The sequence below is a fragment of the Stenella coeruleoalba genome, assembly GCF_951394435.1.
Source record: "Stenella coeruleoalba genome assembly, chromosome: 1".
Classification (NCBI taxonomy): domain Eukaryota; kingdom Metazoa; phylum Chordata; class Mammalia; order Artiodactyla; family Delphinidae; genus Stenella; species Stenella coeruleoalba.
In genome coordinates this window covers 7,230,311-7,300,532 of record NC_137169.1, presented here as the reverse complement: position 1 = coordinate 7,300,532, position 70,222 = coordinate 7,230,311, and the positions used below count along the sequence as shown (strand labels likewise).

General features: G+C 54.9%; 1 protein-coding gene across 1 annotated transcript; it reads right to left on the bottom strand.

Moving 5' to 3' along the window:
- Positions 1–42,723: 42,723 nt before the first annotated feature.
- On the bottom strand, positions 42,724–67,512 carry TMEM201 (transmembrane protein 201). The gene is made up of 11 exons (XM_079920792.1): positions 67,271–67,512; positions 60,314–60,434; positions 59,458–59,652; positions 58,072–58,248; positions 56,571–56,923; positions 55,883–56,086; positions 50,306–50,538; positions 48,192–48,263; positions 47,215–47,514; positions 46,266–46,403; positions 42,724–45,089 (listed from the first exon to the last, which is right to left on the bottom strand). The coding sequence occupies exons 1-11, from the start codon at positions 67,381–67,383 to the stop codon at positions 44,992–44,994; spliced, it is 2,004 nt and encodes a 667-aa protein (XP_079776918.1). The 5' UTR covers positions 67,384–67,512; the 3' UTR covers positions 42,724–44,991.
- Between the last annotated feature and the right edge of the window lie 2,710 nt (positions 67,513–70,222).

Genomic DNA, 70,222 nt, shown 5'->3' with positions numbered 1-70,222 from the left:
TGTCATTTACGAAACACTGGCAGTGGCACCAAGACGAGAATGTTGACGAGAATGTTTTCCTCCCTCTCAAACCAGTCAGGCTCCAGCCATCCTAGGCTGGTGGTTAATGACCACACGCGTCTCACTCCCAGACAGCCCGGCACTGACACTCCCTGACCCGCCCAGAGCACGGCCCTCCGGACCTGCCCCTCCCACAGCTTGGCTGGGAAACGTGTTGGTCCCCTGGAGAGTGACTGAAAGAGCTCTTCTGAGGTCCCACGGTAAGGAAACATTTGATGGGGCCCCAAGCCCCACGGTCAGACCCACAGAAGCAGCTGGAGGGAGGAAACTGCTCTGTAAACAAAAATGGTTTTGAAAAATAAGCCAGCCAAAGGGGAATTGCTTCATAAGTTGCACATTCACTTCTCCCTTTAACTGTGCAATTGAAGAAAAACAAGGTGAAGCAGGAACCAACCCCTCACATCCCCCCATTCACCCCCGCCCCCCACCACGATTTCCCTCGACCAGGCACGAAGTCTAACCGGGTCTGAAGCTGGTCTCTATTTGTGGATTGTCTGTGCCGGGTAAGGTCCCCCTGGGGCTGGTACCCGCCCTGCCTGCCTGCCTTGTTGTTAGCACAGCCCCTTGGCCCGCCCCCCTCACCCCCCACCGGGGATCGCGGTAAACACTTGCTAAACCTAATAAAGCAAGAGAAAGGATGGAGCCCGCAGCATCGTGCAAAGGTATGCTTTACGTACCCTCCCTGGGCACGGACTAAGGCTGCAGAAATGCAGCTTATCCTGCTGGAAAGGGGCATCGGCATGGCCGGGAGGGCCTCTGGGGCAGTTGCCCTAATTCCAGAAACAGCTATATTCGCAGAGCGGCCAGCGTCGCTTCCAAACATGGGTGGAGAAGGTGAGGGGAGTGGAGCTCAGAAGGAGGTAAGCTTGGCTGTCTTTAGAGCTGGCAACTAACAACTAGGTTTTGAGAGCACACCCCACCTCCCACCCAATCCCCACACTCCAGGGTGTCTTCCATTACTTTGGTGAAAGCACCGAAAGAGAACCAACCTCAGCATGTGCCAGGCAGTGCCCTCATGAACCAGGGTGGACGGAATCTCAGTCAGGAAATCAAGCCACAGCAGGGCATGGAAAGGCTAAAGGGTTGGCAATTTCTGCTCTAGAGAGAGCAGAGAAAGCTCTGTTCCTGTCTCCTTGTGTTTGGTGACGGCCTGCTAAATCAGAAGAATCTTCGTCCCCACTTGTCACATCAATCAAACCGGGTGGGTAACGGTAGAAGGGTTTTACAGGAGAGTATCCAGGTGGCTCCGAAAGGACACCCCGAGTCCCCCGTCCCCACAACAAGAGAACTACTAGCAAACTTCTCCTTCATCTGCAAGCAGCTACACCATCAGATGATTAAACGCTTGGCATCTGAAGGAACCGGGATTCTGGATCAGCTAATTGTAAACGTGTGGGTCGGGAAGTTATTTAACTTTTCTGAGCCTTCGTTTCCTCCGGTGAAAATGGAGACATCATTCAGCTCCTATGGTTAACCGAAAACCACCTGTAAAAACAGTCAATTCTTTGGAGGGGAAGAGTCCCCTGTGGTACCATTCACTTGACAAGAACACCAAGGCACTGTCAGTCACTCCAGGGGTGTGCACCCCTTCGGGAAGTGCTCAGTGGGATCAGTCCTCGGTTTCAAAGTCCCTTTGGAGCAGTGAACCTTTCCCTCCGAGATTCCTGGGGAAGGAACCCGCTCCCGGCCCCAAGGCACAACAGCCCCGCACACACGCGTGACCGTGCAGGACATTTCTGAGGGTGGCGGCCACTGGGGCTCTGCAGGAGCCCGGGGGAAGAAGCCCCACTTGATGGTACGGTGGGGTTCGAGACCCCGCAGGTCCCTCCTTCCAGGGGACACCTGAACGAAGTGAAAGCTGCTCAATCATCCGAGGGCGCCAGAGCGCTCCATCCGCAAACTGGGGGGATCCCAAGGGTGCTGTGCGAGAACCTGGTACGTGGGCCGCCCCAGGACGCCCCCCACTCCACTCCGACCCCGGAAATCCCATCCCCACCCGCTTCCCCTCCGGGAGCGCGCTTTTCGGGGCCTCCTATCAGTCCTCTCCTGGCCCCCTGGACCTCCATCTCCCCACCAGAGCAGGGCGCAGACGGCAAAGCAGTGTCCCCCATCCTGGTCCCCAAGAAAGTTCTCCCTGTTCCCCTCTCTTCGATCTCAAAGAAAGGGGTGCAGAAGACGAAGCCTAAATAAAAACAGGAAACTCGATTTAAAAAAAAAAAAGAAGAAGCAGCCTCATTCAGGCTGAATTACGGGTAAGAGTATTTAAAAGAAGAAAGAAAAAAAGAGTCCGGAAATGCAAAGCTGAAGGCGGTTTTGCCGCCGTAACCCGGGCCCAGCCGCAGATCCGGGGGCTGATCTCCGCCGCGCGGCTGCAGTAAACACGCGGTGAGCGGCGCCCGCGGCCGGAGCCCGGCCGGGGTGGGCCGGAGAGGGACCGGCCGCGCATCCACGCGCCCGGCAACGTCCTCGCCGGCCGCTCTCCAGCCCAGGGCCCCGCTCATCAGAGCTGGGGAGGGCGCGCCGGGCCAGGGCGCCGGGGACGTGTGCGCACCCCTCTCCCCACCGCTCGACGGGAGCAGGGGGGCGGCACCGCCGTTAAGGACAGTAGCCTGCACCCCGCGGCGCGGCCGGGGCGCCCTGGGGTGCCGCTCGCCAGCGCCCGGGACAGGGCGCACGCGGCTGAGCGCTGTCCGTCTCCCCGCGCCTCGGCGGGTGCACGCGAGGCCGCAAAGCCGCTGGGAGCGCAGCCCGTACGCCGCCGCCGGGCCCGGGAGCTCCCCCGTCCCGCTCCGCGGGGCAAGCAGTCCAGGCGCAGGGGAGCTGTGCGCACCCCTCTCGGCGGACGCTCAGGGGGCGGCCCCGACCCCGCGCACAGCCTTGGCCCAGGTCCCGGGCTCGCTGGACGCGGGCGGGCGCACAGAGCCGGGGCGCACGGGCTGTACGCGCCGGGAGAAGTCCGCAAGGCGGCCCCGCGGCTCCCCGAGGTCCCCCGAAGTCCCCGGCCCCGGTCCTCTCCCCCACCTCCCAGACGCAGCCTGAGGCGAGCGCTTACCGGTCCCGGCGCGGCTGGCAGGGGCTGGGGCGGCTCGGGCCGGCGGCCGCTGGGAGCGACGGCGTTGGGCGCGAGTGAGCCTCGAGGGAGGGAGGCGGGGCGCGGTAGGGGCGCCCCGCCTGCTGACAGCCCGCATACTCCACTTCCCACTTTGTTTCCTTTTTACTTGCAACAGGAAAAACAACAGGTCCTCCTGCAGCTTCTTCTGCCGCTGTGCCCTCCGCTCCCGCCCCCCAAGTCCCCACCCCGTCTGCGGTTGGAGGGGCATCATTCCAGGGCCTCTGGAAGCTGCACCTTGACCTTCTTCAAAACAAGTTTATATGTATTTATATATAAAAGAAAACAACCAAATAAAGGTCCTAAGAGCCCATAAGAGACCCACGCCTTCCACATTCACACACTGAAGAATTTCAACAGTGGCCGGAGAAAAGCGGGAGGCAGCCAGGAGCGCCCCCAAAGCCAAGTGCAGGGAACTGGGCAAAAGGGAGGGTAAGTGGGGCGGAGCTTGGAGCTCAAAGTCCCACTCCGCTCAGCCCTGGAGGGAAACGGTGGCCTCCAGGCTTTGATGGGTAGAGAGCATGGGGGTTGGGGGCCAGCGCCCCAACCCCACCACCCCCGCCGCGCCCCGCCCCAGATTACAGTAGTGGCTTCAGATCCTTCTAGGATGTGATGGGGGATGAGCCAGTCAATAGCTTAATCAAATGACTTAAAGGACCCTCCCCAACCCAGCCTGCGAGGTAAAGCACCTGTTTGGTTCCCTTGGACAGATGAAGACACTGAGGCTTGGGGAGGGGCTCTTTCTATCCAAGAGATTCCCTGGCCTCTCAGGACCGTCTCGGGCTCAGTGCTGGCTACAGCAACAGAAGGAGCAGGCGGTTCTGTGTCTAGACAGGAAGGAGGAGAGAATTTGGGCAAGATGAGTGGGTTACTAAGTGGTCCCAGTTTTCTAAGATCTAGGATGCAGGCTCTGATCTCTCAACTGGATGATACCTGTGGAGGAACCAGGAGGGACCGTGGGTCTCTTTGGCAGAGACTGTTGGGTCTGTCTCCAGGAGTGTACATCCTTCCCAACAGAACATCTGAGGCTCACAGCCTCACTCCTACCCCAGGCCAGGACCACTCCAGGGCGATACTGTCAAAAGCTGGAAGAGAAATGGACATTTCAGAGAGAAAATCTGATGGCAGGTTTGGATGTTTCCAAACATCTGTCCTAGCCCTGCTTTTGCCTGGTTGTAATTTAAACACTGCTTGCTGGTTTTCAGAGCTGGTTGTAAGAAACAGTCAGATTAGGAACGCTTTTGCATCATCCAAAGGAGCTCTTCGTTGAATACGTATTTGCTGACCGCCAGTCAGATCATGCTTTGTAATATGCAAGACGGGAGACCTGCCAAGTGCTCAGATGTGCTTCACACGCTGTTATCTCTGATCTCCACAATAGCCTCCCAAGGCTATTGTCTATTGCCCAAGGCTATTGGCTATTGGCTATCACCCCCACTTGAGAGATACGAAAACTGAGGCTCAGGAAGGTTGAATCCTTTCGAGGGGCCACACAGTCAGTGTCTAACTGCTTCCAGATCCTCGATTCTTTGCCCATGCCACACTGCTTATGCCCCAGTCCAAGAAGTTTCGCTTTCCTGAAACCCCAATGCACTTCCTTTTAGAGACCAAACCGTAAGCCTTATTCCCCTCTTTTGCCTGGGGTACCAGGAAAGTCAAGCTGACTGTGGCATCAAGTACGGTCAATATGGCCCCTCAAGTTCCCAGTAGACTTCTGCCTTTCTCTCCACAATTTCTGATCTCTCTTTCTCACTTTATTTTTAACTGTTGTCATGTGTGTTTTGGAGGAAGCTACTTCAAGTTCCTTTTGAATTGTAAGTGAAACGGGCCCGCCAAGGTGGAGAATTTATAGCAGTCCTAGAAGAAAAGTGGCACTTGGGCTGTAGGGAAGTCAACACGTGTTACTCCCATGACCTCCTGACTGGGAAAGACTTTGGCCCCATTTTATGGAAGGGAAAAGAGATCTTGGGTATTAAGGGGGCAGCTGGTCGGTGGAGAACGGCCCGGATGGACAGGAGGCACCCCGCGGGCCTCTCAGAGGAGCACACAGAGCCCTCCAGACCAGTTTCCTTCTGGGCCTGCCACCTTGTCCTGCAGAAGTTCCCCCTCCAAAAGCCAAGCCAGCCTCCACAGCTTCTCACGGATGCAGTAAGCGTCTCTGCTCTGTTCGACCTTGAGTGCTTTCACCACCGCCACCCACACATGCCCGCAGCAGGGTTAACTCAGTGCAGCCGGAGCCAAGATGAGCACCTGGCTGCAGGGGGACAAGTGAGGAGCTCACTTCCTCAGCCCCTCCACAACGGGCTCCAGACACCTGCCTCCATGCCCCATCCTGGCACGAAGCCCACTTTGCCGAGGGGCCTTTCCTTCCAGGCAGGGCAAAAATTATCCAGCTCAAACCCTTGCCCATTTGCCTTGGCCAAGGAAAGTGTGGTGAAGATTCACAATTAAGAGCACCTTCCCTGCAGCCAAAGTGCCTGGCACGGCCACTGTGGAGCTGTGTGACCTCAGGTGAGTGGCTTAAGCTCTCTGTGCCTCCATTTCCTCATCTGAAAAACAAGGATGCTGATAATGGCTTTCAACGTTTAGAATTGTTGTTAGGATTAAATGTATTAATACATGTAAAGTGCTCCTAAGGATACCTGACACAGAGTGAACCCCCAGAAAATGGTAGTTATTGGGTTATTCCAGATCAGCATCTTTGTGCTTTGTGGGATGGGGTGTTTCTGCTCTAGGACAATATTTTTCAATAGCAGTGACAGCAGGTTGTGACGTATTAACACATTAGTGTACTGGAAATCCACTCAGCAGGTCAAGTTTATAAAAATGCAACAGAATAAACAATACCAGATTGTATTCCACGTAGTACGGGTGGTGTATCCCTCCCTGAGGCTTTTTGTCCCATTTATAGGTATGTGTGGGTGACTATTAAGTCAAGATGTAAAATGCATCCTCACTGCAGGTCCCTGTCAGCACAACGAGAAAGCTGCTGCCTTCTGGGGACAACAACATAATGGTGGTGGCAATGGAAGGGCAGTGCAGATGGGTGGAGAACTCGGCCAAGGTCAGGCTTGATTCCTGGAAAGTCTGACTTTTGAGGACACAGGTTCCAGCGAGCGCAGAGAGATGGCCGGGGGGGATACCTGAGGAAGAGAAGCTGGGGCTCCCGGCTGTGCCTGCCATGTGGGGAATGACCCAGGGGTGGATGGTTTGTGCCCTCGCACTTCATTCACCTCAGGTCAGAGCTGGACCGAAGGGCCCAGGAAGACCCAGACAAGTCAGAGGTGGCCCAGATGAACCTGGCTCCTGTGGGACCAGGGCTGAACAGATGGGGACTGAGTTTCTGGGCCCACCTGGATGAGAGCTCCAAACAGAAATCGAGTTATCCTTTTTGTAAAACACGCACACTCGGGGGCTTCCCTGGTGGCGCAGTGGTTGAGAGTCCGGCTGCCAATTCAGGGGACACGGGTTCGAGCCCTGGTCCAGGAAGATCCCACATGCCGCAGAGCAAATAAGCCCGTGCGCCACAACTACTGAAGCCCATGCGCCTAGAGCCCGAGCTCCGCAACAAGAGAAGCCACCGCAATGAGAAGCCCGCGCGCCGCAACGAAAAGTAGCCCCCACTCGCCGCAACTAGAGAAAGCCTGAGCGCAGCGACGAATACCCAACACAGCCAAAAATAAATAAAAAATTAAATCTTAAAAAAAAAACCCAGGGCTTCCCTGGTGGCGCAGTGGTTGGGAGTCCGCCTGCCGATGCAGGGGACGCGGGTTCGTGCCCCGGTCCGGGAGGATCCCGCATGCCGTGGAGCGGCTGGGCCCGTGAGCCATGGCCGCTGGACCTATGCGTCCGGAGCCTGTGCTCCGCAGCGGGAGAGGCCACAGCAGTGAGAGGCCCGCGTACCGCAAAAAAAAAAAAAAAAAAAAGAAAAAAACCCCAAAACACTCACACTCAAAACCCAGGCTGCCTGGGTTCAAATCCCAGCCGTGCAAGCCTGGGGAGGTCACTTCAGCACCTCCTGACCCTGCGCTGGGGAGGGTTCCCTGAGCGGATGATCCTGCCTCGAGCACAGTCAATGCTCCAGAAACGGCAGCTGGCTTTAAACAAATCCTCTAAAGCTCTTCCTCGTCTAGGGTGTGGGGGAAATGTGGAAAGGGGAGGGGGGGAGGAGCGGGGTTTGGGGTCATGAGGCTGGATCCAGCCCCCGCCCCTCCATACACCGGGGTTGACCCAGGTTTTGCAACACTGATTCATTTGGCAAGTTCCGGGCTTTGGGATATAGCACTGTATGAGCCAAAGACCTGCCCTCCTGGGGCTTACACTCCAGTGAGAAGAGAAACTATGAAGAATGAAAATAGGATACAGTGTCATGAAGTACTAAGTGCTGCAAAGAAATATTCAGCAGGTTAGGAGGGGAGAGGGGTGGGGGAGGGGACACTGGAGGTCAGGACCTTCCAGCAGAGCAAGGATCTGAAGGAGGGGAGGGAAGGACTTGCTGGATGGAAGGGCATCCCCGGCGGAGGGAACAGGCCAGTGCAAAGGTGCTGAGCACGTTGGAGGACCAGGAAGGAGGCCAGGGAGGCTGGAGGTGAGGTGGGTGCAAACAGCAAAGGGAAGGATCTGGGGAGGGGCAGTGGGATATTTGGGATTTGGCTGAAAGAGTGATGAGAAGCAGAGGGAGGGTTCTAAGCTGAGCTGGGCTGTGATTTACATGTTAAAAAGTCTACAATATACACGTATATACTTCCTTGCTCTGCCAACCCTAAAGTTCTAGAAACAGTAACCCCCAAGAAGCAACGAGCACACAGCCAGCACCCAGATCTGGGTCTCTAATCCCACTCTGCTCAATAAAAAGACCAGGACTCCTTGGAGAAATGGCTGATTCTTTGATGAGGACAGGAAATAGACAAGATGAGCCTGGAGCATCTTACAGTGCCAGAAAGAGAAGAACACAGCAAAAACGAAACGAAACGCCACAGTGATGGGGTTAGGGACACGGCAGTGAACTGAACAGGCTTCTAATGGCCAGTGAGGGGACAGTTTGAGAAACAAAATAAGGCATTATTGGATTAGAACCCAAGGTATAAAATCTGTACCCAGCTCTTTCCCTATGGACATATTATGGGATGTTAATAATCAGCCATGAGACTACAGCCCTCAGGAGAGTGTAACTTTCCTGCAGAGCTACAGCCGTTTGCCTGGAGCGTTGCCACCTTAAAAGATTAATTCACATCTCCCATATTATTAACACTACAGCTGTAAACTTCTAAGAAACAAATGAATACTTCTACAACATAAATCTGGGAAGAGAAATTAGGAAATTAAATTTAAAACTGGTAGTATTTAGGGCTTCCCTGGTGGCGCAGTGGTTGAGAGTCCGCCTGCCGATGCAGGGGACGCGGGTTTGTGCCCCGGTCCGGGAAGATCCCACATGCCGCGGAGCGGCTGGGCCCGTGGGCCATGGCCGCTGAGCCTGCGCGTCCCGAGCCTGTGCTCCGCAACGGGAGAGGCCACAACAGTGAGAGGCCCGCGTACCGCAAAAACAAAACAACTAATAGTATTTAAATCATAATAAGCAGGAAAGATTGAGAATTTAAATTCTTTGAAGGCAGAGATCATTTTTTATTTATCTTTACTATCAGAACAGTTGTCATTATATTTAATTCAATAAATTATTTTTAAAGTGAATGACAAAAAAAAAAAGCCCAAGGTATAAAATAAATATCTGTGAGTCCAGACTGATATAAGTAAATGATTGAATAAATAAATAAACAAGGGAGACTAATCTCCTGCACAGAAGAACACCAGATAATTTGGGAAGAGGCTTCACCTGCCCTCACGTAGGAGGAGCTGAACTCAGCACCCCTTCAGTGTAGGCTTGTGACTTCTTCCAAAGAGGACACAAGGGAAGGAGGGACAAAGGTGGACTTCCCAGTGGAGACGCCTGGCAGCCACCACCACAGCCAGGTGATCAAGGTTCCCATCATCAGTGGTAAGTATGTTGACAGCAGACACCCTTGATGTGATGTGACGAGAATGACACTTTGCTCTGTGGTCTTCCCCACAAGAGCCCATAAACACTAGTCTAGTCATGAGAAAAAAACAAAAAAACAAAACCCAAACCACCACGCAAACCCAAATGAGGGAACGGTCTACAAAAATACCTGACCAGCCCTCCTCATAACTGTCAAGATTATCAAAGACGAGGAAAATCTGAGAAACTGTTGCAGCCAAGAGCAGCCTAAGGTGACATGACAACGAAATGTCATGTGGTGTTCTGGCTGGGATCTCGGAACAGAAAAGGGACATTAGGTAAAAACTAAGGTAATCTGGATGAAGTATGAACTTTAGTTAATAGTCATGTACTTGTGACAAAAGTACCATCGCAATGTAAGATGTTAGCAATGGAGAAACTAGGTGTGGAATATATGAGAACTCCCTATGCTATCTTTGCAACTTCTCTGTAAATCTGAAACTACTCTAAAATCTAAAATTTATTTATGGGACTTCCCTGGAGGTCCAGTGGTTAAGACTCCACGCTTCCAATGCATGGAGCGTGGGTTTGATCCCTGGTCGGGGAACTGAGATCCCACATGCCATGTGCCGCGGCCAAAAAATAAATAAATTTGCAAATTTTTATTTAAAGAAAAAATATTAGAATGATGCTGGGGGGATGCAGGGAAGGACCAGGCTGAATGCCTTGGGGCCAGGAAGGATGTGCAGAAAGCAAGGGCATCGTGTTAAAAGCCTGGAGTACAATGATTTAGGCGGTTAGCCGGAGTCACAGGATGGGAGGGGGTGCAGCACAGAAGGTTCAGAGGCAAGGCCTTTATTCTCTGGCCCTGGAGACTCAGCCCGTGGGGTCTGATGGGGCTGGGGGTTGGGTATTCTGGAAACTTCTCTTCTGGGAGCCCTGAGACCTAGACCTGCTCCCACATCATCCAGTCTGTCTCCTCCTCTGTAAAATGATAATAAAAAGTTGTGATGCCAACTTCAGAGAGCTTGCGAGACTAAAAAGACATGTTTCAGTGAAAGTGGTCTGGAGACAGACAACGCTTTGCAAATAGGGTACAGAAGAGGCAGTGCTGGATGGAGCTGGGCCTTGCTCTCCCCCGACGACATCCCGGTACACACTTTACCCCCTGCTCTGAAAGCTTCTATCTACCTAGAACATGCCGCTCTAGATAGCTATCTTTAAAGGCGCCCATTCTGAGGAGCACTGTCATGTGGAACGCTAAAAACCTCAATGAGAAAGCATCCAACTGGGTTCTTTTCCCACAGACAGAAAAAGCATCAGTAAGAGAAGGACAGAGGAAGATTCAAGACAGACAAGAGGAGGACACAGACAGGAATGGGAGAGGGCCACGTGAAGACGGAGGCAGAGATTGGAAGGATGTGGCCACCAGCTGAAGGCCTCCTGCAGCCACCAGATGCTGGAAGAGGCCAGGAAGGAATCTCTCCTAGAGTCTACGGAGGGGGCGGCCCTGCTGACACCTTGAGTTTGAACTTCTGGAAGGAAGAAACTGAGGCAGTGCCTTGGGTAACTGGCCAAGGTCACCCAGTTGGCAGGTGGGATTAGCGGACCCGGTGTGCCTAGGTCAATAGCTTCACCACTAGGTGGCAGCCTTCCTATGACCCTGAAGTCAGATGACCCGGAGGGTGTGGAGTCTATCAGACAAGCAGCAGCAGTAAGTTGGCCCATGAACCCAAAGTGAGAGGAAGAAAATGTGTCACCTCAGCATTGTGGAGGGTCTTCCCCTTGGACAGAACTGTCCAGAGGAAGGCATGGTCCATCCACTGAATGGAATAGTATGCAGCCATTGAAAATGTGATTCTGAAGACCTGGGGCATCATGGGAAGTGATCCCATCACGAAGTGAAAAGGGCTCAATGCAGAATTGCCTCTGTGCTGGGTTCCCACAGCATAAGTGTCCCATACATGCACGTGTGTAGCAGGAGGTGACTTAGAACAGTGAAAGCTGTGTGGGAGGAGGGTGACAGATGTTTTTCTTTCTGTTTCATTTTCTAGTCACACTTTGCCAAATGTGTAATAAAAATGCAAAAATGTAAAACTTGATTTCCTCTCCCCAAGTCAGAGCTAATGCCTCTAACCGCTCTTTACATCAGGACATTAGATGAGCCATTGTTCCATCCTGCCTGGGCTCCAATCATATTGTACTGCAGCCAGATAGATGGTCACGTGTCTGCAAATGAGGCACAGGGGTGACCCTGTACAGGGATGAGCCCCCAGGAGAAGGACTCATTTGGGAATACAGGTGGCATCCGGGAACTCTGTCAGTGGATAGCAGGTCTTCAGCCAATGGGAGCTCCAATCCGGGGAGGCACCAGATGGCAAGGGCACCACGCTCTTGGGATGTGTGTCCAGCTCCTTTCTCTAGAAGCACTTCCCCCCAGTGCATCCCCGTGGCTATGTTGCAGTCTTGGTCAGGTGTGCTTGCCTTTGAGCCTGCCCAGGTTGATGGAACCAGGGGTGGTCGCCTGGTGCCAGGTTTGCCAAGCAGTGATCTTCCCCAGAATATGGGTTAAGAACTAGAACAGTGTTTCTTCAGGTACGTGGAGCCTGGGCGCTGTAACATGTGAGCTGGGGAGCTGTGCGGCCTCTTATGCCCATCGAAAGGACGCAAGAGGGGAATTCCTTAGTGATCCCGTGGTTAAGACTCCGTACTTCCAACGCACGGGACGAAGGTTCGATCCCTGGTCGGGGAGCTAAGATCCCACGTGCTGCGCGGCACGGCCAAAAAAAAAAAAAAAAAAAGAGGACTAAAGAAATCAGAGAGTCTGCTGTGCAGAGCAACGGAGGTTGAGAGAAGATTGATTGTGAGGCAGGTGCATGCAGGGCAAGAGAGGATCACAGACAAGAGACAGGATTCGGGACAACTTTACAGCTCTCGGTCCGTGCATCTTTTTCAGGTCCCATTACGTTCTTACCCTTGGGTTCTTCTGAAAGCCCCCTGCACCCTTAAGCCTTCCTCCCATATGCTGCTCAAAATCTGGACGCGTTTCCTAGAGCTGCTGTAACAAATTACCACAATCTGGGCGGTCTAAAACAACAGAAATGTATTCTTTCACAGTTCCGGAGGATAGAAGTTCGAAATCGAGGTGTTGGCAGGGTGGATTCCCTCCAGAAGTTCTGAGGGAGAATCTATTCCAGGCCTCTCTCTTATCCTCTGGGGGCTGCCTGCAACCCTTAGCATCCAACAGCTGGTACACGCATCACCCTAATCTCTACCCCTGTCTTCAAAGGGTATTCTCCCTACGCATCTGTGTCTTTGTCCGAATTTCCCTCTTCTTATAAAGACACCCTCGTCCAGCATGACCTCATCTTAACTCATTAGATCTGCAAAAACCTATTTCCAATTAAGGTCACATTCTGAGGTTCCAGGTGGGCATGAATTTTAGGAGGACAATAGTCCACCCAGGACAAAGTCTTTTGACTTAGGTTCTGTCATTTGAAACAAACAAATCCCAATTAATATAGAAATTGGTATCAGAAGGGGGGTGTTGAAAGAAACAGCTTTTCAAAGAAAGTATTGAAACTAGGTATCTTTTTAAAAAATTTTATTGAAGTGTAGTTGATTTAAAATGTTATGTTAATTTCTTCTGTACAGCAGAGACTCTAATATATATATATTATATATATATATAATATATATATTCTTTTTCATATTCTTTTCCGTTATGGTTTGTCACAGGATTTTTTTTAATAGATCTTTATTGGAGTATAATTGCTTCACAATACTGTGTTAGTTTCTGTTGCACAGCAAAGCGAATTAGCCATATGGATACAGGTCCCCATATCCCCTCCCTCTTGAGCCTCCCTCCCACCTTCCCTATCCCACCCCTCTAGGTCCCTATCCCACCCCTCTAGGTCCCTATCCCACCCCTCTAGGTCGTCGCAAAGCACCGAGCTGATCTCCCTGTGTTATGCTGCCGCTTCCTATTAGCTCTCTATTTTACATTTGGTAGTGTATATATGTCAATGCTACTCTCACTTAGCCCCAGCTTCCCCTCCCCGCCCCATGTCCTCAAGGCCATTCTCTGTGTCTGCGACTTTATTCCTGCCCTGCCACTAGGTTCATCAGTACCATTTTTTTTAGATTCCATATATATGTGTTAGCATACAGTATTTGTTTTTCTCCTTCTGACTTACTTCACTCTGTATGACAGACTCTAGGTCCATCCACCTCACTACAAATAACTCAGTTTCATTTCTTTTTATGGCCGAGTAATATTCCATTGTATACATGTGTCACATCTTCTTTATCCATTCATCTGTCGATGGACACTTAGGTTGCTTCCATGTCCTGGCTATTGTAAATAGAGCTGCAATGAACATTGTGGTACATGACTCTTTTTGAATTATGGTTTTCTCAGGGTATATGCCCAGTAGTGGGATTGATGGGTCATATGGTAGTTCTAGTTTTAGTTTTTTAAGGAACCTCCATACTGCTCTCCATAGTGGCTGTATCAATTTACATTCCCACCAACAGTGCAAGAGGGCTCCCTTTTCACCACACCCTTTCCAGCATTTATTGTTTCTAGATTTTTTGATAATGGCCATTCTGACCAGCGTGAGGTGATATACCTCATTGTAGTTTTGATTTGCATTTCTCTAATAATTAGTAATGTTGAGCATCTTTTCATGTGCTTCTTGGCCATCTGTATGTCTTCCTTGGTGAAATGTCTATTTAGGTCTTCTGCCCATTTCTTAACTGGATTGCTTGTTTTTTTTGATATTGAGCTCCATGAGCTGTTTGTATATTTTGGAGATTAATCCTTTGTCTGTTGTTTCATCTGCAAATATTTTCTCCCATTCTGAGATTTGTCTCTTTGTCTTGCTTATGGTTTCCTTTGCTGTGCAAAAGATTTTAAGTTTAATTAAGTCCCATTTGTTTATTTTTGTTTTTATTTCCGTTACTCTAGGAGGTGGGTCAAAAAAGATCTTGCTGTGGTTTATGTCAAAGAGTGTTTTTCCTATGTTTTCTTCTAAGAGCTTTAGAGTGTCTGCTCTTACATTTAAGTCTTTAATCCATTTGGAGTTTATTTTTGTGTATGTTGTTAGGGAGTGTTCTAATTTCATTCTTTTACATGTAGCTGTCCAGTTTTCCCAGCACCACTTATTGAAGAGATTGTCTTTTCTGCACTGTATGTTCTTGCCTCCTTTGTTGTAAATTAGGTGCCCATATGTGTGTGGGTTTATCTCTGGGCATTCTATCTTGTACCATTGATCTATATTTCTGTTTTTGTCTTGATTACTGTAGCTTAGTGGTATGGTTTGAAGTCGGGGATCCTGATTTCTCCAACTCCGTTTTTCTTTCTCAAGATTGCCTTGGCTATTCGGGGTCTTTTGCATTTCCATACGAATTGTAAAATTTTTTGTTCTAATTCTGTGAAGAATGCCATTGGTAGTTTGATAGGGATTGCGTTGAATCTGTAGATTGCTTGGGGTAGTATGGTCATTTTCACAATATTGATTCTTCCAATCCAAGAACATGGTATATTTCTCCATCTATTTATGTCATCTTTGATTTCTTTCATCAGTGTTTTATGGTTTTCTGAGTACAAGTCTTTCGCCTCCTTAGGCAGGTTTATTCCTACGTATTTTATTCTTTTTGTTGCAATGGTAAATGGGAGTGTTTCCTTAATTTCTCTTTCTTATTTCTCATTGTTGGTGTATAGGAATGCCAGCGATTTCTGTGCATTAATCTTGTATCCTGCAACTTTACCAAATTCACTGATTAGCTCTAGTAGTTTTCTGGTGGCATCTTTAGGATTCTCTATGTATAGTATCATGTCATCAGCAAACAGTGACAGTTTTACTCTTCTTTTCCAATTTGTATTCCTTTTATTTCTTTTTCTACTCTGATTGCCGTGGCTAGGACTTCCAAAACTATGTTAAATAAGAGTGGTGAGAGTGGAATCCTTGTCTTGTTCCTGATCTTAGTGGAAATGCTTTCAGTTTTTCACCATTGAGTATGATGTTTGCTGTGGATTTGTCATATATGACCTTTATTATGTTGAGGTAGGTTCCCTCTATGCCCATTTTCTGGAGAGTTTTTATCATAAATCGCTGTTGAATTTTGTCAAAAGCTTTTTCTGCATCTATTGAGATGATCATATGGTCTTTATTCTTCAATTTGTTGATATGGTGTATCACATTGATTGATTTGTGTATATTGAAGAATCCTTGCATCCCTGGGATAAACCCCACTTGATCATGGTGTATGATCCTTTTAATGTGCTGTTGGATTCTGTTTGCTAGTATTTTGTTCAGGATTTTTGCATCTGTGTTCATCAGTGATATCAGTATATAATTTTCTTTTTTTGTGATATCTTTTTCTGGTTTTGGTATCAGGGTGATGGTGGCTTCGTAGAATGAATTTGGGAGTGTTCCTCCCTCTGCAATTTTTTGAAAGAGTTTGAGGAGGATTGGTGTTAACTCTTCTCTAAATGTTTGATAGAATTTTTGATAGAACCTGTGAAGCCATCTGGTCCTGAACTTCTGTTTGTTGGAAGATTTTTAATTACAGTTTCAATTTCATTACTTGTGATAGGTCTGTTTATATTTTCTAATTCTTCCTGGTTCAGTCTTGGAAAGTTGTACCTTTCCAAGAATTTGTCCATTTCTTCGTGGTTGTCCATTTTATCGGCATATCGTTGTTTGTTGTAGTCTCTTATAATCCTTTGTATTTCTGCAGTGTCAGTTGTGATTTCTCCTTTTTCATTTCTAATTTTATTGATTTGCGTCCTTTCCCTTTTTTTCCTTGATGAGTCTGGCTAAGGGTTTATCAATTTTGTTTATCTTCTCAGAGAACCAGCTTTTAGTTTTATCATCTTTGCTATTGTTTTCTTCGTTTCTATTTCATTTTTTTCTGCTCTGATCTTTATGATTTCTTTCCTTCTACTAACTTTGGGTTTTCTTTGTTCTTCTTTCTCTAGTTGTTTTAAGTGTAGGGTTAGATTGTTTATTTGAGATTTTTCTTGTTTCTTGATGTGAGATTGTGTTGCACTAAACTTCCCTCTTAGAACTGCTTTTGCTGTGTCCCATAGGTTTTGGGTCGTCGTGTTTTTGTTGTCATTTGTTTCTATGTATTTTTAAATTTTTTCTTTGATTTCTTCAGTGATCTCTTGGTTATTTAGTAGTGCACTGTTTAGGCTCCATGTATTTGTGTTTTTTTACAGTTTTTTTCCTGTAATTGATTTCCAGTCTCATAGCGTTGTGGTCAGAAAAGATCCTTGATACGATTTCAATTTTCTTAAATTTACTGAGACTTGATTTGTGACCCAAGGTGTGATCTATCCTGGAGAATGTTCCATGTGCACTTGAGAAGAAAGTGTATTCTGCCACTTTTGGGTGGAATGTTCTATAAATATCAATTAGATCTATCTGGTCTATTGTATTTATTTATTTATTCTGTCTTATTTATTTTCTGTTTGGATGATATGTCCATTGGTGTAAGTGGGGTGTTAAAGTCCCCCACTATTATTGTGTTACTGTTGATTTCTCCTTTCATGGTTGTTAGCATTTGCCTTATGTATTGAGGTGCTCCTATGTTGGGTGCATAAACATTTATAATTGTTATAGCTTTTTCTTGGATTGGTTCCTTGGTCATTATGTAGTGTCCTTCCTTATCTCTTGTAACAGTCTTTATTTTAAAGTCTATTTTATCTGATACAAGTATTGCTACCCCAGCTTTCTTTTGATTTCCATTTGCATGGAATATCTTTTTCCATCCCCTTCACTTTCAGTCTGTATGTGTCTCTAGGTCTGAAGTGGGTCTCTTGTAGACAGCATATATATGGGTCTTGCTTTTGTATCCATCCAGCCACTCTGTGTCTTTTGGTTGGGGCATTTAATCCATTTACATTCAAGGTTATTATTGATATGTATGTTCCGATTACCATTTTCTTAATTGTTTTGGGTTTGTTTTTGTGGGTCTTTTTCTTCTCTTGTGTTTCCTGCTTAGAGAAGTTCCTTTAGCATTTGTTGCAAAGCTGGTTTGGTGGTGCTGAAGTCTCTTAGCTTTTGCTTGTCTGAAAAGCTTTTGATTTCTCCATTGAATATGAATGAGATCCTTGTTGCTGGGTAGAGTAATCTTGGTTGTAGGTTTTTCTCTTTCATCACTTTAAGTGTATCCTGCCACTCCCTTCTGGCTTGCAGAGTTTCCACTGAAAAATCAGCCGATAACCTTATGGGATTCCTTTGTATGTTATTTTGTGTTTTTCCCTTGCTGCTTTTAATATTTTTTCTTTGAAGTTAATTTTTGTTAGTTTGATTAATATGTGTCTTGGTGTGTTTCTCCTGGGGATTATCCTGTGGGACTCTCTGTGCTTCCTGGACTTGGGTGACTATTTCCTTCCCCATGTTATGAAACTTTTCAACTATAATCTCTTTAAATATTTTCTCAGACCCTTTCTTTTTCTCTTCTTCTTCTGGAACCCCTATCATTCGAATGTTGGTGTGTTTAGTGTTGTCCCAGAGTCTCTGAGATTGTCTTCAATTCTTTTCATTCTTTTTTCTTTATTCTGCTCCTCAGCAGTTATTTCTGCCATTTTGTCTTCCAGCTCACTTATTCGTTCTTCTCCCTCCGTTATTCTCTTATGGATTCCTTCTAGGGTGTTTTTCACTTCAGTTATTGTGTTGTTCATCTCTGTTTGTTTGTTCTTTAGTTCTTCTAGGTCTTTGTTAAACATTTCTTGTATTTTCTCAATCCATGCCTCCATTCTACTTCTGAGATTCTGGATCATCTTTACTATCATTCCTCTGAATTCTTTTTCAGGTAGATTGCCTATTTCCTCTTCATTTATTTGGTCTTGTAGGTTTTTACCTTGCTCCTTCATCTGTGATGTAATTTTTTGCCGTCTCATTTTTTTTTGATGAGTTGAATTGTGTTCCTGTCTTACTGGTTGTTTGATCTGAGGCTTCCAACGCCAGGGTTTGTAGCCTATTGGGTAGAGCTGGATCTTGGTGCTGAAATGAGGAACTCCATGAGACCTCACTCCAATGAATATTCTTTGGAGTCTGAGGTTCTCTGTTAGTCCAGTGTTTCGGACTCAGAGCTCCCACCGCAGGAGCTTCGGCCAGACCCAGGGCTCGTGAACCAAGATCCCGCAAGCCGCTGGTTCACTCTGGGGCTCCTTCCGTCTCCTTGGGCATCCGAGTCCCCCACCAGCGGCCAGCAGGTGCCCCAATTGTAGGGAGACACTAACTCCACGTCTTCCCACACCACCATCTTGACTCTGCCTGCAGGATACTTTTTGAAACATTTTTTTGGGGGCCATGCCTCACAGCTTGCGGGATCTTAGTTCCCCGACCGGGGATCAAACCCAGGCCCCCAGCAGTGGAAGCACAGAGTCCTAACCACTGGACTGCCAGGGAAGTTCCCTGTCACAGGATATTGAATATTGAAACTAGGTGACCTGAGGTAGAGTGAGGGGCAGTGAGGGTTCCTTATCCTGGGACAGGACACCAGCAGGTCTAGGTACGTGGTAACAGATCAGTTAAATTACTTTCAATGGGACTTCCCCAGTGGTGCAGTGGTTAAGAATCTGCCTGCCAATGCAGGGGACATGGGTTCGAGCCCTGGTCTGGGAAGATCCCACATGCCTTGGAGCAACTAAGCCTGTGTGCCACAACTACTGAGCCTGTGCTCTAGAGCCTGAGAGCCACAACTACTGAGCCTGCACGTCACAACTACTGAGCCTGTGCTATAGAGCCCACGAGCCACAACTACTGAGCCCATGTGCTGCAACTACTGAAGCCCGCACGCCGTAGGGCCTGTGCTCCACAACAAGAGAAGCCACCACAATGAGAAGCCCACGCACTGCAACAAGGAGTTGCTCCCGCTCACCGCAACTAGAGAAAGCCCGTGCGCAGCAACAAAGACCTGACGCAGCCAAAAATAAATAAATACATAAATTTATTTAAAAAAATTACTTTCAATGGTCTCATGTGGCCCAGAACATGTACCAATCAAGGCTGATACTTCAGGAAACTTGGTAGCAAAAGGTCCAGGCTGCCAGTCTGTGCGTTACTTCTAGCTGTCTTCAGAAGGTGCTACAAGATGAGTTCAATTCTGTTCAGTTCTGTTCAGTTCTGCTCAAGATCAGGAAAAAGAAGGGCAAATATCTAAGTCTGTCAAGGGAAATGCTTTTCTCCTATAGCTGGTGACTACCCAGGGTCTACTAATCATACACCTGCTCTAAGCGGCAGCCACATTCTCTGTCTCACCCTGTTTCTAACGCTCAGGGAGCACTGAACAGAAAAGGCAGCGAGCTTAGCGGTTGGAATGGGGCTATCTGGGAAGAGCCACAGGAGTGGACAACCCTTAACCTCTGGTCTCTCTAAAGCCTCCTTTTGTCAAGTGGCCAGAGGGCAGGCAGGGGTAACATCCCAAGAGAATTTAGAGAAAAAGTCTTCTTTCCACCCCAAGTCAGATGATGATTCCTCTTCTCATCTTCAGGCTAAAAGAGGAAACTGGCCACCATGCTTGCTGCTAAGAAACCCCAGCCCTGGGGCACGGCCCAGCCTAAGGCTGAGTATTGAACTGGGCAGGATTTCATAGAATTGGATATTAGTAAATGACGCGACCCAAAGTAAAATTGACAGGCAACCAACTAGGGTTTTATGGGGGTTGAAACTCCAGGAAACCCTAAAACTTGGAAGTTGGGGCTTGTGATGTCTTACCCTCTGGGCGTTTCCCAGGCCCAAGTACTGGCACCAACAAGAAGCAGGCTGCCGGGGCAGCTGCATCCTCTTCTAGAAAAAGCCTTCCCAAGAACCTCTCAAGGGCAGGCCTGAAAGACTCTAGACAAGGGGTCTCTTCCCAGTGGGCAGAACCTGGGGCAGCCACACTTGCCAACAGAGGAGCCGAGGTAGGTAACCAGCAGAGCAAACCCCACGTGATAGCTTATTCCTGAAGTTTCATTTACTGTGCCCGTCTAGAAGGCCATGCTGTGTGCTCTGTATGGAGTTTCCCTTTTTTGCTCTACAGATCAAGTACGGTAGGGGAGGTTAAATTGATCATTTAGTCTATCAATCGAGGGGGATCCTGAGGGGCCACCACAGAGGAGATTCCGCAGAAATAGAGGGGGGTGGGGATCAGCTGGAGACGGCAGCTCTGAGGACGGAGCCCTGGGTGCAATGGTTTGACAGGGCTTGGATTGCCTCGCATTTGGCGTGGGGGGCGAAGCATCTGTGGTTGAGTTTGTGGTGTCAAGGTTAAGCAAGGGCAACTGGAACGGAGATGTCTGGGGAAAGCCGAAGGAGAACAGCAAGGCTGTGGGTACTGGGCAGGACAGACCGCCTATCCAGCCCCCTTTTCTGGTCACCCTCCCTTGTGTGGTCATGAGGACAGGCAACTCGGAACAGAAACTTGACCACTAGCCATAGCTCTCTTGGCCAGAAGGGAGGCCTTGATCCAAGAGAGGAGAGTCAACTCCTTCTCCGGAAATGGGCTTGGGACCTGGACATGGTTCTCTTTGGGTGAAGGGATCCAGGATCCATCAGCTTGGCAGGTGCGATGCAGGTGGGCAAATGGGAACGAGCCAGCAGCGCTGAGAGAGTGTCCAGGGCTGTCTGGTCCCATCACCCCAAAGCTGGGCTGCGTCTCTGGGTCCCATGGGCACATCCTATACATCGGCCATGGAGTCCCCTTTCCTCTTGGAGCTAACAGCGCTGATTTCTGATTCTCGGAACAACACATATGGTGGGACAGCGACCTATACTGGGGTATCCGGTGAGGCTGAGGTTCGAGAACACAGTAGACGTGGGGAACCAAGGGAGCTGACACAGCTAGCCCCCCAGGGCTGCGGGCTGCCCTCCATGCTGTACCATGAGCTGTGACTTGCGGCTCCAGAGCAACCCGGGCTCTCTCTCTGACTCTGGGCCTTTGCTCGTGCTGTTCCCCTTGCCTGGAGCACCCTTCCCCGCTCCCCCTTCTGCCCCTACCCCATACTTTATTTGCCTGGCTACTCAGCACAGGTGTTACCCACCTGGCTCCCTTGCCCAGAGCGGGTCCCCATCTTTACTCCAGGCTGTGCCGTCCCCACTGCAGACTTGGTCTGCTCGACCGTGACTGCCTGTGTGCTCAGCTGCTCCCTGGGGTCAGGGGCTCTGCACGGACCTGGCCTGGCTCCCCGGCCCTGAGCTCCGTGTCGGGCACCAGAGACTGTTGCAAGTGAGTCTGTAGAAATGCTGAATGAATCGGGTGAATGAATGGCACAGTCACGGCCGGACAAGTCAGGCTTTGCCCAGGAGAAGGGTCAGGGGACTGTAGCCAAGGGAGAGGAAAGTTCTGGTCCCAGCCAGTATGGAAACAGCTCTTTCATTTCCTTCCAGCAGGAACCTGACACCCAGTGACACTGAAACTGGAGGCTCGGAGGCCTAACAGCCTCAGGGAGGCAGGGAGGCTGGACTCACCTTTCAGAGTGGCCCCTCCACCCCTCATATCACCAGAGATGTGGCTTCAGCCTGGTTCAGTCCATCCCTAGGTCCTGCCCCTAGCGTAGGAACAAATGCTGTTTCCCATTTGAGGATGAGGACGTAGGAACCCCTGCTCCTCCCATCAGGCGGGCTCCTAGCCTCCCCCCACCAGCCTCCCAGGTTCTAGCATCCTGTCTACGCTGAGCAGCAGCCCACGGAGTCCAGAGCTTGTAGCTGGGGGGCAGGGCATGCCCGCGCACCCCTCTCTCTGGCTTCCCCAGGTTGCCTTCCCAGGCAGGCCTCCGCCTTCACCCCACCACCCACCAGCTCGCCCTGATGAAAGAGCAATGGTGCAAAATTCGTTGGGGAGAAAAACAGGAAGTGGAGCTGGAGAGCAAGGCTGCAGAAGCACTACCCAGCGGAGACCGTGGCAGCCCCCTTCCACCCGCAGTCTTACAGGAAAGTGGTGAGCGGGCAGCCCCGCCTGAGCATGGGAGTGCGGTGGGGAGAATCCAGAAAGAACCCTTTGCCCAGGAGGGGCTTTTCTTTAGACCAAACATCACACCTGCATCCCGCATTTTACATCTTCTCTCACTTTTTTTTTTTTTTTTTGCAGTACGCGGGCCTCTCACTGTTGTGGCCTCTCCCGTTGCGGAGCACAGGCTCCGGACGCGCAGGCTCAGCGGCCATGGCTCACGGGCCCAGCCGCGGAATGTGGGATCCTCCCGGACCGGGGCAGGAACCCACGTCCCCTGCATCGGCAGGCGGACTCTCAACCACTGCGCCACCAGGGAAGCCCCTTCTCTCACCTTCTGATAACAACTCCTCAAGGATGGTAACTCTACCCCATTTTGCAGGTAAGCAAAGAAACCCAGAGAAGTTAAGTGACTTGGTGGAGGCCACACAGCCTTTCCCACGGCTGGGTCATGGCTCCTTGATTCTTTCTCAGACTTCGATTTCTATTTGTGGTGTGTTTTTGTTCTGGGCCTGTGAGTGCGCAGTGGGTGAGGGGAGGGTGGGAGGGGAGGGCCGTTTCTGGCTCCTGCGTCTCAGCACATCTGAGCTGGTGGGAAGAATGGGGGCGGGGCCGGCAGCTGAGGGCAACCCTTGAGGTTCTGGTTCCTGGAATGTGTGAGCTGGGAGGACCAGGAGAGGAGAAGGGGGGCGTCAGGGAGGGGAAGGCACCCAGATGACAGCCTCAGAGGGAGGGCACCGCCCCCCCCAATCCAAAATCAGGTGTTTATGACCTCAACGGGCCCATGGTCCAAAGGACTCAGAACTTCAGGTGAGGTCAGAGCTCGCTTTCCCTCGCAGGCCTGGAACTTGGGGTAGCCCCAATTCTTTCTCTCTCTCTATGTGTCTGAGAAGCATCATCAGAACGGGGCCCCAGGGAAAAGAGGCGGGACTCCAGGTGGCCTGAGCAGCGAGGTGATGGGGTGGGGAGGGTACCCCGCAAAGGCCGCTCCCCATCCGGGCCCGAGGCCTCACCTTGACCCCAGCTCTCCCCGACCCCAGGGTCGTGAAGCCCACCTCACCCTGCTTGCCCTGCCCCAGGACAGACCCCGGCGGGCAAACGGGGGCTTCTGGGGACCCTCCCCACTGAGTCCCCACCCCCAAGCCTCTCGCTGGCCTGGCCCCCCCGAGACCTTGACCCCCGGGGCCTCCCCTGTGCTTTAGCCCCCTGTGCCGCACCCACCTGCTTCCTGGCCACCCCCCTACCTCCAGCTGCTGCTGGGCTTCCCCCCAACATTCCACAGAGCTCTCCCGCCCCTGCGGAAGGCGCTGCTGCCCCGCGGTCCCTGAGGTGGGGACCGTGGCGTCGTGCTGTGGCCTTCGCTCGCTGCCACACGCCACCGAGCGACCTCTGCCGCGACAGGGGCCCCTTTCCCAGAAGCGTCTGTGGCTGTGAGACCACACGGAGCCGTGTGCTGTCCCCGTGAGCAAGCAAGACAGGCTCCCGCCCTCAGCATCAAAGGCGGTCCCTCCTCCCCCGGCCCCTGGGGGTAGCTGCCCCCCTCAGCAGCACCCAGGGGCCTCCTTTCCTCTGTGCAGGGGCCTCGGCCTCCGGTCCCCAGCCACTCCCATGTGAGAGGATGCTGTGAGAATGGGCTAGTACAGGAGCGTGCTTAGAACAGCGCCTGGCCCTCAGGGAGAGCGCAGTAGACGTTTATCATCATCATCCTCTATTTACTCCTCACAACAAGCCCCTGAAGTCTCAGCATTTTGCTCCTGTTTAACAGGTGGGAAAACCGAGGCAGAGAGCGGGGAAGCCACGTGCGGCACGAAGGGGCTGATCAGGGGTTTGAGCCTAAGTCTGTTGGAAGCTGTGCTCGCAGTCGCTGTACCTGGGGTTTTCCAGCCTCCCCTGGTTTAGGGGCCAGCTTTGGATGTACACACGCTGCACACACACACACACACCCCAGCTTTGGATGTACACACACTGCACACACACTGCACACACACACACACACACTCCTGTGCCGCTCCCACCCCCACAGGAGGGCTGGATGGGATGCGAGGCTGCACCCCGACAAAGAGGCTAAGGTGGAGCCCGGAGCGGAGCCCTCCGGCTGCCCACCGCCTTCTCCCCCGGCTCCCGCTGCCCCAGCCTCTGGGCCTCCTGTTTGGGCTTCAGGGGAGCACGGGCGCCACCTTGTGGCAATTTTGGGTTAACGCCACCTCTGTCCCAGCCGCGCCTCGCTGCGCTCAGCCCCCGCTCCCTGCGGCCGGTCGGGTTAAGTGCGTGGTGATTCTGCTAAGCTAATAAATTATAAGACAGGGAATTCACCTTCCTTTCTACCCAGCTCCCTCCAGGGATGGGAAAATGAGCAACCCCTGTGTTGCTGTGCCTGGGCTGCTGGTGGTTTGGGGCAGATACTGTGCGCCCCAGTATATTGTGTACTTCCCCAAACTTCTTGTTCTTTTCTCAATTCCTGTGCGCAAGGGGCAGGTTATTCCAGAGGCGCTTTCCCGGCTTAGCTTGGAGCCGGCGGCTCAGCCCAGCTCTTGCCTCTTCCCGTTGCTCAGCTCCCGTGCCTGGGGCGCCCGGCTGCAGCTCCTTCCTGGGCTTTCCTCCCAAGCTCCCCGCTGATTCTGCAGCAGCCTGGTGGCCTCTCTACCTGGGCACGCGGCAGTCACCTCCAAGGAATCTGCCCCCAGCCCGACTTCCCATCAACCTGCCCTCATCCTGCATTCCCTTCCTGCTTTGGTGAAAGTTGTCCCACCCTTACCGCCCCGCAGTGGCCTAAGCAGAAACCTGCCTCACCGTCCACTTCTCTCCTCTGCCACATGCAGGTGTCACCGTCGAGGGCCAGGGGGCTACAGGTTTCACTCACTCATTCGACACGTTGTCAGATGCCACCAAACACGGTCCTACGTCCTGAGGATACAGGGTGATCAACGAACGTCCCCACCCTTGAGGACATTCAAAGGGTGGGCGGTTTGGGGGGAGGGGAGGGGCAGATGTTACAGGAAAAAACAATACCTTGCAAGGCAGTATGCGCTATGCAGAAGAAAGCAGGGTATGGGGCCGCCATCGCCAGACCCCCAGGTGCCCTCCTCAGCCTGCTTGGGCTCCAAACCACACATCAGGAGGCTGCTGCCCTGCCCGGCCTCCCTCCCTCACCGTGGAGCTCCCCAGCCTCTGGGATTGGGGAGGGGAGGAATGTGAAGCTCGAGGCACAGCAGGCCGGCTCCCACCTCCCCCTGGCCCAGGCCTCTTGGCTGAAGCTGGTTTGAGCCAGTTTCTTTCACTTTATCACCTGGAACATTTCACTGGAAACTTCTAAATGCAGCTCTTTTTAAAAAAATAGATTTATTTATTTACTTTGGCTGCGTTGGGTCTTCGTTTTTGCGTGCGGGCTTTCTCTAGTTGCGGCGAGCGGGGGCTTCTCTTGTTGCGGAGCACGGGCTTGTCATTGCAGTGGCTTCTCTTGTTGCGGAGCACGGGCTCTAGGCGCACGGGCTTCAGTAGTTGGGTCACGCGGGCTCGGTAGTCGTGGCTCGGGGACTCTAGAGCACAGGCTCAGTAGTTGTGGCACACGGGCTTAGTTGCTCTGCGGCATGTGGGATCTTCCCGGACCTGGGCTCGAACCCGTGTCCCCTGCATCAGCAGGCGGATTCTTAACCACTGCGCCACCAGGGAAGCCCATAACTGCAGCTTCTTTCCTCTAACCCGTGTTCCCTCCTGTCCCAGCCAGATCCTATTTCCAGAAGACTTCATTGCTCTACAGGCTAACTAGGCAAAGACAAAGGTCTGGAAAGTTCCAGGGTCCTGAGCGGGAGTGATCATAACCAGTGCTTCCCAAGTACCAGGCACTGTTCTAAGCAATCCTCACCCAGTTAACTCACTCAGGTCTCACAATGGTCCTTCACGCAGCCTCTACTGGGATTTTCACAGCACAGGGGAAAGGTGTGGGGGGGGGGCAGACAGGGGGCTAAGGTGATGGACAGGCCGGGATCCAGACGCCCTGGGCCTGACTTGGTCCAGAAGCTGAAGGGCCCCATGTTGCTGGATGGCACAGGAGGACAGCTGCTGGCAGGATCCGTGTGTAACGTGCAAAGGGGAAACTAAGAATTTCCAGATGACTTTTCAAGCAGAGCATTAAACCGAGCATCAGGCCTCTGATCACACTGGTCGGACTCCCAGGAAGAGGGCGTGGTGGTAAAAAGAGACAGGAGGACCTTGGCTCAGGCCCTTAAGAAAGGGAGATCCAGGGTGGGTTGTCGTAGGTGATGCTTGTGCTGCTGCCTTTGCCTTCCCACGGGGACCCCCCCCCAGCCTTCCAGGGGCCCCTTGTTGAGACTAGAAAGGTCCTCTGGGTCCTGGACCCAGAAAGCAGGGGCAGGGGTGCAGCCCCACACGAGAGAGGGGGCGTTAGGTGTTTCCCGCTGCCTTTGACATGATCCCTCCTCCCTGTCCAAATCCCCTTCTCTGAACTCAAAATCACCAGAAGCCAGGGGGAGTCTGGTATCAGGACCAACAGCTTCCTCCCACCCACCCCTTCTCCCAACCCTAGGTCATTGGGGAGGGACATTTAAAATGTGCAGGGGAAACTAAAGATCCCGCAAGCGGCAACGAAGACCTCTTGTGTCCCTGCATGCCGCAACGAAGACCCGGCACAACCAAGTACATACATACATAGGGGCTTCCCTGGTGGCGCAGTGGTTAAGAATCCGCCTGCCCATGCAGGGGACATGGGTTCGAGCCCTGGTCCGGGAAGATCCCACATGCTGCAGAGCAACTAACGACTACTGAAGTCCTCGGGCTCAAGGGCCCGCCTGCCGCAACTACTGAGCCCGCGTGCCGCAACTACTGAAGCCTGCACGCCTAGAGCTCGTGCTCTGCAATAAGAGAAGCCACCGCAATGAGAAAACCCGTGAGCGGCAACGAAGACCCAACGCGGCCATAAATAAATAAATAAATATTTTTTAAAAAGGTGCGGGAGTTGTGTTCTGAGCATCCCTTACACACATAGGACTCGCTGTAACTCATCTTCCACTTAGCGAAGCTGCTTCCTTTAATGAAGCCTGCCGCTCAACAGCAGGGGTTGCTTTGAAAAAGTTACGGCACCAAAGATGAAAAAGTGTGCCGTCCTCAGAATCGTGTGGAAGAATATTTAATGGAAAGGGAAAGTGCTCAAGATGTGAGACATTTTTTTAAAAGCTCTCTTAAAAAAACAAAACCAGCATGCCCAGCATGATCCCAATTTTGTTAAACAAATAGACACATTTTCCCTCATTTATTCCTTCCACCAACATCTCTCGAAAGAGGAGCCTCCTGTGAGCCAAGCCGACCCTGCGGGGGTGGGGGTGGGGGACGGGTGTGAGGAAATCGAGCTGCTCCAGCCTCACAGGTGAGCCGCAGGCTTGGCTGCCAGAAGAAAGTCCCAGGGGCTACGGGAAGGTTTGAAGGCTTCCTGGAGGACGTGGCACTGGAAGGAAAAGCTGCAGGACTGAGAGCTGGGCAGAAAGGGTGAGGGAGACCCAGAGGCAGCAGAGAGCTCACCAGGTTGGGAACAAGCCAGATAGATCCCAAGCAGTGCTCGGGGCTGAATCGGGGGTCCTGACCAGGACAGATGGGGCCCCGTGAGCCACCAGAACGGGAGTCACCCAAGGGCCTGGGTCCATCCAGCTCCCGCCCATGACACACAGTCTCACAAAGGAAATAAAAATGGGTGGGAATAACGGGAATGGTCAGGCAAGACCCCTCTGAGGAGGTGATGTCTGAGCAGAGACCTCTAGGAAGAGTGCGGAGAGAGTCGTCCAGGCAGGAAGTACCACGTGTCTGCGGGTGGAGGTCTGGAGGTGGGAGGGGCCTGAGATACTCCAGGAGCTGCAGAAAAATCACGGCGCTGGAGCAGGGCTGCCCCCCGGTGTGCAGGGACCCCAGCAGGTGTTTACGCGGCTCCTGTCTGTATAGACAATTCGGAGGAATCCAGAATCAGCGTGGCGTCACCATCCTTGCAGCCCAATCTCGTGCAACCTCCCGAAGCGATGCCCCGCTGGCCGGTGGGAGCCACCCTTTGCCAGGCTCCCTCCCGGGCTGACTGCATAGGTGTGAAGACCTGAGCTCCTCGAAGCGTCTGAGGGGTTAAGTGTCCCACCTGAATGACAATTCTGGCCCCTGTGGGTCCCGGACACCCAGGAAGATGCTCTTTGAGGAAGGGGATCCAAAGTTTGGGGCACCCCTGAGGCATGGGGCCTGCAGTCCCTGTACCCCCTTGTCTGGGCCTAAGGGTGGTACTGAGGTGGAGGGTGGGTGGAGAGCCAGGGAGCCAGGGACGGGGCAGGGGGAGGGAGGCAGGGCCGAAGGGGGTGGGCCTGCAGGGACTTGAAGCTAAGAACACAGGGAAGCCAGCCCTGAGTGTCCCCCGCCCCCTTTGGGTCCCAGGCATCGCGGAGCCATGAACAAGCCTGTCCCCACCCCTCTCTCCAAGAGCCATAGTCCAGTCCCTCGCTGCACAGGCAGGACCAGTGAATACAATGAAGTCCCGCCCCTGGGTTTTCGGGGTCTCCTGAGCAGCTGTCGCCAGGTTCCAGAGTGGGCCGTGTGGGGTCTTCTCAGTGCAGGACAGGAGGCGGAGCCCCTCCTCACCTCTCCCCTCCTGGGAGTTAGCGGAGCAGCCCTCTCCTCAAACCTCTCCCTGGCGTGGGCCCCGCTGAAGGCAGAGGCCCCGAGGTGCCCCCTCTGCAGCCCCCGCTTGCCTGCCTGACCTTCTAGGGCGCTCAGCACCCAATGAACAAGCGAACAAATGTGGCCGCCTTGACGGAGTGTCTGCTCCTCCCTGGTCCCCCCGGGCTCCTGCCTACCGCGATGAAACACCGTGATGCGGCAACAACGCCCACACGTTAGGAGACCCAGAGACCTTGTGCACGTTGCCCAAGCCCGCCCGGTTGATAAGGGGCAGAGAGGAGATTTGAGCCCAAATTCACCTGGTGACACCAAGTAACAACACCAACCAACCTTCCTCGTGGGTCAAGCCCATGCCCCTAGCACTGCGCGGCTTCTGACCCACGGCGAGGTGTCTAAGCCTCACCCTAGCTCCGACGGCGGGGTGTGGGGGGGTGGTCCAGATTCACCATCTCACAGCCACAGGGGCGTCCAGAGAGCCCTCCATTATCAAACCCATGAGCCATTCTGCAGGAGAATGTGTGGCTTGCAGGCAAAGCGTGAGGGGGACGGGCGGTGGGTGGGGAATCCAGATCGTAGCCTCACCTCAGTTCAGGTCAGAGATTTAGCCAAGTGAGTTTGTACCAGACGTCAACACTTGCCGTTTTCAGAGTTTTGGGGGCTTTGGAACTGACAATAAGGGATTGTGAGTCTGTCCTGCCCCCATTTTATTGATGACAAAACTGAGGTTGATACAAAAAGGATCCAACTTTACGTGGGAGTTGGCTGAGTTGGAATTTATGTACTTTTTTTCTTGGTGGTTATGGGTCAGAGGTCGGCCATGCTGCGCGGCTTGCAGGATCTAAGTTCCCCGATCAGGGATTGAACCCAGGTCCTGGCAGTGAGAGCACGGAGTCCTAACCACTGGACCACCAGGGAATTCCCTGAGTTGGGATTTAAATCAGGCCGTGTTGTCAGTTTTTCTGCTCTCCTGCCCCCCCCATCCCCAACCCAGTAACTATGTAACAAGCACCTTTATACTACAGACTCAATCTTATAGCAGCCCGAAGAGGTAGAAAGCAGGTCCCCAGTTTTTTCCAGGAGGGGCCTGAGTCTCAGGAGGGTAATTAATGTATCCAAGGTGAGCGAGCCAGGTAGAGGCAGAATTTCACCCAGTTCTGCCCACTACAAGCCCACGTTGTTTCCACAGGGCGGCTAGATTTTATCTTGGATATACGTGTACAAGTTGCAAGAGAACAAATGCTTGGAAACACACAGAGTGTACGGAAGGATACAAGAAATCCTCTTCCCCAGGGACCACCATGGCTGAGAGTCTGGTATGAGTTCCTTCCTGGGAGGAGGGGCTACAGAATGGCAGGGCCCTGTGCAAAATTAAACTATGGGGCCCTGTGTTCAAAAAAGATGAAGAATTTCAAGATGCTGACAGCAGAGCATTAAACCAAGTGGAGCACGGAGCCTTTCTGCACATGGGGCTGTGAGCCACTGCATGGGTCTCACACCCAGGAAGCCGGCTCTGCTTCCTGCTTTGCCTCTTAAATGCACTCCTAAGGAGGTGCAGGCCTTTAGATATATACAAGAAGGCAATCTATGGTACATGTTACTCTGCAACCTGCTTTCCTCATTCATGAAGAATAACAAGTCACCCTACACACCAGCTCCTGTGCTAAGCACTTTATATGCTTATCTCATTTTCAATGCTGTGAGGTAGGTATTACAGGATATAGAATAAACGATTGCTATCCCCATTATACAGATGAGAGACTGGAGGCACAGGTCCAAGTGATTTGTCCAAGGTCACAGTGGAAGTGGAAGGTGGAGGATTCGCAGACAGGTGGTTGGATCTGGAGTTTGCCCACCTAACCTCTCCCTGATCATACCTGACGCATGGGCTCTGTCCGATTTCCAGGTCAGCACGCACAGAGCTCTCTCTCTCCTTCCTTTTAGGAGCTGCCCGACACTCCAGTGGATGGAAATGCGCCATATTTATCTGATCAGCCCCCGATGATGGACATGCATGTTACTTCCAATTTTTTTTTATTGAAGTATAGTTGATTTACAATATTGTGTTAGTTTCAGGTGTACAGCACAGCGATTCGGTTATATATATATTTAATATATATATTACATATATTTTATATACATATATATACTCTTCTTCAGAGTCCCTTCCCTTATAGGTTATTACAAAATATAGTTTCCTGTGCTATACAGTAGGTCCTTGTTGGTTGTCTATTTTATATACAGTAGTGTCTATACGTTAACCCTAACCTCTTAATTTATCCCTCCCCCTCCCCCCCTGCTTCCAATTTCTTGATCATAAACCCAGCAGCGACCCTCCTTGGCCCCTACCTCTGCCAATTTCTGGAGAAAGACTGTTTCCACATTGTAGGCCAGGGGCTTGCGAGCTGAGCTGAGCCCCAGACAGTGGGAATGGAAGGTCCTCAGCAGCACGGGATGGCAGTGTCGGGGAGATGTTTCAGTTGGAACATCCAGGCTGAGAAGGAGCGAGCGGCGGGTCCAGGTGTGAAGAATGTCTTGGCAGGTGTTGCGGAAGCTTCAGGGCCCTCAGGGGGAGGCTGGCACAGGGGCTGGGGGCCGGCATGTGCCACGTGACAAAAATCACAGGGGCCCCGTCTCGGATTCTCAGTGGGTGAATCTGGGCTCAACTTCCTGCTCACCCTGAGGCTGCCCCAGCATCAATCCCCCATGATCCCTTGCAACCTGAGACACACACTGATAAAAAGAAACCAGCCCCCAGTGTGGGGAGGGCAGCCTCTCATGGGGTATTCCCATAGAGACACCAGGGAGGCCTCTGTATGAGTATCCTCTAGTTGCTGTAACAAGTTACAGCAAATTTAGTGGCTTCAAACAACACACGTTTGTTGTCTTACAGGTCTGTGGGCAAAATGTGCGACATGGGTCTCCCTGGGCTACAGTCAAGGTTTTGAGAAGCTGTGTCGCTTCTGGAGGATCTAGGTGAGAATCTGCTTCCTCGCCTCTTCTTCCAACTCTGTTTGACTCTAACAGGTCCCGGGAATTAGGATATAGATTTCTTTGGGAGTCATTCTTCTGCAGGCCTCCATCTCCTTTTAATGAATCTCACCCACACGAAAAATTGGAACCACTTACCTGAGACACTGAAAGAGTTGTTTGTTTGTTTTTTTACAAGCCCTTCTTTTTTTAAAAAAAATAAATAAACTTTTTTTAAAAAATAAACTTTTTAAAGATATAATTTATGTACTGCTAAGGACATCCATTTACAGTGTCCCATTGGCTGAGTTTTGGCAAACGTATTCACCCCAGAAACATTGTCTCTGTCAGGATGAAGAACATTCCCATCACCCCCAAAGATTCCTGGGGCCCCTCCATATCAATCCTTCCCTCCACTGCAGTCTCAGGCAGCCACTGATCTGTTCTGTTTTTAATCATCACTATGGATCGGTTTGCATTTCCCAGAATTTTACAAAAATGGGCTCATACTGTAGTATTGCTTTGTATCCAGCATCTTTCCCTTCACATAATGATTTTGATACTCATTCTTGTTTTTGGTTGTATCAGTAGTTCGTTCCTTTTTGCCAAGTACCATTCCATTTTGGGGATATGTCACATTTCGTTTATCCAGTCATCTAGTAATGGATATTTGAGTTGTTTCTAGTTTTGTCTATTGTGAATAGAGCTGCTACGAAATTTCATGTACAAGTCTTTTTGTCACATATGTTTTCAATTCTCTTGGGTGTGTTTCTAGGAGTAGACTTGCTGGGTCATTTGGTGACTCTATGATTAACATTGAAATGTTTGAGGGTTCCAGTTTCTCCAAATTCTCATCAATACTTTTTACTGTGTGTCTTTTTTTGCTACGGCCATCCTAGGTGTGAAGTAAGATCTCGCTGTGGTTTGGATTTGCATTTCTCTAATGACTAAACGGGAGAGGGGTGAATGCCGATGGGCACAGGGTTTCTTTTTGGGATGATGAAAATGTTCTCTAATTAGATAGTGATGATACTTATACAATGCTGTGAATTTACTAAAAATCACTGAATTGTACACTTTAAGATGATGAATTTTATAGTATGTAAATTATGTCTCAATAAAGACATTATTTTAAAAAAAATTTTTTTTTTTGCGGTACGCGGGCCTCTCACTGCTGTGGCCTCTCCCGTTGCGGAGCACAGGCTCCGGACGCGCAGGCTCAGCGGCCATGGCTCACGGGCCCAGCCGCTCCGCAGCATGTGGGATCTTCCTGGACCGGGGCACGAACCCGTGTCCCCTGCATCGGCAGGCGGACTCTCAACCACTGCGCCACCAGGGAAGCCCAAGACATTATCAAAAATAGAAGACTAGTATATAGAGTATAGACAGAGTATCTATCATAGACATTCATAAACTTTCAGTGATCTATAGGGTTTTTCCAATTATTAGACACAGCCCAATTCTAGGAACCAATAATGTCCTTAAAATGAGGCAGAGAAGCCCCTAGTTCCTTCATTCCCTACCCCAACTTGGACATATTCTGGTTCTCTGCACCAGACTATGAAGAAAGGATCTCAGTTTGACAGCGTTTGGGCTACTGCAGTGATCCTCAATCTTGTGTCTACGTTAGAATAACCTGGGGAACTTTTAACTTTTTCAGCTTTATATTGAACTATGTCATCTGGATTAGCTTGCTACTGCTGCCATAACAAAATATCACTGACTGGGTCGCTTAAACAACAGGAATTTATTGTCTCACATTTCTGGAAGCTGGAAATCCAAGATCAAGGTGTCAGCAGGTTTGCTTTCTCCTGAGGTCTCTCTCCTTGGCTTGCAGACGACCACCTCCTTGCTGTGTCCCCACGTGGTCTTTCCTCTGTGCACATGCGTCCCTGGTGTCTTTCTCTCTTCTTAAAAGGACACCAGTCCTATTGGCTTAGGACTCTATTCTTATGACTTCATTTAACCTTAATTACCTCCTTAAAGGGGCTATCTCCAAATACAGTCACATCGAGGGTTAGGGCTCAACGTATGAATTTTAGGGGCACACAGTTCAGTCCACAACAGCAATCATACAGGAAGCACAGAAATCCTGTGTACAGCTTGGTACGTTTTCACAAGCCACACCAATGGCATCCAGCTTAAGAAGTAGAACATTACAAGCACCCAGAGCCTCACCCCTCCAGGCCCCCTTCTAGGTACTTCCCATCCCTCAAAAGAGTAACTGATACCAAACCAAACTCGCGTCTGCTCACCCGACGCACAGGAAAGCCAGTCTACTGATGGTGTGTTGTGGTGAAGGAAAGTACAGCGTTTAGTGCAAGGTGCCCAACATGCGGCCAAGCAAGGAGAACAGGCAGCTCGTGCTCAAAAGACCCGGACTCCCCAGTGGCTTTTGGGGAAGAGATTTTAAAGGCAAGGTGAGGGAGAAGGTCGCGGGGCGTCTGATCAGTTTGTGGACATTCTTCTGATTGGTTGGTGGTAAGGCAACCGGGTGGTATTTTGGGAGGCGGCATCATCACCCTTCTGGTTCCAACTGGTCTGGGGTCTACGTGTTATGGTCAGCAAGAGGTTAACTTCTTCCACCTGGTGGGGGTCTTAGAATCCGCAAAACAGCTCAAAGGACATGGCTCATGATATTATCTACAGCCCTTGAGGAGGAACGGAAGGTCCTTGACTTTGTTTTACGGCTAAACTATTATTTTTTTATCTTGCTTGACAGTTTTCTTTTGTTTCCGCATTTTCTCACTTCTCTGATTAAATCTGCTCTTTGGAACTCAGAGAAGACTTAGGAGGCTAAAGCTTTTATATAAACAAGAGGCCGGAGGGGGACACTGGGGTCTGTCCCCAGGAAGACCCCACAGGGTCCTGCTTAGTTTTATAACCACTATTGTGATTCTAACCTTATAGATTATTGTTGTCTGACTTTGAACTTTTTATATATGTATGCATTTGTGTCTTTCTTCTTTCATTCAATGTTGTGTTGTAAGTCCATCCATGTTGCATAGCAAAAATCTGCTCATTTCATTGCTGTGTCAATGTCCACATGTGTCAATGTCCACGTTTGCTGTAATTTTTTATCCATTCTACGGTAGATGGACGTTTGGTTCGTTTCCTGTTTTGGGTCCTGCGGTAACTGCAGGAGAGCAAATAGGGACTACGCTAAATAAAGATCAACCTCTGAGAATCTAACAGGTGAAGGAATCAGATTTTTATTGAGCACCTACTATTGCCAAGCTTCTTCATATAGATTATTGCACTTGTTTATCTCTCCTTCCTCTGGGTCCCCAAGCTGCTTTGTTTGGAACTCTTGCGTTTATCTGTCTCCTTGTATTCCACCCCCCCTCCCCCAAGCTCAGTTAGCTCATCAGGGGACTTCCCTGGTGGCCCAGTGGATAAGACTCTGTGCTCCCAATGCAGGGGGCCCGGGGTTCAGTCCCTGGTCAGGGAACTAGATCCCACATGCATGCCGCAACTAAGAGTTTGCATGCCACAACAAAGGAGCCCATGTCCCGCAACTAAGGAGCCCGCCTGCTGCAACTAAGACCCAGTGCAATCAAATAAGAAAAATAAATAAATAAATAAATAGGCTCATCAGAATCTTTGGGGGTGGGAGCCGTCATCAGCATTTTTAAAAGTTTTCCAGGGGATTCCAATATCCTGCCAAGGTTGAGAATCAGTGAGTTAGCCTCAAAATTTTAGGGCTATGTGTTAATAAGGCAGGGCAGTTCCAGCAGGCCTGTGGGCGTCACTTCGGTGGTCTTGGTGAGCCCTGCATCAGGTAGTGGGTTATAAACACCAGCCTGGGATCAGAAGGAAGATTGGGGGCCGTGGGGAGCAGGTGGTGCCTCCTGGAAATGCCCTCAGGATCCCTTCTCCTGGTAACAGACTATGAGCAACACCTTTGAAGCACCACACCCTTGGGCACTTGCTGGAAATGCAGATTCCTGGGTCCCTCCCAAGATCTCAGGTTCAGACTTTTAATGAGTCCCGTGCACACAAAAGTTTGAAAACCACTGATTTAAAAAGTTGACAAGTTCAGGATCTGGAAGCCAGAGCATGCATAAGATCCCTGCTGATGTTCTGTGTTATCATGGGGAGAGGCAGTGCCTCAGTTTCCTCATCTGTAAAATGGGTCTTATGATCTCTAAGGTGGTTTCCTGCAAAAGGCTCTGGTCAAATTTGAACTGAGTCTGAATTAGTTAAAAGTTGAAAGCTTTTAAGTTGCCATCAAGTGCTATGCTGATACCTTTAAAAACTTAGCTGGTGTGTTTCTACTGATGAGTTAGGGACCAAGTGAAAGATTAGGGATGTTTATTAGGGGAAGAATGCATAAGAAAAATAACTAAAGCAACCGTCCCATTAAGCAGTGTTATTGTAATGGCCAAGGATTCCCCCAAGTTCTGTAAATAAATTTTTTAAAATAAACTTTTTATTTTGGAACAATTTTATTTCTCTTAAATTAAAAAAATATTTTAAGTGAAGTACTTTAAAAGATTAATTAATTTAGTCTATGCCACATCTTAGTTGCGGCATGTGGGATCTTCATTGCGGCATGTGGGATCTTTTAGTTGTGGCATATGCACTTCTTAGTTGTGGCATGCTTGTGGGATCTAGTTCCCCGACCAAGGATCGAACCCTGCATTGGGAACGGAGAGTCTTACCCGCTGGACCGCCAGGGAAGTCCCTGGAACAATTTTAGATGTACAGAAAAGATGGTACAGAGAGTTTCTGTATACCCCACATCTAGCTTCCCCTATTGCTAGCACCTTGCATAATTATGGTACAATCTTCACAACGAATGAACTGATATCACTACTAGAAAAACTCTATAATAAGGTTTTGTTTTTAAATAGGTTAATATTTTGGAAATCCATACCAATTCCATGTATTCTCGTGACTTTGTGGGGAAAAAATACAGCTGACAAGCAACTTCGGGCTGGTTACTGCTTACTCAGCATGGAAGCAGAAAATGGGACCTGCTGATTTGGTCTCTTTCTACACTGCTCGGTTGTGCCTGCGGTCACTTGGGGCCATTTCCACCAGCCCTTCTATAAGGTCATCAGCTAATGCAGTTGGTGAATTGGCAGTGTGGAGTGAAGGGGCCAAATACAAGTGAAATATTCAATCCAACTCCCCCACCCTTTTTGCTATTTATAAGGTCAAAATAGAGATCCACGTCCCTCAGGCTCCACCACAGTGAATTTGGGAGCTGCAAGTTCATGACAAGCTGTCAGTGTCCCTGAAAACAGAAAACCAAATCTCTAGAAAAAATCCCAACTCAGCAAACCTCTCAGCAGCTGCAGGGAGGCCTCAAGGTCATAAAATGCCTTGACCAGTGATAGATGGCCGCCCCATACTAGGCCTGGCAATAAAATCAACTTCAGAAAACCGCCAACTTTTCCTTAAACCAATTAGTCTTCCTGCATTATGTCTACAGCAAGTTGAAAGGGGAAATCATGCATCTCCTCGCCGGAAGGCAGCACGAGCAGTTCTTGGGGAATGTGCTGGCGAGCTGGTGGGCAGGTGAGAGCTATGCTATGTGGACTTGTGCTAATACGTATAATTTAGATGGATTGACTTGGAAAGGTCCACTAGCATTAAAAGGAAGAGTTCAGGTTGTTTAAAGAAATTCTATAACGTGCACCAAGTGGCCCCAGCAGCGGTGCCCTGACACACAGGCTGCCCGATGCTAGCTAAGGCGCCACAGGCAGTGAGGAAACCCCTACGTATGTATTGTTACTAATTTCCACACGCGATTCAAGCTAAGTAGCGAATTATTCAGCTAAGTAGAGGAAAACACCAAACACAGAAGATGCTGCTATGCTCATGAATCTTGGACTCAGATCTTGGTTCTCCAAAAATTGAACAACTTTTAGTTAAAAAAAAAAAAAAAATCACCACCAGAAAACTCTTTCCACCTTCAGAATTGAGGGGAACAGTGAAAGGACCCCAGCAAAATTTTACCTGCACGTTTAGCCCTGGGTAGTTAGGCTACTTAATGCACTGAGTGGGGTAGGTAAACCCCCTGGGACTCACACCCAAAATTGCTTTCTGTGGGACTTCACTGGCAGTCCAGTGGTTAAGACTCCTGCACTTCCACTGCAGGGGGCACGGGTTCAATACCTGGTCAGGGAACTAAGATCCCACGTGCCCCACCATGTGGCCAAAAACAAACAAACAAGACCCCCAAACAAAAACCAAACCAAAACAAAATTGCTTTGTTTAACCCCAAAAACATATAGTAGAAGTGTCACCATTTCTGCCCCAGGGGACTGTTTCTTTGACATTGCATATGATTTTCTGGGCAGCAAGGGCAGAGCCGAAACCCAGCATCCCAGTCGGTTTGATTTTTCCCCTTCAAATCCCAGGGCTTGGGCCCAGTGGGAGACTGTCCACTCTAAGCATGGTTACTTGTCCTTACTTGGTTTAGAAGGGGAAGGACAAATCTCCCCAGAGTCAGCTGCAGCTTCATCCCTGGTCCTGTCCAGGTCCAAAGCCAGCAGCTCTGCCCATCACCGCTGCCCACGGTCTGCTCGTGCCCCTGAGGTAGGAGGTTCCATCCCTGGGGTAGTGGATGGAACAGCCAGAGCTCGTGTCCCCACCTCTGAGGTGCGGCCTCCGGGCTGGGTGGTGGACCTGTTGTCCCTGTGAGGTCCCTCCCCACGGCCCCCAGATCCAGCCTGGCCCCTTTGCCTTTGTTGGGGTGAGGGCAGGTTGGCAGGGTCACACCAGGCCAGATATTCGCAAATGCCCATCTGCATCCTCCCCATGAAGACTCTGCCTGGACTTCCCTGGTGTCACAGTGGTTAAGAATCCGCCTGCCAATGCAGGGGACACAGGTTCGAGCCCGGGTCCGGGAAGATCCCACATGCCAGGGAGCAACTAAGCCCGTGCGCCACAACTACTGAGCCTGCGCTCTAGAGCGTGCGAGCCACAACTACTGAGCCCTCGCACCACAACTACTTAAGCCCGTGCGCCTAGAGCCCGTGCTCCACAGCAAGAGAAGCCACCGCAATGAGAAGCCCCTGCACCGCAACGAAGAGTAGCCCCCACTCGCCGCAACTAGAGAAAGCCCGCGCGCAGCAACGAAGACCCAAAGCAGCCAAAATTAAATAAATACATAAATTTATTTTTAAAAAATGGAAAAAAAAAAAAAGATTCTGCCTACCCCGACCCCCAGCCCAGCCTTAAACCACACAGGAGACCTCACCTCTGAGTGTGGGTGGCAGACACTTTCCTCCAGACGATCCAAGAAGACAAAACTCCTAAATCAGACCCATTCCCCAGTGACTCCCAGTACGAGGTTAGAGGTGGGCTTCTCTCCCGCACCTCCCGCAGCCTGGCTCTCACAGGGACCCTCTAGCATCCTGGTTCAGCTCAGAGAGGAGGGTCAGAGCTTGTGGCTCTCAAGCCTGAAGCGTCACCACACCTGCAGGACCCCTTCTCGACAGTGGCTTCTGCCACCTTCTGCCTTCACCTCCCCCCATCGTGAGCAGCCCTCCCCACCTACTCCAGGGTCATGGCTTCCTAGGTGGGAAGGGGCTTTGGATGTCTCCTGGCCTCTGTTGTCCTACCTGCCCTCCAGGTCCGTGAAAGACCCTCCAAAGGGGCTCTGAAGCCTAGCATCTGACACTCTCCCCCTGGCTTCAGGGAGCCCTAAGTGTGTGTCCTTCCCGACACCTCTCCTTGGAGTCGAGACCCGGACATACCTGCATGCTGGCAGCCTAATGGACATTTCATTCATTATTCATTCAGGCATCAACAGCTAATGAGCCTCAACTCCAAGCCAAGTTCTCTGCTTTCGTGGAAATTATGTTCTGCAGGGAGAGGCAGCCGAGGAAGTAATCTCAGTGGGCAACCACCACTTGTCACTCATGGAAGAAACCGTACGATATTGAGAGAAGAGGGGAAACCATTCAGAGCGGGCCTCTCAAGGCGGCCTTTTAGTGGGACCTGAAGCTGTGCAGTCAGATGAGGAGAGCTCCAGGCAGGGGCACAGCTGCCTCCAAAGGACCCCATGCAAATGCCCAGCCTATGCTCTGCCCCTGCTACCACGCTAGTTTCCCTAGGTCGGGAGGGACCCCTTCAGCCAGCCAATTGTGCTCACTAAAAACCCAGGGGTCAACCTGGACACTCCTCTGCCCCTATCTCCAATCACCAAGTCCTGTGGGTTGCCCCTGGAACCTGACAGTGTCGCTCTGCCTCCATCCCATCCCAGCTGCCATTTTCTCTCTCCTGAACCATGTAGCAGCACCCCTCCCCACTCCCCATGGTGCCCTGGTTTCGTTCCTGTGCTCTTCCTACCCATACTCATTGTTCTGATAAATCATCTTTTAGAAATGCACGTTTGCTGGGACTTCCCTGGCGGTCCAGTGGTTAAGACTCCGTGCTCCCACTGCAGGGGGCACGGGTTCGATCCCTGGCCGGGGAACTAGGATCCTGCATACCGCGTGGCACGGCCAAAAAATTTAAAAAAAGCACATTTGCTCCTGTCCCTCCTTTGCTTATACTCGACACTGGCTTTCCCGTTGGTTTTAGGATGAAATCTGAAATCCCTCATGTGCCCCTCATGGTACCCTTGTGGGTGGCTTCTGCTCTCCTCCTGGGCTCACCTGGAGCTACCTGCACACTCCCTCCCTGGGTTCCTGCCGCACTAACCTTTCGATTCCTTGAAAGCCACCCCAGGGCCTTTGCATAAGCACTTACTCCCACTTACAGTGATACGTCTCATCTTGCCTTAAAGTTACATCTCCAACCTCAAGGGGCCGTGACCCATGACCTCACAGCTCTTTCAGGTGTGTAATTATGTACTGGGTACTTACCTAAGCCCACCCTCCTGCTCCAGGTAGGCTCTGGGGGGCAGGGGCATCTCTGTTCTGCCCACCATTGTAGCCCCAGTGCCTAGCACAGCCTGGCACATGCTAGGGGCACCACAATAATTATCGTGGAAATCTGGCTGGCAGTGGATGAAGATGCTGCGGAAATCCTGGATCTCTCGCCTCCTTCACTGTGATCCAGCTCGCTCTCACCTGCCAGACGCTTCGGGGACGGAGGGCAGCTTTCCCCACTTCTACCCCTTGCGGCAAAACGTCCTCAGAGCTGCTACCACAGAAAGCATTTTGCAGCAGTGGAGCCACTCCGGACCCCTCAAACATCCTCTAATGGGTGGCTTCTGACTCTGATCGCCCCTTAGACCTTTCTAAGGAGGTCATCATCTAGGTCCTTCAACTCTTGTTGCACAGAGGGGTCCAGGCATCACACGGTTGGTAAGGTAGCTAGTATGCTAGCAGCGATTTACAAAACTTTTTCTTTTTAATCTGCAGAACTTTTTTCTGACATACAACCCAAGTGGAGCCCAGCACTTGAAAATTGAGCTTCTCTGCTAGACATGGTGCTGGGCACCCTGCTTGCTGCCCTTCATCCTCCACCAAGTCCCTCCCTGGAGCCTGAGGTGCGGCGGGAAGCATCTCTTTACAAATGTGACCAGAACTTCGATCTGATCTTTCCACCCCACCACATAAGCTGTCTGGTAACCAGGTGCAGGTTTCCAAAGCAAAAGTCAGCTCCAGATTTTTGAAAAAACAAACAAAAAACAACTCATCATTTTCTGTAGCTTTCTAGAATGCAACCAGGCAACGCATATAAAAAGCTTCAGAATCCTGAAAACCTTTGAATTATCCTAAGAAAAGTCTTCAGTACAGAAGACATAGGTTCCTACAAGATGCTTACTGCTCTGTCCCAATTATAAAAGCAGGGAGAAATGATAAGCCTTCTAGATGCTCAGCTGTAAGGGAAGGTAAAATTACCTGCTTGTGCTCACGGGGAAGGCAGCCTTTAAGAGGGACGAGAAGTCACACTTGATATGGAAATAGGCCCATGATGGTGTAAAGTTAGAAGTAAAGTGACAAAAATGTTGTGGACAGAAAGATCCCACTTTCGTAAAAGAAAAGAAAAGAAAAGATATGTATGTAGAAGAAAAGGGTAGATGCCAATATTTTAATTGTGGGATTATGAGACATTTTTTTTTTTTGCTCACTTGTATTTCTAGATTTTCTACAATAAACTTATTTCCCTTTTATAAGAAAACAACAGGACTTCCTTGGTGGTCCAGTGGTTAAGAATCCGCCTTCCAATGCAGGGGAACATGGGTTTTGATCTCTGGTCGGAGAACTAAGATCCCACATGCCACGGGGCAACTAAGCCCGCACGCCGCAACAACTGAGCCCGCACGCCACAACTAGAGAGAAGCCCGCATGGCACAATGAAGAGCCCGCGCGCTGCAACGGAAGATCCTGTGTGCCGCAACTAAGACCCAATGCAGCCAAATAAATATTAAAAAAAGAAAAAAAAAACCCAGATGACATTAGTAAGATAATAACAGACACACCTAAAGGAAGAAATCCCTCACAGAAACAACTGTGGAGCCTCCCCGCGGCCCCCTCAGCTGGGTTTCCTCTTCCCAGCACAGGGCTGGGTGTGAGCCCTGAGCAAGGGGACCCGCGTGATTTTTAAGGGAGCCTTTGGTTCTTCCTAGGCAGGCACCTCACAGGCTCAACGGAGGAGAGGGCTCCTAAGAAGTGGGCCCTTTGGCCCCCTGAGGTCACAGCCTCATGGGACATCACACCCCTGAGGTCAGTGAACTCAGGGTGTTTGTGGCTCCACCTGCAGGCAGCTTGGTCCTGCTGCCCCAGAAGGTCGGCTGTGACCTGAGTGCGGTCGGAGTGAGCAGTCCAGCCCCGTCCCTTCCCATCTGCCCCGCTGGCCTCAGGGAGCCAAGCACCCACCACCCACCCTCCCCATGGGTGCTGGGCCCGAACGAGGCCCTCTGCATCGTGTGGTGCTTTAATTATCCCCAGCTCAGCCCTGGATGGTGGGCTTGTTACTTCACAGCACCAAAATGAAGCCCATAAAAATGCAGACTCCGCAGTCACCAGGCAGCCTGGGCCCAGAACCTGTGCTGGGACGCTTAGGACACTGGCCCGCTGGTTGGGACGGGATCTCGCAGAGAGACGGCTAAGCCCCTGCTCACGCTGTTTGCCCAGAGCCTCCCGTCTCTGCTCAGCAGACTCTGGTTCACCCTCCCGCCGTCCAGGCCCGTCCAGGCCGATAATGTCCTGTTCAAACCCTCCAGTCCTTCTGGGGACACTGCCACTCAGAACCCACCACCCCGGGCTCTGTATCCAAGAAACAAGCGAGTGAAGTCACTTCCACGGCAGCCCGGGCTCCCCTGCCGCCGCGGCCCCCAATCCGAGGCCTCGGCTGCCCAAAGAGAATAAAGACGAGACAGACTGAGGTATAGTTCAAAGGTTGGTATCTTTTTTGGTTTCCTTTTTTTTTTGCTTTTGTAAAGAAAAATAAGGTTGTGTTTTTTGTTTGAAAGAAAACGTAAGTCAGCCCCCTCCCCGCCCAGCCTCTCCCCTGCCCCTGGGGGGGCGCTAGGACCACCGGCCCTGGGCAGGAGGGGCCAGGCGGGCCCAGGCGCGAGAGGAGGGGGCTGGGCACTCAGTCAGGGCTTCCTCAGAGCCAGAGAGGAAGGGTATTCGGGAATGGAATTTGGCTTGGTTAGGCAAACAGTAAAATTAAAAAACTCGACGGCCACGCCCACGGTACGAATGGAGGCCAAGAGGCACCACCTCCGAGTTGGAACCATCTCTGGCAGCTGGAGTCTGGGACGTGGCGTGGCCCCTGGCCCCCAATCCCCCTCGTTCTGGGGTGAGGGGTAGGGCAGGAAACAGTAGCTCTCAGGAGTGGGGGGATGTCAGAGCAACCTCCTTCCCCACATGGTAAAAAAAAATTACTAAAAAAGCACCCAAAGCTTAATAAAACTAAACCTCCCCGGCAGGGAGGACTGGGGGCATCCTGCTTCCCAGCAGAACGCCTTGCCTGGCAAAAATGTGTAGAAAAATAAAATTAAACTTTATCCCTGAATGACAGAGTGAAGACCCTTCCCCTGCCGTCGTGAGCCTCCCCACATGAGTCTCAGAATTCACAGAGGCTGCTGCTTCCTCCTGAAGTGGCACGAACGCGTGCACTGACACACGCACGAGTGTGCACGCACACACGCACACACACACACACACACACACACACACAGCCCCACACCTGCGTCCAGGGCCCAGGGCAGCGGGACGGGGATGCTGACACCCACAGGCAGTCTCTCATTCCTCACGGCATCTTGAGGGTCCCTGTGCCAGACTGAGACCCACCCTTCCTCTTCTCGGGGGCAGGATGGGACCCCAGCACAAGGGCAGGTGTAGGGGGCAGACCTGCCGTATCGGTCGGAAGGGCAGTGGCAGGACCAAGGGGCGTGGGGTAGGAAGCAGGCTGGCCACAGTGGCCTGGAGACAGAGGTCGCGCTGAGCCCACCGTGACAGCAGAATGCTGAGGGTGGGCGTGAGGGTCCAGTCTCATCAGAGACCTGCAGGCTGAGGGGGTCAAACAAGGCCCCTGTGGACAGTGCATGAGGGAGGGGCCTGGAAACGGGGCGGGGCGGGCCCTGGGTAGTGCTCTCATGGCTGCAGGGCTGCTGCCAGGGAAGGTCACCAGAGGTAATAAAATGGGGACACAAGCAGGGAGAAGTGAGTCTGGGGGGTGGTGCTTACATGAGTCCAGTTGGGCCCCTGAGACCCAGGAACTCTGAGGGGCCCTGGGCAGGAAACTCACCTGCCCGCCCAGGAGAGCCAGAGGGAAGGCGTAGCCCACAGCCCACAGGAAGGGGCAGGACAACGGCAAAAGATGCCGGCCCTCAACGGGGCCTGCCAGGGGAGGTTTATCCTCCACCCGGCTGGAGACCTCCCCTCCCTCCTCCCCCAGGGAGCCTGAGGCGGCCCACGGGACGGAGGGGTACAGTACGAAGATGTAATCACAGCCCGCGGCTGCGGGCTCAGGGCCACAGCTCCTGATCCCGTCACAGCAGTTGTGGCGTTCCCGCCAGGCAGGGCTGGATGGTGGGGAGGGACCCCAGGGTCATGCAGCCCCTCGGGGACCCCTGGCTTCAGGATCAGAGCGTCAGCACCAAACACACAACTGACGTCAGCCAAAGAGGTGGGCGGGGAGGGCTGGGACCCCCAAGACCATGCCCAGCCCCGCAGTCTGTTAGGTGGGGAGAAGGCTTCCGGGAACAGGGCTCCCTCTGGCGAGGTCCAGGGCCCTGGAGAAAAGGGCGGAGGCGGCAGCCCCTCGAGGAGGGCTGAGGCCGGCAGTGGTGGAAGCGGCATGCACCTGGGCGCACCCTCCGAGATTCTCTGGGTGCCGGGAGGCTGCGGACCGCGGGTCAGCGCAGGCTCTGGTACAGGTAGGCCGAGGTGAAGAGGGCGTTGACAGTCAAGCTCACGGCCAGGAGGCCCCGGATCAGCGAGGGGGCTAAACGACCTTCCAGAGAGAAAACGAGAGACCTGTGAGCAATGTGGGGCTGAGGCCCCGCCCCCAGGGAGGCTCTCCAGGGCTGAGGCCCCACCCCCAGGGGAGGTGCTCCCGGACTGAGGCCCCACCCCAGTTCTTTCGGGGCACCCGGAAGCCTCCCCATCTGAAAAGACCCAGGAACGTGGGGTCACTTAGTTAGATTCTGACTCCTTTTTTTTTTTCGGCTGTGCCCCGCAGCTTGTGGGATGTTACTTCTCTGACCAGGTATTGAACCCGGGCCCTCAGCAGTGGAAGCGGAGTGCTAACCACTGGACCACCAGGGAATTCCCAAGTCCTGACTCCTTGAAGATGCCTCTCTTCCTGACCCTGTGCCACCAGGCAGGTACCGGGCTAGGGTGGTACACACCTGCACCTTGCCATGGGGTACACCAGCTTTACAGACAGGACAGGACGAGTACCCTGCCCAGGCCTCAAAGGCGGTAAGCTGCTGACTGGGGTCCCCCACCCCAAGCTGATGCTGCTGGGTCACATCCCAGACGCCACCTGATTTGGGAGCAGCGCCCATTTCCAGTCAGCTCAAAACGATCATTACAGGAAAATCCTGTCAACATACACGTCTCCCACCCACCTGGAGGGGGTGCCAGGAGCCGACCGCTGGGCTTTACACTGAACTGGGATCTGACGTCACAGCCCGCCCCCATCCCGCAAGCAGAGGAGCCAGGATTTGAACCCAGGCAACTCAGTGCCCTGCACAGCCTGCAGCCTCTGCACTGGCCCCAGGGCGCCCACGCTGACACCCTCCTGGGGAACTTTCTCCAAATGTGAAAGTGTTCTGCATCTGTTCTGTCCAGTCAAGCAGCCACAGGCCACACGCGGCAGTGGAGCGCCTGCAATGCGGCTGGTGCAGCTAAGCAAGTAGATTTTTATTGTTGTTACATTTTAACTGTTAGATGTAAAGAGCCGCCTGTGGCCAGAGGCTCCTGTAAGAGCGCAGATCAGACCCGAATCTGAGTGGGGATGCTGCCACAGACGGGGCCCAGGAGGCCTCGGGTGGGCCGTCTCACCCTCTTCTGTCACCCAAGAGCCCTCGAGGGGCTGTTCTCGGACAGCTCTCAGGAGGCGGCTGCAGACCCGGAGACCCCGCGCTACCCTGCCCCCCTCCCGCACATCACACGGGGTGCAGACCTCGCCAGGTGGGGGCCTCCTCCGCGCACCCTCTGGTGGTGGTGTCCACCACACAGGAGGACGACCGGGATGAGTCGTCCTCTTTCTTGATAGAGCGGCTGCTGCACGTGCTGCCCCCCTCCGGCGCTGACTTCATGTCTGCAGGGAGAAGGGGCGTTTCAGTGGGAGCTCATGGCTCACCCCCAGGGACAGACGCGGGGCAGCTCCACCTCCAATCCCAGGATGGTCCTCAGACGTGACTGGCCAGCCAGCCCTGCCGGTCCCAACTTGCTCGGCCCGCCCCAGGCAGTGGGCAGTGGGAGACCAGGTCCTCATTCAGGTCCTGTCTGTGTAGCTGCCGTGAAGGGAGCTGGCTTTAGATCAGGAGCAACAAACTCAAACACCGCCAGGCGGTAGAAGACGACGGCCACAAGCGAGGCTGTGGAGGGGGCAGGTCGGTGGGGCAGGGAGTGGCAGAGGCTGGGGCGTGGGACCTCAGCCTGCCCTTCTACCTGTCTGGCCCAGCGTGGCCAGATCTTCTGATATAATACGAGACACAGGAAATCCACACATTCATGTGAAAGTTCTGGATTTTAAAGGTTGAGGCCTAATTTTAAAAATTCTAAAATGCTTTGCGGAAAAACTTCATTTGAGCAAAACAAAAACATCTGCAACCAGATGCAGCCTGATGCATTTCTGACCATCCCAAGGGACAGAGGAGCCTCCAGGTCAATTGCAAGAGAAGAAAATAAAATCAGCCAGAAAAGGGCAACGTCCTGGAGGGTTCAAGGTCACCAGAAGCCAGGCCAGCCAGGCCAGGGACTTGGGAGAGTGGCCACACAGTCAGATAAGAGCCAGGACAGGCCCCGTGTGACCTCCTGACGGTGTCCCCACCGCTGCACACTGACCAGAGGCCTCCCATGGCCCGCTGGGCTCTCCTGCCTCCGAGAGGGCAGTCAGAGGGCCGTACCCACGGTGTGCTTCGTGTCCCGCGCCGGCTGCCTCTGTGGGATGGCGGGCGGCTCGATGGTGAAGAGGCTGCCGTTGCGGGGCGAGTGTTCGTCGGAGCTGCTGGGGGTGTTAGGGGCCTCCCCGGGGGGCGACGGGAACAGCAGCAGCTTCTGCCCCTTCAGGTTGAGCCGGGCAGGGCTGATAAGGGGCCTGCGGTGGCGCAGGGAGCCAGAGCTGGAGGCCACGGAGCCAGCCACGGAGGGCGCTGGGGAAGGGACGGGGGAGGAGGGGCAGCTCCCCGACAGCAGAGAGAAGTAATCTGGAGGGTGGGAGGGTGACAGAAACAAAGATGACAACATCGTGTCAATGTCTGCTCTGGTTATAGGACCGGCTGTCGTCCTGGGGCTCTTTCCTGTATTGACCCAGGGAGAAAGGCGAGGCTGGGCCTAGACTGGGGGGCAGAAGGGAGCCCTACTGAGGACTGAGGTAGGAGGGGCCTGCACCCCACCAGGCACCCGAGAGAGGGGAGAGGATCCCGGAGCCTCAGCCATGCCCCCTCTGCCCCCTTCCCCCTGACTTCTATCCAAAGCCCCTGGTTCCTCCCTCAGCTGAGAGCAAGGCCCGGGGAGAAACCAACCCTGGAGACCTGAGGTCAGCGACCCTGAGCCCCGCTGACGCCGGCACCCCCAGTGCCGCCTCCCTCCGTCACCACTGTAAGGACAGCAGCATCGCAGCTGATCCTAGAAACTCTCATGCCCACTTCCTGGAAGAGGAGACTGAGGCACAGGGCGTGAAGCACTTGCCCAGGGCTGCACAGCTGGGAGGCACAGGGTTGGGGTTTGAACGTGACCCCCTCTGGGGGCCCGTCTGACCCCAAAGCTCACGCTCAATGCGGCTGCTGTCCCGCCCTGCACACGCTCTGGAAACGCCGGCCCACGCGCTGCCCTGCCTCAGGCGGCTTCCCGGTCACTCCTCTTGGCGTTCTGTCCTCCTCACCTGAAACCGGAACCTCTCTGGATCGGGACACCTGAGACGGTGGGCGGCTCCCACTGAACAGATACCCTGAGTCTGGAGAGGAAAGAGAAAGGCAACACAGGTCCCTGCGGAGACAGGGCCCCGGCTCCGGCCCCCTCCCCGCCTCGCTCTGCCTAGACCGTCACCGTGTGCAGTTTTCACGAGGGCACGTTCCCGCCTCGCGGATGAGGAGGCCGAAGCCCACAGCAGGCCGCACGGGAGGTCGCGTCCCGGTACCTGACCTGCGCCTCCTTTGCTTCGGCCGTTCGGAGCCCTGCCCTGCTCCACTAACCCGTCGCCTGACCCCCTGCGCTGGGCCTTGGTGCGCAGAGCCCGCTGCCCCTCCCTCAGCCGAGTGTGCCCCAAGGGCAGGGGCTCCATCTCATGAGCCCCTGGGTCCCCCAAGTGCCCCGCTGACAGCCGAGCGTGGAAAGAGCCGGCGGCCTCCACACGCCCGCGTGGGGGCTGCTGCCCCACTGCCCGAAGGGCTCTGAGGGGTCCGTCGGCCACAGAGCCCCGCCTGCCCCTTCCACCCACCGGTCCGGGGACACAGACCCAGGTCAACCCCCAAGTGACTGTGTGAGGATGGCCACGTGGCCCAAGCACAGCCGGAGTCCTTTCGAGAACTGGGGAGGGGCCTTCCTGCTGGGGCTGAGCTGCAGGGACGCAGGGGTGAGGCCTGCAGCGAGAGGTGCAGAGGCCAGCAGAGCAGAGAGAGAGAGACGGGAAGATGGACCTGGTACTGCGCCCGCGCCCCGGACCACCACGGAGACTCCGGGATCCCACCCTGAGACCAGCCTGCGTTCCACAGAACTGCTCTGCCACCCTCGGGGCAGGGGGCCTCCTGAGCCCTTGCCTCGGGCCTTCCAGGGCAACCGGGAGGCTGCCTGTTGACACAGAGAACACTCTTCTGGGGAAGGGCCCAGCTTCCGGGCCCTCCAGGTCCCTGGGTCCAGGGCATTCCATGTTCACTCTGCTCCCCTCCCCCCGGCTCCAGCTGCTGTTCACGGAGGGCCCGCAGAGGCCCTGTCCGTCAGCCCCAAGGCCTGAGCTGGGACTGGCCGGCCACGGGCTCAGGAACTCTGCTGCACAGCCATTTCTAGAGGAGGGCAGGCGGCAGGCACCCTCTGCCAGCAACACGGCTCACGTTCGGTGACACAGGAGTCCCTGGAGTCCAGGTCTCCGTACGGCTCGGGGCTCTCACCCCTTCAATCCCAGCCTGAAGGCCTCAAACACTACCCACCGCTCAGCTCACGAGCTGTGTCCAGCGAGCCATGTCTCCTGCACTGTGGCCCACCCTCTACCTACGAGGACGCTGGACTGCACACAGCAGACGCTGGGCGAGTCCCGGAGGGAAACAGGTCCAGAGGAGTGTCGGACTGGAGGGGGAGCCCCCTGCTTGGGGGAGCTGCTCAGGGGCTCAGAGACACTGCACGTCAGCAAGCCCGGCTTAACCAAGATGCCGCCCACCTTCCTAGAGGCTGGATCCTGCCGCGCAGCCCCGCACCCCAGGCCGCACCCCGAGGGTGAAGCAAACCCCGTGGGCACCGGGTGGCTTCCCAAGGTGAGGAGGGTCGTCACGGAAGACCCTGCTGGGGAAGGGGAGGGAGGAGACAAAGCCTCCGGTGACAGGGACCAGGTGCTGGTCACTCCGGGGCTCCATAAATGTAGCAGACCTGAACCGAATCCCTGCCCTGTGGACCACACAGAAAGGCCAGGGGCAAAATTCCCAGTCTCCAGTGTCTCAGAACAACGGCAGTTAATAATAACGGTGAGAACGGTGATAAAAGACAGAACCCCACGGGAGGGGACACGGACCCACCGGACGCCTAAGCACTTTAAATCCACCACCCGGTTTAACCCTCACGACCACCCAGAGTGGGTTCCACCACTGGCCTCAATTTTGAGGGCAACTGAGGCTCAGCATGGTTAAGCCCGTTGGCTAAGGCAGCCCATGAGTGGACACAGCAGGGTCTGAACCCAGTTCCGCCTGTCTCTAAGCAGAAGCACCACCACCCACCCCGGGCTCAGCCAGAGTCCCCGAGCCCGGCTGCCCCCAGCCCCGCGCTGCCCACCACGGCCCGAGCACTACTTACCTGCTCGCGTCAGAGAGGGGATGGTTCCCAGTGAGAGGGCCCGGCTGAGGCGGCCGGGCAGCGAGGAGGGCGAGGCCCGGCGGGGAGACCGGAACAGCTGCTGGTTGGCAAGTGGCAGGAAGCCGGGCGGGGCAGGGATGAACAGAGCCGGCGAGGGGCCTGCGACGCCTCGGCAGGGGACGGCCAGGCTGGGGCCGGCGGGGAAGAGGCCGGCAGAGTCTCCCGGGAAGTACCTGCGAGAGAGAGCCCAGCGGGCATGGAAGAGGGGACTGGGTCAGCCCCGGGGGCCCCCGGAGCGGCCTCCGCACGGCGGGCCCCCTCCCCTCCCACGGTGCGAGGTGGGGCACGAGTCGGGGTCCCAGAGGAGGCGTGTGTTAGTTGCAGCAGAAAAGCAGTCCGACCACATTCACGCCATTAGGAGCGGGTGGCTGGGAGGCACCAGCGTGACCCACCCCTCCCGGCATGCCCCCTCCGATCCCCTCAGCCTCACAGCAAACTAGGTCCACTACGAGTCTCGGTATTAAAGTGACACTGTCGCCCTCACCAGCCTCACGCCAACCCTTCACCTCGAAGCAAAAAACGCCCAGCCCTGCGCTGGCCGCTCAATTGGGCCGACGGCCTTGGGCTCCTCCGCGCCGCTACCCGCTTGGTGCCCAGAGCCTCCCGGCAGCGGCCGAGCTCGGGGAGCCCCTGCTCCCCAGGGCCCGACCCTGGGAGTCCTGCCGCTGCCCTCTGGTCTCAGACACTCCTCGAAAGCCCCTGGAAGAGCGGGGCGGAAGGCAGCCAAGCTTGGGAAGCTCTGGGAAGAGGCTCTGGCCGGACACCAACTTGAACTTAGAAAGACCCGTAACGATCGCAAGGCTGCCCGAAAGACGGAAGGTGACAGTGTCTCTTTAACTCGAGAACGGTACAGATCACACGACAGGACCCGGTGGCCCCAAGCCAGAATGTCAACCATGCTTCTGATTAAGGCAACCGATTACAGAGGGGGAGGGACAGAGACAGTTAATACATGATTAGTCCGCCGTCTGGACGGAGCTGCGGGAGGTCCAGCCTTACCTCGGTCCCCAAGGGACAACTGAGCCCATGGATAATGTGCCGACGGACGGGCAGGCTGGCTCAGTCCCTGCAGCAGAGCCGGGGGGCTGCCTAAAGTACCCCCCCCCCGTGCCCACCACGACCTTGAGCTCGGGGCACTGCTGGCCAGTATCTCCACGCCACTGATTTCCCTATTTCTCATCCCTGCCCCTCTCTTTAAACAAGTTTTATGAGGAAAGTGTGGGGTCAGCTGACGCCCTCCTGGAGAATCGCGTGGCCTCCTTAAAGCCTTCCAAAGCACCAGGAAACCACCTGGACTTCAGAACCAAAGCCGGGGCCCAGTGTCTGGGGGACACGGGGAAATCAAGCAAATCTACGGCAGAGTCTGGGCAACCTGGCTGGCCCCAGGCTGGACGCGCCTGCATTCTACCCGCTGACCCATCCTGCCTAAGCCTGTCTGACCCCTACACCTCCTTTCCCCCAAAACACCTGCGGAAGGTTCTGCCTCTAAATACAAGATACGATTTTGTGCTGTCATTTTAGAATGACATACCGTTTGGCAGGACAGACGACCTTGAGGAGTGGCCTGCAAGGTGGGGGGACACTCAGCACGACAGTGAAGGGCGGTGAAGGTGCGCCGGGACCTTTGGCCAACTCGCTCCAATCACGCACGAAGCCCCGCCCCCTGCTGGGGCCTGCACCTCCCAGAGGACCCCGTCTGCCCTGTGCAGAAGCAGCCTGATGAGGGCGGGGCACGTGGGCCACGGGGGCGGGCACGCCCGGGCCCTTCCAGCGGGCGGCAGCGCGACTCTGCCTGCGCTGGGCTTCCTGTGTCGCCCCACCGGGCAGCCCACAGGCCAGGAGGCCAGGCCAGGCCGCGAGTCGGCCGAGGGCCACCTGCAGTAATCGGCAAGTAAGAGGAGAGGGTCCAAGTCGGGCTGCAGGTTTCAGAGGTGGCCAGCTGGGCCCAGGAGAAGCTGGGTCTTCTCAGCCCTTTCCTACGCTTCCCAGATCCTGCTCACACCTGGCGCTGCCCCATAGCTTATAACCTGAGTCTCTCATCCGCCCGGTACAGGTGCTTTCCCAATCTCTGATGCTACTAAAAATGGTGGCGCCGAGGGGGAGACGGTTCTGTGGTCTGACCCTCTCACTGGGACATGCAGTGGCATCACTCAACTAGCAGATCCTTGTGAAGGGCCAAGCGTGAGCCCTTGTCCTGGTTCCGCAGAAGACAGGCCCCAGGAGGCCCCTGTCAAAGGAGCCCCATCTCCGCCAGGCTCCCGAGCGCTGCACGGGGACCGACACTTCCTCTGGCGAGGCCCGCCCAGACCGCCTGTGCCTTCAAATCCCATCTCAGAGAGGCCCCGGCCCGGATCCAAGTCTGTGTGTCCGCCGGGACACAGGGGCTCCAGCGAGGGGGCGGGCGGCTGGCTGCACTGCCTCCCATCTGACACTGAGGGGGACCTTTGATTTTCCAAGCCAACCCCAGGCCAAGCCGGGAACAGGAGAGAGGACTGCATTTTAAGCAGCAGTTTATGGAGACGAGGAGAAGCACGAGCCAGCAGGGCGCCCGAGGATCGTGGGCCCTGAGCCACTTGGTGCCCACGCTGCCAGCTCCCAAACCTGGCTCTGGTGGGCACCCCCGTCCCCCGAAGCCCCCGCCCCCGGCACAGAAGCCTCTGAAGGAACGTGAAAGAAAAAAACCAGAAAAGACGTGGTGCCTGACGCCCACCGGTCAAAGCAGGGCCCCGGAGGCATTTATTGAAAATACAGCATCAAAAACACTACATCTATGGCCGGGAGTTGCGGTTACAGTAATTGGAGGATCACTAGACAATCATCCACGTCTGCACAAGAGAGGACGGGACACTCGGTGACAGCTGCAGGCAGAAGGGACACGGGCCCCTCCCGGCGGGCTCCTGGGCAAGCGTTACGAGTGAGCCTGCTTGGCCTGGGGCGGGGACCCCAGAGCTGGAGGGAGAAGACGGCCCCTTGATCCCAGATGGTCTGACTGTCGTCCCCAGCGGAGGGGAGAGAGGCCCCAAGCAGGGCCGACACGTTCCCAGGTAATAAGCCACGATCCCAGTGGTGCCCGCACTTCCTCAGCTGTCGCCAGTAATGTCGGAAGGTGCTGGAATATGCTCTATGTAATGAAACTTTAAGGGACAGGTGGGTGATTTTAAAACATCACACCAAACACTAAAGAGGCCAGGAAGCCTTCCTCGATGAGCTCCATCTCAGTGACATGAAGGTGTCTTTCCGTCCCCACTAGAGGGCAGGAGCGACATCTGCTCAGCAGGCTCCTGGCCAGCAAGAGAGCTGGTTAGGGTTGTTATAAATAATTTAACTTAAATACACACGTACACACAGATGTCCTGCTTCTACTCAACACCAAGAAAAACGGTAATTAGCATCGCGCCGCCAGCTTCCTTGAGAACGGGAGATTCCAGAGGGCAGGGCATGCACAGCCAACAGACACTGGCTCCCTGCCTGGCGCCCGCCGCGCCTTCTCCCCGAGGCTGGCCGCCGGGCCGAGGGACGGCCAGCCCACTCCCCTCTGCCTCGCCAGCGCCCTTCCATCTCACGCTCCACCCGGGCGCTCCCCACCCGGCCGCCGAGGGGTGAGTGGAGAGGGGTGGCCGCCTCGGAGGACGGAGGGGCCTGGGCACGACTCCTGTTCCCCGGGGGCTCTGCGAGGGGCCTGAGCCGGGCACGCTCCACCTGCCCCTCAGGCTCAGCCAGCTGGCCGCCCTTTCCTGAGTGTGACCCGCACACGCGTGTGATCCGCTCTTGCCTTCCCTGGGCTCCCATGTGTACAGCGGAGGGGCTGGCGCACTTGGGGCCACACCTGGAGGGGGCTCGTGCCTGCAGTGAGGAGTTGCAGGACCCAGGGCCCTGGAGGGGCGCACGGCCTTGGTCCAGCCTCCTGCCACGGCCCTGGGAGGGCAGCCCCCAGGCTGGGAACTGCCTCCAAACGTGGACGGCACGTCAGCCTCCAGAGCACATCCACACCAAGGTCAGCACTCAGGGGCCCTGGAGAGGGGTCCAGCTCTCCACCCACAGGCAGTAAACAGGCTGGCACAGCAGGGCCTGGCCCAGGGAGAGCAAGGCTGAAGCCCTGTGCGGTCTGCGGCTGTCCTACAGGGAAGTGGGAAGCAGGAGCTGTGGTGCCCTCCCTGAGGGGCTCTAGGGGCCAGGAGGAGGGCAGTGACAGGCCAGAGAGGGACAAGGTGACAATGACCTGGTGTCATGGGCCTGCGTGTCCCTTGGGCTCCTTATTCCATGCTAACCTTGGGCAGTTGGGACATTTCCCAGGCATCATACTGGAGGAAGGGGGTGAGAGGAGGAAACTGGGGACACCCCTGGTATGGGGGGAAGGGAACAGGGCCAACGAGAGCAGTTCAGGTCCCGCGCTGCCTGCCGATCAGGGCCGCCTCCGCCCAGGAAGCCTGAACCCCAGTCCCTGCAGGGAATGAGTGGAGGGCTTGGCCATAACGGTTGGGGTCCTGCCTTTCGAGGGCAGAACCCAGGGGCTTCCCAGGAGAGTGGGCAGAGTGTGTGTGCCCAGGTTCTGCCTATCTGGCTCACAGTGGTGACCAAAAGATAGAGAAGTAAAGGAGAGAGTATTTAGACCTTAGACCTCCCCCCAGCCTGGGCCAATTCTCACCACGGCCTGGCTGTTAAGATACCTGCTGACCACAGGAGAGGCAGGATTTCCTCCCGTCCACCTTGAGAAAGGCCTCCCCCCACACACTCATGGTCAAGGCCTGTCTGGGCCTAAGAACTGCACTCTCCATTCCTGGGGAAGGAGGCTGAGGGATAACAGGGTCTCAGAGCAGGGAACCCAGGGGGCAGCCCTGTCTCCTCCTGGTTTCACCAGCTCCACGGGGCTTACAGGGCAACGGGCAGGACCAAAGGGACAGACCAGAGAAGCGACGGTGGGACGAGGTAGGGGACTCTGCTCTGGCCCCGGCTCAGCACCACCTGCCCATGCCAAGCAGCCCACGTGGTCAGGCCATGCGGCCAGGGCCCACCCTGCAGCCACCACCACCAACCCATGTCGGGGGCCCAGAGGCGGGGCAAGGTGAGAGGAGAAGCAGGCAGCAGGCCTGCAACCCTCTTCCCGTGGTGTCAGAGCCAGGAAAAGGGCCGTGGCCAGTGTGGGGTGCCTGGAGCTGCCAGCAGGAAGCCACGGGTCAGAGGCAGGCAGCATGGGCGCTGCCCGTGTTCCAGGCTCAGGACGGTGAGGGGGTCTTTGGCCAGAGAGGTGGAGGCAGTGAGCAGCTAGAGAGCACTCAGTGGGCTGGGGGCCTGGGCTGGGGAATGGCTTGGTGGAGCCAGAAAGGAAAGGGGGGCAGGCCTGACTCCTCGGGGAAGTGGAGGGGCTGGGCCAGGACCGGGGGCCCTAGGCTGGGCGGGGCCGGAAGTGAGGCAGGTAAGAAAGATGCAAGACAGAGGGGCACTGTCTGCGCTGCGGGCAAAGCCCTGGGCCTGTCCGTCCGTCTGTCCTCCCCCCGCAGTCACTGCTGCTTCTCTGACCTTCGGGGCCGGAATCTCCGTGGGCCCGTCGCCTTCCTCGTGGCCACGGCTGCTGTGAAGCCCACCAGGCAGCACAGGGACGTGGTGCTGAACTTGAGCGTGTCCAGCCAGCTGGGCGAGGCAGCCTGCAGGTACTGCTCGGCCAGGTGCAGCGCCAGCAGCAGGGCCCACAGGCCAGTGGAGAAGGCGTCGATCCTCCGGAGCCTGCGGGGAGAGCGGGAGTGAGGGCCCAGCGAGGCGGGATAAGGCGACCCCTCCCACTCTGCCACCTTCATCCACCCCCAGCCCTGCTCAGAGGACAGAACCCAGGGCCATGAGGAGAGCGTGGGCCTCTGAATGCCGCTTCCAACAGTTACAGGCCACATGACTCCGAGTCAGTGCTTCTCTGAGCCTCAGTGTTCTAGTCTGTACGATGGGGCTAAGAAACCTCCCTCAGAGTCACTGGGAGATGATGTGGACACCGTTCGGTACAGGGTCTGCAACCGCACGGGGAAGCAGAGCAAAGGCCCAAGGGCGCCCACTCGACCCTCCAACAGCCCGTGAGCCAGGTTATCGTCAGCCGACTGTGCAGATGAGGAGTCTGAGGTGGAGCAGCGAGGCGGTGTGGCCCCAGTGGCCCCTCAGAGCCCCGCCCCTCCAGCCTGGAGCTTTGCTCCCACCATGCCCCGCCCGCCTGCCCCCCACGCACCTGAGGCGGCCGGCCAGCAGCATGGCCAGCAGGCAGGTGAGCAGGCCCAGCCCCACGACGCCCATCTGGTGGCTCTGCCCAAAGGCCCAGGCCTCGTGCAGCTTCTCCGCCGCATGCTTGGGCAGCAGGCCCAGCAGCTGCCGCCAGCCCTCGGCCCCAGGGGCCGTGCTGTTGTCAGGCGGGGCCGAGCCATTGCTACCAGGTGGCAGGGCCGGGGGCAGGGGCGCCCCTGGGGCAAAAGGGTTGCTGGTGCCGTACAGCGCGGTGGTCAGCAGGAAGGCGCAGGCCAGGAAGGCGAGGGCTCGGAGCACGATGACCTGGAGCGGGGCCTTCACCACGGACGAGCAGAAGCTCTGAGGGAGGGAGGGAGGGAGAGACTGGTCGGCAAGAGAGACAGAGCCACCGACACCCATCCTGGTGCCCACTCTGTGCACGGGGGTCTGGCCGGGGCCCACCTGCCGAAGAACCCACCAGTTCCTGATGATCAGAGACGCCCTAAATTCTCACACCCTCTTGGCTTTGTTTCTGGTTCACCACTGGGTCCCATTACTCTGTCTCACTTCTGGGCCGTCACCCCACTGCGAGCTCCTGTGTGGGGAAGAGCTGTGCTGCCGCATTCTCTACAGAAATCCTTTTGAAGTGATGGTGGCCTCTTCTTTCAAGTACGTTTTTTTCAATCGTTTTCAAATTCTCATAAAAAATTCCTATTGCGGCTCTAACTGGAATTGTAATAAGTATACAGATAACTCTGGCCAAAATTAAGCTTAAAAAAACAGCAGTAAGTTGTTCAGTCTGGGAACACGGTGGAGAGGAGGAAAGCAAGGGTCAGAGCATCCCACTGTGCAAGTGGGCGCGTGGCTGGCGCGTGGCTGTGTGGTCGGGGGCCTGGCTGCAGACTGGAAACTACACACCAACCAGTCAGCGAGATGGCCACAACCAGAGGGCACCTCCAGGGACCCAGGGGGTGGGTGGGAGTTTCTTTGGGGAGGATGGATTTTACTTCTAAACCCACTTGCTACTTATATCACATTTTTTTAAGCCAGGACATTCCAGCATCTGAGTACAGTGATAAAAATGAACAATGGTTTTAGCCAGCCAGTCCTGGGCTCAAATCCTGGTGACACCACACACCAGGTACGTGGCCCTCTGCAAGTGACTTAACCTCCCCAAGTCTGGTTTCCGTGGCGCCTTGGAGAGCACCCACCACGAAGGCGCTGGGAGGAACCCACACAGGTGTTGGCAGGTGCCCAGGCTCAGCAGGGCAGCTCAGAAACCCCTGTCACGCATGCAAATAACTAACATTCTCCTTAGGACCCCTGCTCCGCTCCGTGTCTGGGGACAGGTTGGGATGTGGCCCCACGGGGCAGTTGCTGCCCCAGGGAAAAGGGCCTCAGTTCTGCAGAGCTGCCCCCCAGTCACTGGCCCAGCCCTCTGGGAAGGGGTTTCCTGCACAGACCCAAGGGCTGGGATGCCTGGAGTGCCCCATGGACGCCCCTCGGACCTGCGTGTGCGTCTGGTCGGCCTCCCGGCGCTTGAACTGGTGGCTGAGCAGCAGGGCGCGCAGCTGGCGGTTCTGGTGCTTGATGTAGTGCTCGACGGCCGCCTGGCACGGCCGGCACAGCTTGTACATCTGCTCCAGGTGGTGCCGGTACACCTCGATCTCCTCGTCATATCTGCCCTGCGGAGGGAGACAGAGGCTCAGGGTCTCCAGGGGGGCGACCGTGTGCAAGTCGTCCCCAATCTGCACCTGCTTCCCCCGCTGCCCAACAGGACAAACGGCTGGGAATAAGGGCCCCCCAGAGGCCGGGACACAGCAGGGCCCTCAGCTGACAGCAGACACTCCAGCCAATTCTGTCGCTCCGAAGGACGCACGTTGAGGCCAGAGTCTGGGACGTGGCCCCTGCTTCAGGCCCTGCTCCCGGACTCCAGAGCTCCAGGAAGGCAGGTGACCCACGGGGGAAGGTAGCTCTGGGCTGACACCACCTGGACACGGGCAGATGGACAACCCAGAGGTGGGGCTGCCTCCGCCCTTAAGCCCAGTGGTCTAGAAGACACCGGAGAGCCCCTGGCCGGGCCAGGGCCCTAGCAGAAACCAAAGGGCCTTTACGTTTCGGAACAGCCCAGGAGACTCGAGTCCCCTCCCACCCCTCCTCCCCCAAGAGACGCAGCAACACGCCCCTCCCTCCCTGCTTCCAGGGGAGGGCGGGAGGGTTATCAGTTTCATCTCTTGCTGGGACTGAATGTGCCAGAAGAGGTGCCCTGGCTGCCTCATCGCACATGCCTGCCCTTCTCTCTGCAGCCTCCCTGCCTCTCCCCTCCCAGCCCCAGCTCACCTCCATTTCCCTCCCTCCCCCACTCCCAGGCTGGGCCTTGGGAAAGTCAGTGTCTCTGGGCTTCAGCTGGGATTTTCTCCTGAGGTCACGGAACCCCCAGACTGGGTGAGGTGACACCAGCTAGATGACAAGGCTGCTGGGCTCCACGGTGGACCTGGGGGAGGCAAAGCCCTAACACCAAGCCTCTCGGCAGCACCTGTGTCCCCTCCTCTCCCACAAGCCGGGACATCGTCCACCAACTCCAGAGCAAACTGCCCACCAGCCAGTGGCTAAGACTGACTCAGAGGGACACGGACAGGATGGTCCAACAGGGCCCCAAGCTGGAGCCCAAGGACCCTACCTCCCCCTACCCAGGGACAAAGCCCTCTGGGCTGGCAGGAGCTGGGCTTTCCATGATGCTCCCAGGCTTGGGGCCCCCAGAGCAGTGACATGAGACAGAAAGAGCGAGAAGCGAGCGGCAGCTGAGGTGGACTACATCGCACCCGCGGAACACAGGGCCAGCACGGGGCCTCCCCTCCACTGCTCGACCCCCAGCCCCTCCCACACCCGCTCACCTCGTCGCGCGGCGAGAAGGCGGCCAGTTGCTTGATCTTGGTGGTCTGGTGGTGACTGCACCGCCGGCACAGCAGCACCTGGCTGCTCACCCACTGCGGGGGCTGCATGGGGGCTCGGGGGCCGGGCGCCCCGCTCACCACGTGGTTCAGGTGCTCCAGGTACTGGGCGGGGATCGGCTTGTTGTAGTCGCCGTTCTGGGGGGGGAGGAGGACTTGAGTCAGGGGGAGCCCCTCCCTACGGGCAAGAGCCTCCCCACGGGTTCGGGCCAGGCGCCGGACAGAGGGCCCGCGTGCCCGCACTCCACGGAAGTGGACCGCTAACACTCCCTTGCTTTACGTGCAACGCAGAAGCTCTTCTTCCAAAAAAACTTCACGGGAACCCCCAACACAGGCGACACGCTGAGGGTGCAGCCTGGACCCCGCCCCCTGCTCACACTCCCACCTGGTCTCCCTCCTCAGGACCCAACAGGGGCTGGCACAGGGGTCGGCAATCTCTGGCGGTGGGCTGGCTGCCCACGCCTGTGAGTAAAGCTTTCCTGGGCTTTATTCACAGCCACGCGCGCTCACACGTCTGTGGAGGCCCTGCAGTGCCGAGCGGTCGCAGGAGACTGTGTGGCCTGCAAAGCCTGAACCCCTCACTGCCCGGCCCGCAGAGAGCCTGCCGACCCCAGCCTGGAGCAAGGCAGAGACTGGGCTTCAGAGCCAGAATGATCCGGGTCTGAACCCAAACCTGCCAGTTTCAGAGCTGGGACTTTGCACAAGTCACCCTAGCTGCCCAAGCCTGTCTGCTCCTCCTCAAAGGAGGGGCCCAGGGTCAGGGCCCAGGGCCCGCAGGTCCTGGATGGGAGGGCCGCACCTCCTGGAAGCCGTTGTACTGTTCGCAGTGGGGGCAGTCCCAGCAGTTGCGGTTCCCATAGGGCACCACCGTGTCCTGGTTGCAGAACCAGCAGTTGACGACGGTGTGTGTCGGCTTCATCCTGTGGACGAGCAGAGTGGAATCAGCGGGAAGACCTCCGTACCCATGCGACAGGAGACCAGGGGGAGCATGTGGGAAGCGGGATGGGGACCCCAAGCTGGAGCTGCAGGCAGGCGGAGGAGGACAGGACACTGTGTGTCCAACGGCAGGACCTGGGCTTCTCCTTGGCCTCTGCGGCCAAGCCTCCCCCGAGCTGGAGAGGCACCAAGAACCCAGGGCCAGCCAGGCCACGGGGCCGACAGGGACCAGGCTCTAGGACCACCCTCCACCCCCGCAAGGCCCGCAGACCTGGGCCTGTTCCCAGGATGCGGAAATGGTGCTCCCTGGGGAGTTTCCAGATGGAAGGCACCTCCTGGGCTTCACAGAAGTCCCCAGGAGAGCGAGGGCCAAGGAGGCCAAGGGGTAGGGACTGCAGAAGGCTGCTCAGCCTGGGGCCACCCCTCCCCAGCAGGGGGACAGGACAGGCTGGCCACAGTGGCCCTTGCCGGCCACATGTGTGCTGACAGGTGGGGTGTGAAGGATAATCCCAGACCAGGCACCGACGGATCTGTGCTCTAGGGCCGTCCATCCATCTCCCTGGCTGTTGGGGGTGTGTGTGTCGAGGGGGTTGGGGAATGGACATGGCAACTACCAAGCAAACCCCTCTAGTCCCAAGAATCTAAAACAATGTGGGCAACAGGTGGCAGCTGCTTGAACCCTGGGGTCCTGGCCTTGCCACTCCTGTCTCCCTACTCACCCCCAGAGTCCACCTCCAGCTCTGGGGGTGCCGCCTGGGCCTTCGCTGGGATGGGCAGCCATACCACACACGGACACCCCTACTGTCCACAGGACAGCATGGCCCCAACCTTCTGCGAGCCAGAGCCCCCGGCTCTGCCACCTTCTCCTCTCCCAGCCTCGGCCCGCATCTGCAAAGCGGGAGCGATCACAGAACCAGGGCATCTGCGTGTTACAAGGACCCAATGACACAAGACACGTAAAGGTGCTTGGCAACGCAGGGCGCTGGCTGTGTCACTACCCTGTCCCCGGGACTGTCAGGGGCCTGGAAGAAAGGCTGGCCCCCCGGGAAGCAGAGCTGCTGCTTCTGACACTGCTGATGCTTCCTGGCCTTGCCCTTCCACTGACCGTGGGCAGGTTACTAGAGTTCTCCAAGCCTCAGTCTTCTCACCTGTCGACTGGGGACAAGACATGTCAAGTGTGGGAAGCGCTTACAGCGCCCAGCTAAATACCCAATAAATGACAGCTTACATGGGGAGGGCAGGGGGGGGGAGGAGAAAGCCCGGACAGAGACAAGGACATGAAACCAGACCTCGCAGGGAAGGGTCCCAGGGTCCACAGAGGGCACCTGCAGCTCCAGTTCAGGCCAAGGCCCTCAGAATGGCCGACAAGGGACCGCACGTCTTCAGCATCACTGAACCAGAGGACAAGGCCCAGAAACAGCAGCACTGGGCAGCGCGGCTCGTGGTCATGGTGTGGCCTTTGGGGAAAGTCCTTTCTTTACCTGGCCAAGGGGGATAATGATAATCTCTGCCCACAAAAGGCTGCCGAGGGGCTCGGACGGAAGGCACCTCCTGCGCTTCACAGAAGTCCCCAGGAGAGCGGCTGCCACCTGTCGCCCACATTGTTTTAGATCCTTGGGACTGGAGGGTTTTGCTTGGTAGTTGCCACGTCCATTCCCCAAATGAGAGAATTTAGGAAAGCGCTGAGCTGGGCAGGTGATCAGCGGAGGCATTTTGACAGCTTCACTGGGCTTCAGGCAAAGAGCAGTGGAAGGAGGCGGCTAGCGGTATGGGAACCTGCTCTGCTGAGAAGCCGGCACTTGGCTTTCTCTTTGTGAATCTGTACCTGCTTTACAGGCTTCTCTGTTAGAGTGCACAGTGCTGCGTCCAAAGGGGTGATGAGGCAGGCCGGAAAACCTCTCCCCTCTGCCCCCAGGTCCTGCTGTCCTCGTGATGGGTCCCTCTGCCCCCTTCACCCCAGAAACTCACCGCACCACACCCCGCCTCTGGAAAGAAGCCAGCAGGAGAGCTGGCAGCCCACGAATAAAGAGAGATGGGAAGGGAATAAAGACAACCGGTGGCAGGCGAGCAGGAACTGAAGCTTTGGGCCAGGGGGCCAGGCACGAAGCCCCTCCCACCCAGGAAGTCATCGTTTCTACTCTGAACCTCCAGCTCTGTTGCTAGGGAAGTGAGCCTGGCCTGGAAGGAGGTGGCAGGAAGGGGAGGCTGGGGATACGTCCTGGTCCCTGGGCCAGCGGCTCTGGCTTGGTAATCCCTGCCCAGGGTTGGCGGGGTGAGGGTCCTCTCTCGCGGACAGGGCAGCTGCCTGCCACCTTGGCCAGATGGGGTCCCCGCGCCAGGAAGTCACCTCCCACAGCTCCCAAGGGGTGAGCCCTGAAAGCGCGTGCAGGCCTGTGAGCGGCAGACGGACCAGCAAAGCTACGGGGAGCTGGGTGTGAATGTCAGCTCCCCAAGCACCAGCGCCGCTGCTGCCTGCCGGAAGCGCCACGCGTCAGACACGTGGATGAAGTGACTCACATTCGCGGGCTGCGCTTGACGGCTGACCTCACAGCTCGTACGTACTGTCCCCACAGCCACGGCGCGGCGCGGGCCTGGCCTCTGGGCCTGCACCCACCTCTACCAGGCCTGACGCAGGAGCCCTTGGGTCAGCCTATTCTGCGCCCGCTTAGCCGGGGCTCTGCTGCTGCTCAGGGAAAAGGCCCTCCAGCCTGCTCCCCTCCTATCCCTCACCCGCTTCTCCCGCAAGCCAACAACCTCCATCCCCAGTGAGGCTCTGGGTCAAACCACTCTTCGTGGTGGACAAGATCTGAGGGGACAAGACAGAATGTCCCTGTGACACAGGCAGGAGCAAGTCAGGTGGGTCCAGGCCAGGCCACCTCAGGTGGAAGGCTGGGCCCCAGAGGGTGAGCGGCCGGGAGGGTCTGGAAGGTACTCACCCAGCTCCTGCTACCTGTGTGCTGAGCTCTCTCAGGCTCTGCGGGGGTTGGAGGAGGCCTGAGGCAGCCAAGGGCAGGATGGGCCCCTGGGGGGAGCCAGGGGCAGCTGCATGCTCTGGAACCGTCCCTCCACAAGCCCCAAACCCACAGTGGGGAAGAAAAGATGAACACAGGCCCCCAACAATGGTATCACCCCCTCAGCCCCACACGTGGACAGTTAGTTACAACAGAGCTCGTGCCCTGGCATCCCGCCGTGCCCTACAGGTCTGGTGGGAGCGGGGGGTGTCAGTTCTAGCCCACCACTGGCCCACCTCTCTGAGGGCTGCAGCTCCAGGCCCTCGGTCCAGGACCCTGCCAGGGGGTGGGCACCTGCTGTGAGCCCAGCACTGTGCCACATGGAAGAGACACTGATGGGGATCAGTCCCTGTTGGGGGGCGGGGGGGTGCTCAGAATCTGGGGGAGGCCCATGCGTCCACCAGTCTCTGCCAGGCCCTGAGAAGTTCCCCGAGAGGGTCTGGCACACAGCCTGTGACCCTGGGCACCACGTGCTGGCCTGGCGGGGTCTGGAAGATGGTCTCTGAGAGTCAGGCTGGTTCCCTTGGGGGCCGAGAGGTCAGCCTCCAGCAGGGCCCCGAGGGGATCCCAGGACAGGCTCATAGGCGAGGGGTCCTTGTCGGACCCCACACGGCTCCTCACTTGCTCCTCTGTGCCCTGAGTGTTGTCCGATCCACCAGAGAGAATCCAAGGAGCAGGCTCCTGGGCAGCGGGACAGCGGCACCAATGTGCAGCTCAGTGCCACCAGGACCCAGCGGGCCTCCAGCCGCCCGCGCCAGCCTCAAGGCGAATCACACTTAGGCCCACAGCAGTCCAGCCGACACCAAGACAGAAAGCCCGGATCCGCCCTCGGTGGACCACACCGGTCCCTCAGCACAGCGCCGGCTGGGCACACGCTGGATCGCAGGGAGGCAGAGATGAGCGAGGCTCTCCACTCCTGACCCGGACACAAGGACGAGAACAACGACCTCACAGGGCAGCTGGTGACAGGTGCAATAGGAGAGAGCCAACAAGTGGTGCATTTGCCGTCACCCTCAAGAACGGGTTTGCCGGCCAGCAAGGCAAATGAGCAGGTGGCCCTCAAACAGATGGACTGCGGGCAAGGGGGGCACCACCCGGCATGCGTGCGGAGAGCAGGGTCCCCCCAGCCAGAGTGCGCAGCACCAGGAGAGCCTGGCAAGAGGTGAGCGGGAACCAGGGACCCTGGACGCCAGGCCGAGGCTTAACTCTTTTACCTGGGAGGTTGCATCCTCTGTTTCCAAACACCAGAAAGTGGACAATCCAATAACCACCTACGGGGGCCTCCAGAGGTCTTGAGTAGGGATGTGATGGCAGGAGATGGATACGATGGCAAGCGGCAGAGCCTGGGGGTGGGAGTTTGGGTGGGGGAGGCACAGGAAGCCACCAAGACTGCCTGGGTACAGGGCGCGCCAGCCTGGGGAAGTGTAATTGGGGCTTCCACCTGGCCTCCTATGGGTGCAGAGTGACAGCCAAGTTGCTCAGTGAGGACCCAGAGCACGAGGCTTGGTTAGGAGCTGAAGGGCCAGAGTGAGGCAGGGCCCTGCCGTTTAGCAGCTTGGTGTCATAGGGCAGGAAGCCCAATCTCCCTGGGCATCTGTTTCCTCATCTGTAGAATGGGGCCAACAGCAGCTCCTGCCCCACGCCAGGTCATAACACACAGTACGGTCAAGAGGACTCCGCGGGTGGGAAGCCAGGGTTGGCCCTGCCGGAGGCTCTGGGGACCGCAGCCCTTCAGAGAAGCGGGCTCTTCCCCCTGCTCCCCGGCCGATCCTCCGTCCAGGTCCCTCCATCGCTGTGCTGAGCCCCCAAACACCCAGCCGGCCAAGTCCATTTCCAGAAACAACTCTCCTCACATGCCCTCCCCAGGGTCATTCTAAACCCACGCTGTGGCCAAAGCCATTCCTCACTGTCACTGTTTCCCCCACAGAGGAGAAGGGCTCAGCCTGGTCTTGCTGCTGAATCGTGACAGTGGCTAATTTATGACCCCCAGACAAAAGCCAGCGCTCTGGTAGAATCTCAGAGCCTCCTGGGAAAGGGCTGGTCCTTCTCAATCAAAAGGTCCCAATGCCACACCACGACTCTGGTGTCACGCCACACTGGTGCCCTCCTGGCTCCCCTCGAAGCAGCTCACCCAACACTGCACCAAGGCCTCAGACTCCTGTCTCCGGGAGCGGGAAAGCTGTGGCTGGCAGCCCAGGTGGGGAGACGGGACCCCCAGCAACAGCCGCAGCACAAGACGGGAGCTTGAGGCACAGTGAGCAAACCCAGTGCGAATCTAGCCACACCAACACAAGTGAGAGCTGCAAAGCCTGGACACAAGACCTGGCCCAGGCTCTGGTCCTTGGGCTGACATTCCCTGCCCCCGGTTAACTGGGAGGCAAACCGGGCTCTGGACACACCTCTGCCGTCGACACGCTCTGGGAATCTGAGCAACAGCAGGCGGCATGCACCTCTGCACCTCCGTTCCCTCGTGCATAAGATAACTGGTTTGAACCAGCTGGTCCGGCAAGCCCCTCCAGCTTCCAAATTTTGGGCAGAAGCTGGGACACGCAGAGCTGTGCGTTGTCAGGGACCCCTGAGGCCACCCCCTCCTCAGCCTGCCAGTCTGGCTCATCCTGCAGACACAGCTGATGTCCCTCCTACCCCTTCCTCCCCCAGGAAGCCTGTGACTCAGTCGCCCTCACTTCTTTTCCCTTTGGGTGAGACGCAGTACACGGTGGTGGCTAAGGAAGAACAGACATGCCTTCCAGGTTCGAGTCCCAGCTCCCCCACTTGCTGCCGAGTGACCGTGGGCAAGTTCCTTCGCTTCTCCCACCTAAGAGCTGCGCTTCCACATCCCCTGCTGAAGCTACAAGCCCACCCATTCTGTCTCCAGAATGTTCTCACAACCCCACCTTTCTCCCCTATCCCCTGGGAAGGTGGATCAAGTGGGTTGACAGTGGGGCTGCCCCTGAGGTCCTCCTGAAGCAAGAGGCCATTAAGCTTTTATCCCTGACCATGGAGACCAGCTGTGCACAGTGGGGTCAGCATGATCTCGGAGCCAGGGTCGGGGGTGGGGAGCCGCCACTGAACCCGCTGGGCAGCCCAGCCCGGTTTAAACACCTCTGAAGTATGTCAGGCTTGCCTGCTCTTGGAGGCTGTGGAGCCCGGGGGTCAGGGATGCAGGCTCCAGGGTCAGGATACTTCAGCTCACACCCTGACTCGTCTAATTAATAACAATTTATGTAGCTCTTTTGTCCCTCAGCTTCTCTAGACAGAGCAGGGGTTGTGACTCTGAAATGGGCTTATGTGAGATTAGAACAACGCCCGAGACAGCGTATGCGGCTCAGAAACTACCGGTCGGTGTTCACGCGACCCAACGTGCCCCTGAGGACCAGGGATCGGGGCTCAAGACGGAAAGGAGCAAGGCCCGACCCCCGCTCGACGCTCCCGCAGGGTTTGGGGGCCCTGCAGACCCTGCAGCTGGGCCAGCGCAGATCTCCGCGGGGGAGGAAGTTCGTACGTCAAGCGCTGGCTGTCCCCGCCCGCCCCACATTCCTGGGGTCCCCCAACCCACTCCTCAGCCGCTTCCCGACTGGGGAACCTCAGTCCGGTTTTCCTTCCGGGGGCGGGGCGTGCACAGTGGGTCTCGGCGCGGGGACACACGGGCCGGGCCCCACCGCCGCACCGCGGCCTCGCCGCGCTCACGGACAGCGAGGCGCGGGCGGCCCCGGAGCCGGCGGGCTTGGGAGGACAGCGGGCGGAGGGCGGGTGCGGGGGCAGGGGCGCGGGTGTGATACTAGCCGGCCGCGTGGGCCGCGCGCACTCACCTCCGTGCGATGCGGTAGAGCAGCACGCCGGCGGCGGCGCACGCCGTGACCCCCAGGCCGCCGGCCAGGCCGGCCGTTGGGTAGCGGGCCAGCAGCGCGCTCATTCCCTCCATGGCTCCTGGCGCGGGCGATGGGCTGTGGGCAGCGGCAGGCGGCAGGCGGTAGGCGGCGGCGGTGGCGCTGGCGGCTGGGCCGAGGGCCGCGGGCGGGACGCGGAGCGGCGGCGCGCGCCTCGTCGCGCCGTGACCTTCGCCGCTTTGTAGCCGGCGCGGGCCCGCCCCCTGACTCGGCGCGCTCCCGCCTCGCAGCCAATCGGAGCGTGGGGCGAGCCTGGTGGGCGGGGCGCCGGCGGAAGTCGCCGTACCGGCCAGAGCGCGCCCTCCCGCGGCCGGAGGGGGGAGGTGGCGCGGGGCCCGGCCCGGCCCTTCTCCGCTCCCGCTTCGCTCGCCAGGCGCCCCAACTTCAGCATCCCGGGCTAATAAGTCTTTCCCCGGCTAGTCCTGTCTTCCCAACTCCTAGCCAAACCGGGCCTATGCGCGCGACGCTGTTTTACGGCAAGTCGGAGCTTCTTAAGCCGCTTCCACTGAAGCCACTCCAATGGTCAAAAAATTAGTTTGCAGAAACATGAACCCCGCCCACTCCTGCCATAGGGAGGAAGGTAACTAGATCATGGGACAGCCATGCTACGGAACGTAATTCAACTATTAGAATGTCAGAGCTATAGGTATTGGCCTAGAGGGATGAAACACTTAAAAAAAAAAGCAACATGCACATTAATTTTGATAATACCTAAGTTTGAATAAACTCCTATAATATGTGTATGTTTATTGGAACAGACGATGGTTAACATTGAACTGCAAACAGCTACCTCGAGGGGGTGAAGATTCACTTCATGAAAGTGTTTTAGTATTATTGGTTTGTGCTAAATTACTTATATAACTTAAAAAAAAAGAAGCTCAAGTTGGGAATATTTGTATTTAATTCCACAATATCTATTTCAGTGTTTCACAACTATTCGTGTTTTTTGAGGTCAACATTAGAATCCTTACCGTCCTGGACAGTGATGGGTGATTTAGCAGCAAATGTTTCCTGTTTCCTGTTGCTGGTTAATCTGTCCCACATCCTAGTCCTGTGCCTTCACCAGGAACTGCAGACAAGGGAGCAGGGCACGAAGCCTGGGCAGTGATGAGAGTCTGCCTGGACGCTCCACTTTCTTGTAAGTTAAGTGTCAGAGTAGAGGCTTTCCTTTGCTTCATTTCTGCTTTCACCACAAATGAATGAATAGCAGTGAAGCTTCCCTTCAAAATGTGAGGCGTTGTATTTAAGCACCATTCTCTTTCCAAGGAAGATTGTCTGCAGAACGTCCCACTCAAAGGAAGGGCTCTGTGATCTATGTGGACAAAGAATGCACCCAACAGTTCTGTCCTGGGCATGGCTAGAAGCTCACCTTGACTGGGGTGGAATCGTAAGCCTTAAGTGAATTGAATGGAATGGTTTGCTGTACCTTAGCTTCAGAGTCAGATCATTGCGTAGGCTCGGATGCCCCTTCCACCTTACATTCATCCACTCAGCAAGCAGCACAAACCCATGATTGGTCCAGTTTACTACTTATCTCTGGCGAGCCAGGCAAGCCTCAGAGCCTCTCTCATTTGTAAAATGTGCATGATGGTAATACGTGCCTCACAAGTTTGTCAGAATTAATTTAAATGAGAAAGTAAGTAACACCTTGCACAGTGCATGGCACACACGGATAAGCAACGAGGGTTTAAAAAGTCTTATACGTATGACTACTGAAAAATGGTGAAATGTCAGTGACTAAGCTTGTGGAAAAGAGAGAAATCAATCATGGGATTTTTCCATTAACAGCTCAGTGATATATACCACTTTAAAATCCAGTAAGCCCCTTTATAGAGGAAGCATCACTTTCTTCCTGCTTGTTCTCTTCCTACTTCTGGTACTCAACGTTTCTTTCATTTCAATGCCCTGTTGCAGAAGCAGAGAACTAAATTATACCAGCTTAATATCAAACTTATTACCTCAAGAATGTATAAGTGAAAATTATTTCCAAATAATTCTCATACCCAACTAGTGAATATTAAGCAACCTAACTTTTGACCTTCATATTAGATAAAATCTTGAGGAAAAATTCAGGCTTTCGTATGAACATTAAAATAGGAAGGTGTTGCTAAGCGCCACTATTAACCAGTTAAGATGAGCTTCTGGAATAGAAATATCTTTGCTGTCACGCATCGTAGAATCACTGAAGTTTGACTAAAGTCATTTATTTTGACTTCCATTTAGTGTTGACAGTTGTAGCAAATTATGCTAGAGGGCTCAAAAACACCAACCAACCTCCTTTATGACCAAAGGTGAAGAGAATTAAACTCAATTGTATTTCAATTTGAAAATAACCTCTTCTCATTCCTACCAGAGTATCTGCCACTGAATCTGATGTGACAGTGCATCAGTGATTAGAATCAAGTATCTTTCTAGATATTCAGATTGAAAAATAACCTTAATGTACAGTATATGCAAATTCCAGTGAAAGAGTTCATGGGAAGACCATCTATCTTACCTGCCTTCTGTCTTATTATCTTTCTGTCCTTTATTAAATTTCCTTTAAAAATGAGGGGGGGTTTAAAACTCTGGTGATTTCTCATTTCTAGGATTTTAACTTTTTAACCTTAAATTCTAGGGTATTTAAACAACACCAATGCCTCCTGTCAGAATAAAAGAGCACTCCCCTAGGGGTGGGCAGTCAACCGTGCTCCTTGCCCCTCTTCTCCAGTGGTGGAGCCCCGAGAACAGGGCTGCAGACGCGCCACGTTCCACACTTACAGCTGACTCGGGAGGCTGCCCTCTGACACTCTCACAAGGGACCTGGGCTTGACTAGGCTGAACTGGGGCAAGTACATCCAGGGCCAAGGTAATTGGTAAACCATTCTTTAAAAC

Bases quoted from the DNA above. Each gene is read 5' to 3' on its own strand.
- TMEM201 (XM_079920792.1), bottom strand. From the start codon at position 67,383: ATGGAGGGAATGAGCGCGCTGCTGGCCCGCTACCCAACGGCCGGCCTG. The intron at 59,653-60,313 runs GTGCGGCCCTCC...CTCCCCCCCCAG, and splicing joins AGTACAACGGCTTCCAGGAG to AACGGCGACTACAACAAGCC. The intron at 58,249-59,457 runs GTGAGCGGGTGT...CTCCCTCCGCAG, and splicing joins CCTTCTCGCCGCGCGACGAG to GGCAGATATGACGAGGAGAT.